This window comes from Arvicola amphibius, chromosome X (assembly GCF_903992535.2).
Source record: "Arvicola amphibius chromosome X, mArvAmp1.2, whole genome shotgun sequence".
NCBI classification, from domain to species: Eukaryota; Metazoa; Chordata; class Mammalia; order Rodentia; family Cricetidae; genus Arvicola; species Arvicola amphibius.
Genome location: NC_052065.1, coordinates 19,818,102 through 19,890,190, shown reverse-complemented (window position 1 = coordinate 19,890,190; position 72,089 = coordinate 19,818,102). Strand labels below are relative to the sequence as shown.

The window sequence follows — 72,089 nt, the reverse complement described above, 5'->3', positions numbered from 1 at the left end:
TCAGATGGCTCCACAGAAGGTTCAGCCTATAGCCACAGGTTATATATTCCTCACAGGAGTCTGTGGAAAGTTCTCTAAAGTACATAAAGTGACAAATACAGGGAAACTGAAATATTCTCTAGCCTTTGATTTGATCCCAATGGAATGGGAGTAGAAATCAACCACAAAAGAAACTACAAAAATATAATCTCATGGATATTGAACAATACATTACTGAGTAATCAGTAGACCACTGAATAAATTAGCAGAAAAATTAAGAACTTCCTAAAAGAAATATACAAATGCAGCTTACCAGAACCAATGGGAAACAATGGAGGTTGTTCTAAGGCAGGCATGGAGGTACAAGCCTGTAATCCCAGAACATGGCAAGTGGAAGCAAACAGATTAGGAGTTCATGCTCAGTCTCTGCTATGTATTGTGTTTGAAGCCAACCCAGGCTTTGAGACACTCTGTCTCAAAATATAATAAAATAAAACTGGTTCTAAGAGGGAAATCCATACCTATAAATGTTCACATTAGATCATCAGAGACATCTCAAATACTTAACCTTACAATGTGGCTCAAGGTCTAAACATGTGTAAGCTGATCCCAAAATTAGTAGACAAAAGGAAGTAGTTGGGATCAGGGTAGAAATTGATGCAATTGTGATGCAAAGAGCACTACAAAGAATCAGTAAAATGAATACTTGAGCATTTGAAAAAAAATAAAACCGTGGCATAAGAACAGAAAGGAGGACCAATGGAACCGAATAGAAGACCCAGATATCAGTCCACACATCTTAGAAAACCTGATTTTTGACAAAGAAGCAAAAAAAATCAAATGGAAAAAAGAAAGCATATTTAACAAGTGGTGCTGGCATAACTGGATATCTACATGTAAAAGAATGAAAATAGACCCATATTTATCACCATGCACAAAACTCAAGTCCAAATGGATCAAAGACCTCAACATAAAGTCAGCCACATTGAACCTTATAGAAGAGAAAGTGGGAAGTACACTTGAACACATTGGCTCAGGAGACCACATCCTAAATATAACCCCAGCAGCAGAGACACTGAGAGAAACAAGCTGTATTCATTTGCCTTCCAAATTTAAGATGTCGTTATTTTTTTCTGCTGTGTAGTACTCCATAGTGTAAATGTACCACATTTTCTTTATCCATTCTTTGGTCGAGGGGCATTTAGGTTGTTTCCAGGTTCTGGCTATGACAAACAATGCTGCTATGAATATAATTGTGCACATGTCCTTGTGGTATGATTGAGCATCCTTTGAATATACACCCAAAAGTGGTATTTCTGGGTTTTGAGGAAGGTTGTTTCCTAATTTTCTAAGAAATTGCCACACTGACATCCAAAGGGGTTGTACCAGCTTGCATCCCCACCAGCAATGGATGGGGCTAGAAAACATTATTTTGAGTGAGGTAACCCAGAAACAGAAAGACAATTATCGCATGTACTCACTCATAGGTGGTTTTTAAACATAAAGCAAAGAAAACCAGCCTACAAACCACAATCCCAGAGAACTTAGACAACAATGAGGACACTAAGAGAGACTTACATAGATCTACTCTACGTGGGAAGTAGAAAGTAGAAAATGACAAGATCTCCTGAGTAAATTGGGTGCGGGAGGCCTGCTTGCCACTCAGGGTCATGGTGATGTCTGGACCATGCTGCTGCCAAGGACCATGTCTGGGTTTATGGTCCTACTACAGCTGGGGTTTGAGTGAACAGCCATGGCCACCAAAGGCCACAAGGATGCCCAGTATCTGGTTTGCCCCCTGTGGCCATGTAGATGTCTGAGGACCACCACTGGAGCCACGGTGATCTAGGCAGCCTGTGCTGCCATCTGGTGTCATCCAGGCCTAAGCTGCTGTGGAGGGTCATTTCTGGGTCTGTGGCCCTACAGCAGCCAAGGTCTGTGTCAATGTTCATCGCCGGTGTTGCCACAAAAGGCCACACAGAAACCCAGTGTCTGGGCCTTGTTAGTGTCCAAGGCCTGTGCTGCCACCTGGGCCCTAGTGTTGTTCAGACCATGTCTGGGTCTGTGGCCCTATGGCAGCTAGAGTCTGAGGTGATGTCTGTGATTCCTATTGTAACAGAAGACCCTGTGGTTGCACAGAGTCAAGTCAGCCATCTGGGACCACGCTGGTGCCCAAGGGCCATGCTGCAGCTAGGGCCATACAGATCTGAGTAGCACATACTTCTTCCCAGTACCTTGATGGACATCTGGATCAGGGATGCAGCTCAGAGCCACTTCTGAGTATATGGCCCAACTGCAGCCAGGGTCTGTGTTGATGTTGATGTCTGTGGTTCCTGTTGTCATCAAGTGTCCTGGGTTCTGGACCACCACCTGGAGCCATGTTGGTATCTGAGGGTCATGCTACAGCCTGGGCCATGCAGATTTGAGGGGCTTGTGCTGCTACACAATGCCATGGTGACATCTGAGCCAGAGCCACAGCTCAGGGCCATGTCTGTGCTCATGGCCCTACTGCAGCTAGTGTTCATGTTGGTGTCGGAGGCTTCTGCTACCATTGAAGGCCATGCAGACACCTGAGGTCTGGGGCCATGTTTGTGTCAGTGAAGCATGCTACTACTAGGGCCATGCTGATAAGAATGGCCTGGGACAATTGTGACATCCAGCAGCATCCTGGATGCTGCTGAGGAACATGTCTGGATCTGTGGTCCTACTGTAGCTGAGGTCTGTGTTAAAGTCTGAGGCCCATATTGCCACCAAATGTCACACAGAAGCCAAGCATTGGGGCTGCAACCTATGACCTTTTTGGTGTCTAGGGGGCCATGCCACTTCCAGAGCCATCCTTATCTGAGTGACCAGTGATTCCACCCAGAGCCAGGATGCAGTCTGGGTCTGAACTGCTACTGAGGATCATGTCTGGGTCCATGGTCCTGCTGCAACTGGGGTCTATGTTGATGTCTGTGGCCTATGTCACCTCAAGGGTCCATAGGAACAATGTTAGGTGAAATCAAAGGGCCATGCTGATTTGGTCCCACCCTTTCCTGGCTCTGGGAAAACTGGCCCTGCCCCTCTCTGGACACTGCAGCGAGAGCTGGTCCCGACCCTTGACCCTCATGGTAGAACTGCTTTCTCCCAAACCGCACCCTTACCTCCTGCACTCAGGAGAGATGGCCCCACCCTTCACCACAAGTGAAGGAGAACTGACCCTGATGGCATGGGCATAGGAAAGCTGGTTCCACTCCCCCACCTGATGTGGGCATCCCCAGTGACCCGGACTGAGCAGCTCAGCTAGTACCCAGGCCCACAATTGGGCCTTGGGTTGACCTATCATAACATCTACCCCATCTAGGCCCAGTTGGAGCTCATGAAGAGACTGGTCCTGTGAAACAATACTGGCAGGATCTCCATGACTTGTGATAGCCTCGGGATATCCCAGAGCAGTTCTAGTGAGGATCCAGTGATGATGGTGTACCAGAAAACAGAGGCCTTAAACCAGACCAGTGACTCACTGTGATGAACTCTTATTAGTAAAGCTGACTGGATAAAAGTGTATACTATGTGACACACTGTGACTCCCGGTGCCATCAGGAAGTCCTGAGCTACTTTGGCTTCCTCACCTTGGTGCTGGTTAAATACTGAGAAATATGCTTTGCTTGATAAATAAAAGCAATTAATTCAATTCTGTACATGGAGAAAAAAAGCCCAGAATTCACGGGCAGGGAGCACAAACTGGAAGTTGTGCAAGTCACCAAATGACAGGGAACCATGGCAGGGAATGCAGCAGTGGGGGCAAGGGGTGTGCCTGCACTTGGTAAATCTACAAAGAAAAAAATATAACTTAGGTAAAAGCAAGACAAGCGGGTTGGGGTGGGAGACTTTCTGGGCTCTGGACCTAGGCCTTTAAGCCAGTCTACCCAGTAGGTGTGGAGTCCAGATCCATGTGGGTGCCAGATGAAGAGGGATGCTAAATAAGAAACCCCACACTAGCTCAGAATTGAGTATAATGAAAGGTTATTTATTTAGAGGTAGACTCACAGATCACAATCCTCTGCTTGAAAGGGGAACAGCAATTGAATCCAGCAGCCAGGAAAGAGGCCGGACGCATGCTTTACAGCAGCATATATAATATAATAGGCCACACCCAAGTGGGTGGTTAACTTACAGGCTACTGGCAGTAGGAATTCCTACAGCAAATTAGTCCTTTCTTGCATGCATGTTTGGGCACTAGGTGTGTGCCCGGTGCCTGAAGAGGCCAGAAGACGGTGTTGAAAGTAGAATTACAGGCTGTAGTTAACCACCATGTGATTACTGGGAACTGAACCTCGGACTTCTGCAAGATCAACCAATGATCTTAACCCCTGAGTCATCTCTCTAGCCCCAGTATCTTGCTATTTTAAGTTTAATCAATACATAAATGCATATAGCCACAGGGTATGTAATGATGTTGTGATGCATGTACAAAGAAAAATGGCCAAACCAGCATAAGTATAGTAACCATCATCCTAAACATTTGCCTTTCTTTTGTGGCAAGAATATTAGGGGCTGGAGAGATGGCTCAGAAGTTAAGAGCACTGGCTGCTCTTCCAGAGGTCCTGAGTTCAATTCCCAGCAACCACATGGTGGCTCACAACCATCTGAAGTGAGATCTGATGCCCTCTTCTGGTATGAGGTAGAACACTGTACACATAATAAATAAATAAACAAACAAACAAATAAATAAATAAATCTATCTTTTAGAAAAAGGAATATTAAAATGCTCTCTTGCAGTGGTTTCAAACAGTATATTGCTGTGCTATAGTCATCCTATTGTGTAATATGGCACTAGAACGTGCTACCCCATCTCACTAGAACTTTTGACTTTTCACTCACCTTATTCTGTGCTTTCTGTAACCTCAGTTAACCATCTTTACCTCTACTTCCATGAGGTCAAGTTGGACATTTCACATAAGTGAGACTGTGAATGTGTTTTACTTAATGTAATGTCTTCTATGTTTATGCATGTCCTCATAAATGGAATTCTGTCTTCATTTAAAACTGAATGCTATTATATATATATATATATATATATATATATATATATATATCTGCCACATTTTTTTCCACTAAGAATGCTTCAATATTGTGGGTATCATGGATAAGGCAGCAGTGAATGTGTGATTGCAGATGTGTCTTGGACATACTGATCTCATTCCATTTGGCTATATTCCCAGTAGGAAGACTGCTGAATCATATGGGTTCTACTTTTCCTTTTTTAGAACTTCTATGCCGCTTTCTGTAATGGTATACTAATTTTCCTTCCCATTTACACTCTACAAACATTCTCTTCCCTCTGCAGCTTGGTCATCGCGTATCTTTTTTTTTATCTTTTTTTTATCACGTATCTTTTTATCTTCTTAATAATGACCATGGTAACTGTTGTAAGGGGATATGTATATCTCATTTTAGTGCTAATTTGCATTTACCTGATTGTTATTAATGTTGGTCACTTCCTCTACATGTCTATCAGCCATTTGCATTTCTTCTTTGGAGGAATGGTCAGTCATTCAAATCCCTGGCATAATTTTTGTCAGGCTATTTTTTGCTTGTTATCAAGTTATAACATTCCTTATGTATTTAGAGTATTAACCCAATATCAGATATATGGTTTGTAAATAGTTCCCTCATTTCACAGATTGCCTTTTCATGATGCTGATTTTTTTTTTTGAGATAGGGTTTCTTTGTGTAACAGCCTTGGCTATTCTGGAACTCACTCTGTAGACCAAGTTAGCCTTGAACTCAAAGAGATCCGCTTGGCCCTGCCTCCTGAGTGCTGGAATTGAGTACGTGTACCACCACTGCCCTGTGGTATTGAATTTTTTATTTTGCATGTAGAAGTGGTTTAATTTGATATAGTCCTACTTGCTTAATTTTGCTTCTGTTGCCTAAGCTTTTGGTACGATATCCCCAGAATCATTGTCAAGGCAAATATCAATATGATTTTTCCTTTTTGTTCTCTTTTTGTGATGTTACAGTTTCCGGCCTTATAGGTAAGAATTCAGTCAATTTTGTGTTGTTTTGTGCATGATACCAGGTAAAGCTCAAATTTCATTTTTAAAGATAAGTTTTCAACTTTCCCCCAAACTATCTTATTTATTAAAGAGAATATTCTTTTCACACTGTATATTCGTGAAATCTTGTCACCTGTTTATCAGTTCCTTTTTCTGTTGCTGCAATAAAGCACCCTGAGAGCAGCAACTTAAGGGAGAAAGGACTTATTTTGGCTCAGAGTTTGAGGTTCAGCCCATCATAGTGGCAGGAGTATGATGCAGCTGGTCACATTGCACGCTTACTGGAGAATCAGAGAACGCTTGGTGCTCAGTTTATTTTCTTTTTTTATTTAATCCTGGACCTCAGCCTATAGACCAGTGTCACCAACATGACTTCCCCCTACTAATTAACCAAATCTAGATAATTTTCTGCATGTATTACTAGAGGCTTTATCCTAGACCATGTTAAATTGACAATGTTTTGGGCTTTTTATTCTGAGAAAATGCTTCTGTGTAATAGCCCTGGCTATCCTGGAACTCACTCTATAGAGCAGGCTGGCCTCAAACTCACAGAAATCTGCCTGCCTTTGCCTCCCAAGTGCTGGGATTAAAGATGGGAGTCACCACCACCCAGCTTTATATCATCACAGACTGTACAAGCATAAGTTCATTCCTGAAGTTGTTGCTGCATTTTATTGGTCTCTCTGTGTGTTATAGTAGTACTATGAGAGTCTGATTACTTTACCTTTGTAATATATTTTGAAATCAAAAAGTGTTCCACTTTCCATGGTCATATTGGCTACTTTAGGTTTTTTGTTAATTCTATACCAATTTAGAATTTTTATTTATACATCTGTAAAAATTGCCACTGAGAACTTGGTAAGAAATGTACTCATACTCAATGCATGGATGGTCTTGGCTAATATGAAACTATAATAGTCTTAAGCTTTCCAATCCATAACCATGAGTGTCCTTAACATTTGAAGATGGAAAGTTTAAGCAGGAATGGGGACTAGGAGGGAAAGGCAATGGAGGAGGGGAAAGAACATTTATCCAAACTAGGTATGCAGAAAACAAAGCACATGGAAACCTATTACTTTGTAAAACAATTAAAAAGATCTGCTAAATTAGACACATGGGGCTGGAAAGATGGCTCAACAGTTGTGAGCACTTGTTGCTCATGCAGAAGACCTGCGTTTGGTTTCCAAAATCCATATCTAGTGACTCAAAATCAACTGTAACTCCATTTCAGGGGATCTAATACCCTCATCTGATCTCCACAAGCACCAGGCACGCACATGATACACATCCATCCATCCAGGCAAAACACTCATACACATAAAATCAATAGTAAGTCTAAAGCATTTTGAAAGAGTGTTCTAGAAACGTGCGATCCTGCATGCCCAGATAATATTGCTCTATGAGCTCCTAAACAAAGCTTAAGACATCTCCTTGTGAGTTGTTGATTATGGAAGCCCCAGGGGAACTCAGACCAATATATGCTCTTGCCGCTCTTGTTCTTCATCAGACTTAGTTGTTAGTGCCTTACTGTTGAAGGTACCACACATTTTAATTTCAAGATATAGAGACATTAATCTGGACTTGAGCTTGGGAACTCCTCCCTACTGGATAGCTTTAATAGTGCCACAAAATGCATTACAGGCTGCTAGTGGAGGAAAGGATCAAGGAAGTACCCATCTATGAGCCTACAATCTACCATAGTAACTAACTTCTCAAGCAGTATATTTTCATCTACATAATAATGGCACAACCATTATGGGGGTAAGAAACTGCTGTATGATTAGATTTGAAGCCTACTATGAAGAATTCATACCTGGTACTGTAAACCTGATCAAAGACAGAAGGCTGAGGCTTAGGTCTTAGGTTTAAGGGCCAACTTACCACTGTTATTTAAATTGTCATGGTGCCAAACTGACTTCTCAATAGTTATGTTTGTACTGACAGACAAATGTATACTCCCGGCCTTAATCAGAAAAGCCTCTTTTTACAGTGAGTTGTGGTGAGTGCAGAGATGCATGGCTACTCAAGCTGTTGAGAATAAGCAATGGCTGAGTGCTTAGCCCGAAACAGGATATTTATACCACCACTTCTAAGACTTAGGGAAATTTGGGAAAGATGGGGTGGAAAGAATGGAAGAGCCAGAAAATAAGGATAAGGGCTATGAAATCCTGACTTCTGGCACAGAAGAGCCAATGCACTTGTCACTCCACATGGGCTGTGACTGCCTGCGCCAGGCCTGCTATTCCCATTAGCAGTCAAACATGAATTGGGCAGGGGATCACAGGACCTTACTCCTCCTAGCTGAACTAGAGAAAGCGAGAGGGGGGAGGAAGAAAGGACATGAATATTGAAAAGAAATTGTAAGGACAAGAACACTGATAGTGATGAGAGAGATTAGAATTAGAGTAATCAGAATGTACTTTACACGGGTATGGAATTGTCTAAGAACAAATTTAATTAAAAGAGAAAAATCTTGTTTGATGATCTTTGACTTTTAATTAGAACACTCATTGTCCTTTCATTTTAATTCAATTGTTGGTAAAATTGTGTCTAAGCCTCTCATATAATTTTGTGGATTTTCTTTTGTCCCACCTGGTGTAGAATACTCGTTTGCAGTTGAGTGAAAGGTTAGCTCTCTTTGAATTTCCCATAACTATTAAATAGCTCCAACAGTGAGGAGTTCAGGTTACACAGGTCCAGCAAACTTTCCCCTTTTGGGTCTCCCTTTTGTCTCCTACCTTTAATTCCTTGGTCCACGGTGGAAGCTTTTTTTTTGTTAATGTAATTCTCTCCGTCTTTTCATATTGTGGCTAAGCTTTATTGGCAGATGAGCATATTTTCCTATGTAACTTGAGAGATAATATAATTTAGCCTGTCAAAGCTGGTCTCAAACTTATTATTTTACTAAACCCTTCTTAAGTAATAACCTTCATTGCTCTGTGTCACAAGTAGAAAGCTACAGAAGGAACAGGATATCATATGGGAAATCAGAACACCATTTCTAATACTTTAAAATTCTTATCAGAATTACTCATTTTTCAATTTAGATTTGTTTATTTTTTTTAAAGTACTGTTGGTCATTTGAAATGTTGTTGGTTTATTTGCCCGTCATAAATTTATACTTTGTATTATTAAAATTATCATCACGTTTAGTTTTGGTACATTTCAGTCAAGTTATCCTTTATCTACTTTGTCATTATTTTAAGGAAATCTTAATTTAGATGATTGTCTCAAAAATCTGTTGATTTATTTGTTATTTCCATACACTATACATGGAAGACTGATCCCTGGAGGAATCTGTATTTACCTACTTTCTTCATCTGCCACTATCTATTTGAGATGAGATCTTGCTCTGGTACCCATTCTTGTTTTTGGACTTAAGCCATCCTCTTGGCTGAGTCCTTCTAGACGCTAGAACTACAGGAGTGCATTATAACATCCAATTTTGCCACCGTTTTCACTATCTAAATTTATTTACACCCTTCTCTTGCATTTTTAATCCATACATATTTATTGCTCCTATATTCTTGATTAACACTTTAAGGGGAAAGTTGAGAACCATAGTCCAAATGGGTGACGATTCACGAATTGAGGGTCAGACATAAAATAACCCAGTATTAATTGAAACCATCTCTTGCTATTAAAGGACAGGAATGCTTGCTCTGGGTTTCTGAAGACTGTACTTGTCTTGTTGTTGACTAGTAATCACTCTTCTGACTTCCCAGAAATGTTACAATAAGTTTTAAATATTACGCATTCATTCAAGGGGGATGTCTTCACTTATTAGTTCCAAAATTCTTTTATTGTAGTTTTATTAGTTATCTGTTATTGCAGAATTAATTTACTTCCAAATTTAGCAGTTCATAACATAAATATGTATTATCTCACTCAGAAGCAAGAGTCAACAATGTAGAAGCTGTTTCCACAGTGATTTGGTACAGAGCTTTTCATGCGGTTTTTGTTGGTTTAGAATGTAACTGTTACTCATCCCTTGTCTGCCGGCATCACTGGGGCTGGAGGCTCTGCTTCCAAAACAGTTAACCCACACAGCAACTGGCAGAGACTTTAGCTACTCACTTTGAGTCACTCCAGAAGGAATAAATAGTCAGACAGTGAGACTGAGAGACACCAAGGGAGAGAGGGAGAGAAGGAAAGGGAAGGAAACATTAAATGCTGGAATGCTAACCCTTAGGACTAAGACGGGAAGACTGTTATGAGTTCGAGGCCAACTTGGGCTATACAGATCCTGTCTCAAAAGAATAAAAAAATAAAAATTCAGTAGTCCCTCAAGCTATTCTCTGACCTTCATACACGCACATGCCCCCACAACATAAATAAATAAATTTAAAACAAAGGGAGGGGAGGAGGTAAAGAGAAAGAGAAAGAAATGAAGGAAGGGAGAGAGACTGAGAGGAATGTCTGTATTGATTTCTGAAGTGGCTGAACCAGTTTCAACTCACAGCAACCATGTATGAGTATCCTCTTTCCACATCCTCACCAGCATTCATTGCCATTTGCCTTCTTGATAGTAGTCATATTGACCAGGGTGAGACAGTTCATATTCACAATGGAGTTTTATTAAGCCATAAGGGAAATGGTATCATTACATTTGCAGTAAAGTAAGTGGAACTTGATATCATTATCTTAGATGAAATATGCCAGAATCAAAAACACAAATATCACCTGTATTCTCTCATGAGGAATTTAGACATGAGTGTGGTGTGTGTGTGTGTGTGTGTGTGTGTGTGTGTGTGTGTGTGTGTAGGACTGAAAAGGAAGAAACAGATATTAAGTGAGGGGAGATGTAGGAGTCTCTTGAACACTGTAAATACCTCCTATGTAATGGGGAATGGCCATGATTACATCTTTTTACATGAGCCGCATTCTGTCACTTGCACAAGGGTTGTTTTGTGTATATTAAGTGTAAATTTAATGTTTGATATCTAGACATGTAACCTCTTCTTTTTTTCCTTGGGCCCCAAATCTAAAACAAGGATCGGAGAATTTTCAGGCTTTCCATAAAGAATTCATCTTTAGCATGATGATGATGAAGATTTCAGAGAGCAGGGGTTTATTTCTCAGCATTTTGCTGGAAAAAAATTTTCATTTCTCACGACTTTTCTCTTTCCTCCCAGGTAGCCTCTACATTTTTCCAGGTCTTATCTATTAGTTATCAGCCTCCACTTCCACTCCTGTCACAGTAGAACAATTAGAAATACATTATTGGCACCTCCCAATTTACAAGACAAAATCTGACCCTTCTGACCGTTAACAGTTTATCCAATGGGTCATTATGATTTCTAGTGGTAAAAGACAGCACTTAGTGATACTTGCTGGTTGGCATTGCATGTGCACACATATTTTCCCCATGGATGCATGTACGGTGTATGCCAAGTTAGTTGTTGCTAGGTGAGAGGGACATACTGAATCTCATGTTCTCTTATTATCAGATAACAACTGAACGTTGTTGTATTCAATGTGTGTATGTGTGTGTGTAAACTAGTAGAAATGTAACAAAATGAAAAATACGTATAACATGATACCATTCCTTCTAGAAAGGTAGTAAGCTCAGTTAGACTCACAAAAATGGTGTCTGACCAATGAGATACATTGTAATAACTGTTTCACTAATTTTAAATACAAAAGTGAATTATACCTTTATGCCAGCCGTCACAGTAGGCATTTCAACTCTAATCATTCATGCAGCATTTAAAATTCTCAGGTCATTAATCAAGTTTGGTACAGAAATAGGTGTACACTAGGAAAATTTGGTTTTTGCCATCTTCTTTCTCTCTTGATGTCAGTAGCAACTGATGAGCCCTTATGAAGTGTCAGGTGCGTCTTAGTTATGTTATCTAAATTAATCCTCACACTGGTCCTCTGAGATGAGTATAATTATCATGTTTTACAAATGAGGCATACGAGACACAGGGAGATTAGTGATTGATTAAAGGTCAAACAGCCCAAGATGTGAATACATCTGCTTGTTCCATAGATTCTATTTTTTCCACTAGATTATAGCACTCTCTGACACTAGGCATTTTGGGTTTTTTTTTTTTAAGGAAAGGAAAGAAAACAGCTCCAAATGGGAAGATTGCATTTTATGTGGAGATTGGTATTTTCCATTACCAAGAGGCTCAGCTACATTTTACCAGGGACATAATGTGAAGACAGTGCAAAGAGAAAATAGCTGGGTGACGAGTGGGTTTGCTAAGCAACAGTTTATTAAATCTAGTGAAACCATGGTGATGGAACACTGTGGTCCCAGACATGCACTTACTTAACACTGTAGAGTACAGGCACAGCTATTGGGAACATCTGGGAAGATAAATCAAGAGTTCCACGGGCTTTGAAAACAGAAAGCATCATCAATATTGTTATTATCATGCCAGATGATGCCAAAAATCTAAGCAAATAAGCTTGCAAACACTTTTAATTAAAAAATGTCATTGTTATACATAGAAATGAGTTCTAATATGTGTTTATTTTTTCTTAACAGTTTCCACCTCCCTTACAAAACAGGTTTAATTCATTTTGGTTTTTAAAGATTAGATACTATGATTTATTGATCACTTTGCATTTTAGCATGTTTTAGCATTTGCAGGATGCTTTTCTTGTTCCATTTTCATTTATCATGTGTGTGTGCATGCATACATGCCACATCACAAAATTTATAAATATGATAAAACAGAAAATAAATTTAATAAGGATTGTGATGTGAGAATTTGACATATCTAATAGACTCACCCCCAGATGAAGAGCTATAGGCATTTAACAGCTGCTCAGAGAGGAAGATTCATTCTTCTCCAGGGATAAACCCTCAGCAGGTTATCCAGTCCCAGCTGGTCAGCTCTAAAACTATATACATATGAGAAACAGTAAATGAACTCAGCGGCTATGTATGTATTTTTGTATGTATTTATATAAAATTAAAGATGGTAAGATCATGAATTTGAGAAATTGAAAGTAGAAGGAGAGTAAAAATGATTTTAAATGCAATATATGTATATGAAATTCTAAGACATTTAAATAAAAATTCTGAGATTTCTTGTTTCTCTCTCACATGTTAAATACGCATGTAATTGGTAGAAAAAATTCAAATTTGCTTCACCAGGGTCGAATATATTCAAATCACGTCACAAAACTCATTTTATCTTCAAGCCATTAAACGAAATACATTAAAATTTCTTTGATCATATCCATCACCCTAACTTATCTCCTCTCAGCTCTTCCCCCCTTGCTCCCCACCCAACTTCATTATCTCTCTCTCCCTCTCTCTCTCTCTCCCTCTTTCTCTTTCTCCCTTTGAGTCCAGTTTCTACTGATTACTTCTGGGTGTGCGACCTACCCTAAAATGTGGTCAATAGAGCTGATGCCAGGCCTTTGAAGGAAACTGACCTAGACTCTCCCAACAGCTCATTTATTTATTTATTTATTTATTTTTCCATTCAAAAATTTACACTTCCTCTCCTCCTCCCATTCCCCTCCCGCTCCCCCCACTCACCTTCCTCCCTCCCCCCCCCTTAAGAGAGGTCAGGGTACCCTGCCCTGTTGGAAGTCCAAGGCCCTCCCCGCTACATCCAGGCCTAGGAAGCTTTGCATCCAAATAGACTAGGGTCCTAAAAAGCCAGTACATGCAGTAGAAACACGTACCAGTGCCTTTATCAATGGCTTCTCAGTCAGCCCCCATTGTCAGCCACAATCAGAGAGTCCAGTTTGATCACATGCTTGTTCAGTCCCAGTCCAGCTGGATTTGGTGAGCTCCCATTAGATCAGGCACACTGTCTCAGTGGGTGGACCAACCCCTCACCGTCCTGACTTCCTTGCTCATATTCTCCCTCCTTCTGCTCTTCAACTGGACCTTGGGAGCTCAGACCGTTGCTCTGATGAGGGTCTCTGTCTCTATCTCCATCTGTCATCAGATGAAGATTCTATGGTGATATTCGAGATAATCATCAGTGTGATAGTGGGGCAAGGATAGTTCAGGCACCCTCTCCTCTGCTGCCCAAGGACCTAGCTGGGGACATTCCCGTGGACACCTGGGATCCCCTCTAGAGCCAAGTCTCTTGCCAACCCTAAAATGGCTCCCTTAATGTAGATATCTTCTTCCCTGCTCCTATATCTACCCTTCCTCCATCTCCACCCTCCCACTCCCCCAACCACTCTCCAGTCTTTCCTTTCTCCCTTCTTTCTCCACCTCTTCCCTTCCCCCATTCCCACCCTGACCCCTATCCCACCCCCATGCTCCCAACTTTTGCCCGGCAATCTTGTTTGCTTCCAATTTCCAGGAGGATTTATGTATGTTTCTCTTTGGGTTCGCCTTGGTATTTGGTTTCTCTAGGCTTGTGAACTATAGGCTTAATGTCCTTTGTTTATGGCTAGAGTCCACTAACGAGTGAGGACATACCATATTCATGTTTTGGGGTCTAGGTTATCTCACTCAGGATAGTGTTTTCTATTTCCATCCATTTGCATGCAAAATTCAAGATGTCATTTTTTTTTACCACTGAGTAGTACTCTAATGTGTATATATTCCACACTTTCTTTATCCATTCTTCCATGGAGGGGCATCTAGGTTGTTTCCAGGTTCTGGCTATTACAATTAATGCTGCTTTGACCATAGTTGAACAACATAGTGCTTGAAGTTCTAGCAATAGCAATAAGACAACATAAGGAGATCAAGGGGATTCAAAACAGAAAGGAAGAAGTCAAACTTTCATTATTTGCAGATGATATGATTGGTTACATCAGTGACCTCAAAAACTCTACCAAAGAACTCCTACAGCTGATAAATACCTTCAGTGATGTGGCAGGACACAAGATCAACTCAAAAAAAAAATCAGTAGCCCTCCTATACACAAAGGATAGAGAAGCAGAGAGGGAAATCACCTTTGACGATAGCCACAGATAGCATAAAGTATCTTGGGGTTACACTAACCAAGGAAATGAAAGATCTATTTGACAGGAACTTTAAGGCTTTCAATAAAGAAATTGAAGAGGACACCAGAAAATGAAAGGATCTCCCATGCTCTTGGATGGGTAGGATCAACATAGTAAAAATGGCAGTTCTACCAAAGGCAATCTATAAATTCAATGCAATCCCTATCAAAATCCCAACAAAATTCTTTACAGACTTTGAGAGAACAATAATCAACTTTATATGGAAAAACAAAAAACCCAGGATAGCCAAAACAATCCTATACAATAAAGGAACTTCCGGGGGCATTACCATCCCTGACTTCAAACTCTATTACAGAGCTACAGTAATGAAAACAGCTTGGTATTGACATTAAAAACAGAGGCATCGACCAATGAAATTGAATCAAAGACCCAGATATTAACCCACAAACCTATGAACACCTGATTTTCTACAAAGGAGCTAAAGGTATACAATGGAAGAAAGAAAGCATCTTCAACAAATGGTGCTGGCATAACTGGATGTCAACCTGTAGAATAATGAAAATAGATCCATATCTATCACCATGCACAAAACTCAAGTCCAAATGGATTAAAGACCTCAATATAAATCTGAACACACTGAACCTGATAGAAGAGAAAGTGGGAAGTAGACTGCAACACATGGGCACAGGAGACCACTTCCTACATAGAACCCCAGCAGCACAGACATGAAGGGCAACACTGAATAAATGGGACCTCCTGAAACTGAGAAGCTTCTGTAAAGCAAAGGACATTGTCGTTAAGACAAAAAGGCATCCTACTGAATGGGAGAAGATCTTCACCAACCCCACATCAGTCAAGGGTCTGATCTCCAAAATATATAAAGAACTGAAGAAACTGGACATGAAAATTCAAGATGTCTGTTTTTTAATTGGGTTAATTAAAAACCCAATTAAAAAATGGGGTACTGAACTGAAAAGAGAATTCTCATCAGATGAAATTCAAATGGCCAAAAGACACTTAAGGTCATGCTCAACCTCCTTAGCGATCAGGGAAATGCAAATCAAAACAACTTTGAGATACCATCTTACACCTGTCAGAATGGCTAAAATAAAAAACACCAATGATAGCCTATGCTGGAGAGGATGTGGAGTAACGGGAACACTCATCCATTGCTGGTGGGAATGCAAACTTGTGCAACCACTTTGGAAATCAGTGTGGCAGTTTCTCAGGAAATTGGGGATCAATCCACCTCAGGATCCAGCAATACCACTCTTGGGAATATACCCAAGAGATGCCCAACCAGCAGCTTATTTTTTAAAACTGTTAAAAATATCAAGCTCTGTTGTCAGTAACATGAGTATACAGCTACCCTTTTATTTAGAATGTGCTACACAGAAATATAATTTGTCTCTTTAAACAAACAAAGAGATGCTTAACCATACTAAACTTACAAATCCCTTAACACAACCTTTTCTGTTTTGCTGATTTTTCCTTACTGCTTTTCTAGTGCATATTTTATTTATTTCCATACTAATATCATTTTCACTCCCTGCTTTCTTTTCTTCCCAATCTTTTGAAATTAAAAATTAGTAACTTGCCATTTTCTTGTTTTGGTGTATCATGAATAATAAAACTCCAGAGACATATATTGAGGTTCAATCTGAGGATCAGAAAGGCAAAGTAGCCAGCCACTGGCTCTTACCTCTACCTCAGACTGAAATGGCAACCCTGCCTCCACGAATACCCAGAATGAAACTGAGCTGAAACCTGTCTCCTATATAACTTTAGTAAATGACTTAATTGTCTTCCCTATTTCTCCAATTCTGTCCTAAACATTCAAAGCTGCTACATGGAATAAATCCAGGGTAGGTTACCATACGCAACTTACATTTTATAGTAGCATATTCTCCTTCCCTAAGAATTTGATCTTGGGAGATTTCCCTACCACTAGCTTTACTCCATTTTTCAATAATCTGAGCCTCTTCTCTCAGTCAGGTACTCCATTGTGATTGTGGACCAGGCTTTAAAACACCTATAACCAAATCTATCTAGTCATTGGAGATAATTCTATTACAAAGTGTCCATGAGTTTAACATTTGCTTCACAAAAGGTGAATGCCTGCCATATGAGCATATTGCTTCCTTGAATCTTCTTAGATCTAACATTGGCACTGGAGTCTAGTTAGCTGTAATAGAGCCTCTGCCATTTTGGAATTCCTGTAAATATTATTTATTATTATTTTATATTATTAATATAATAATATATTGTATTAATTATTGATATAATTAATTATATAATAATTAATAACATTGTATATTTATGTTTATTACAATAATGTTATTAAATATTAAATATATTGTATATATTAAAGTTGGTTTTCTGAAAATCTTAGGCTGTTCCTCTCTATTCTTACTATGTATTATTAAAATTGGCTCTCTATTAAATTCTTCTATCTGGATAATAATATCTCTGGGATCTATTTTATTATGCTTTCCTAAGGCTGGTAGGCCTATATCTTAGCACTTATATTAACCAACTTTTTTATTGACAAGACAAAAATGATAAAGCTGATATTGTTTACAATTGACATTACATAAACCCTGTCTAAATTAGATATCTTCTCATTTGATTGTTCCATTTTCAAACTGTCTAGCATATTATCATACAGTGACTCCTTCCATTATAATGTTTTTTCCATTTTTTTAATGTGGGAAAAACTCTCTCTTTTAACTAATTCCTCTTTAAGAATTTAAGAATTCCCAATTGTCTTTGATTCATTTGGACTTGAGTTTTGTGCATGGTGATAGGTATGGATCTATTTTCATTCTTCTAAATGTTGATATCCACTTATGCCAGCACTATTTGTTAAATATGCTTTCTTTTTTCCTTTTTATACTTTTTGCTTCTTTGTCAAAAATCAGGTGTTCTTAAGTGTGTGGATTAATATCTGGGTCTTTGATTCAGTTCCATTTGTCCTCCTGTCTGTTCCTATGCCAATACCAGGCTATTTTCAGTACTGTAGCTCTGTATTAGAGTTTGAAGTCAGGGATTGTGATGCCTCCAGAAGTTCCTTTATTATACAGGATTGTCTTGAATCTCAACATAAAGCCAAACACACTGAACCTCATAGAAGAGAAAGTGGGAAGTACACTTGAACACATTGGCACAGGAGACCACTTCCTAAATATGACCCCAGTAGCACAGACACTGAGAGAAACAATAAATGGGAACTCTTGAAACTGTGAAGCTTCTGTAAAGCAAAGGACATGGTCAACAAAACAAAATGGCAGCCTACAGAATGAGAAAAGATCTTCACCAACCCCACATTTGACAGAGAGCTGATCTCCAAAATATACAAATAACTCAAGAAATTGGTTATCAAAAGACCAAATAATCCAATAAAATAATGGAGTACAGACCTAAACGGAGAACTCTCAACAGAGGAATCTAAAATGGCTGAGTGACCCTTAAGGAAATGCTCAGCATCCTTAGCCATTAGCGAAATACAAATCAAAACAACTCTGAGATTCCATCTTATACCTGTAACAACAGCCAAAATCAAAAACACTGATGACAACTTAAGCTGGAAAGGATGTGGGGTAAAGGGAACACTCTTCCATTGCTGGTAGGAGTACAAATTGGTACAGCCTCTTTGAATATCAGTATAGCAATTTCTCAGAAAATTAGAAACAACCTATCACAAGACCCAGAAATACCACTTTTGGTATATACCCAAAGGATGTTCAACCGTACAACAAGGACATGTGCTCACCTATGTTCATAGCAGCATTGTTTGTTATAGTCAGAACCTGGAAACAACCTAAATGCCCCTCAACTGAAGAATGGATAAGGAAAATGTGGTACATTTACACAATGGAGTGCTACACAGCAGAAAAATAATGACATCTTTAAATTTGCAGGCAAATGGATGGATCTAGAAAACATGATATTGAGTGGCGCAACCCAGACCCAGAAAGACAATTATCACATGTACTCACTCATAAGTGGTTTTTATACATAAAGCAAAGAAAACCAGCCTACAATTCAAAATCCCAGAGAACCTAGACAACAATGAGGACACTAAGAGAGGCATACCTGGATCTAATCTACATGGGAAGTAGAAAAAGACAAGATTTCCTGAGTAAATTGGGACAATGGGGACTCTATGGGAGAGAGTAGACGGGGAGGGGAGAGGAAGGGAGCAGAGCAGAGAATAATGTATAGTTCAAAAAAGTCAATAAAAAGAGAATTCCCCAGCCTGGTCTACAAGAGCTAGTTCCAGGACAGGTTCCAAAAGCCACAGAGAAACTCTGTCTCGAAAAACCAAAAAAAAAAAAAAAAAAGAGAGAATTCCCAACTGTCTTGCCTGTTGTAAGAAGGAGAGGTGGGCTGTGTCCCACCACCCGGCTAACTAATACCTGAAATAACCACACCAAAATTGTATTAATTAAATTATTGCCTGGCCCATTAGTTCTAGCTTCATATTGGCTAACTCTCACATCTTGAATCAATCCGTTTCTAATAATCTGTGTAGAACCACGAGATCGTAGTTTACCGGGAAAGATGCAGCATATCTGACTCTGGTGACTCCATGGCAGCTCTATCTGCTGCTTTCTTCCTCCCAGAATACAGTTCTGTCTTCTCTGCCTATCTAAGTTTTGCCTTATCAGGCCAAGCAGTTTCTTTATTGATTAACCAATGAAAGCAACCCAAATAAAGAAGGACCTCCTACACCACTTGCCAAATATACCCACAATGTTGATGAAGATGTGAGACTTATTGCTGCTGCATAGAACAGTAAATTCCTGAAGGGGTATCAAGACAGCTACCTAGTTTGGTGGCAGCCAGAGAAGGGGGTACAGGAAGAGCCTGTAACCCATGCTAAGGAGAGAGAAAGAGAGAGAGAGCTGTCTGAAAAATGCACAGGGGATTGTTCAGGAAATGTATTTGTGTTGGGGGGGGGGGGCTGCTTGAAGGCTACAACAGAAAAATCCCAAACCTGCTGAGAGGCTAGGGGAAAAAAATAAAGGAAGTCTAGCTGGATGGAGCTGGAGCCCCACATGTAATTCCAGCAACAGTCCCATGTTCAGTTCTGGCCTGTGTTTGTGGCTTTTTCAAAAATTTGTAACCCAAACATGAATGCCAAATGTAGCATGAATATTAAAAACCCAGAGACATATATTGGGGTTCAACCTGAGGATCAGAAAAGCAGAGCATCCAAGCCACTAGAGAGCTCTTACCTCTATCTCAGACTGAAATGACAATCCTGCATCCATGAATCCTCAGAATTAGACTGTGACTGAGAGCTGTCTCCTCCCATTTTATATTCCTCTCTAATGCTGGGATTAAAGGCGTGCACCACTACCGCCTGGTCTCTACTATTAACTAGCTTGGCTACTGGGATTATAGGTGTGTGCCACCACTGCCTGGTCTGTACAACTGACTAGTGTGTCTATTTTACTCTCTGATCTCCAGGCAAGCTTTCTTTATTAAAACACAAATAATATACCACTATATTTTGGAGTATTGCTGGTTTTCATCTTGAATTCGCTATAAACACCACTCAAGCAATCTCCCACAAGCTTTGTGCAGGGTACTTTCCTTTCAGCCTATAAAGAACTAATTTATAGCTCTTCTTGTTTATGTTTGATCTGTATGTATTCAGGAGTGTGTTGTACATTTTGCATATAATTGTGATTCTCTTAAATTTCCTGGTTATCAATTTCTAATTTAATTGAGTTTTGGTTAAACAAAGATCTTTTTCATGATTTCAATCTTAAATTTATCAAGGTTTTTTTTTATGACCTAAAGTGTTCTGAATCCTAGAAATTGTTCCTTTACTCTACATAGGCCACAATTATGTGTGTATCGTTAAATATATGTCTGCTGATTCTAGATGTACAGTGTATATTGTTTATAATATTTCTCAAGTCTCTTAGGTCCATGTTGACTTCTGTCTCTATCCTATGACCATCTTTAAGCTGGTAAACTTAAGTCTCAAATTATTATTTTACAGATGTACATTTCTCTATATACTCACACCAATCTTTGTTTCTATGTTATGGTGTGTGTGTGTGTGTGTGTGTGTGTGTGTGTAGTTGTCATACCTTTCTGTTAATTAAAACTCTCATCATTGTAAAAAAATCTTCTCCACTTTCTCTACCAGTTCTTTTTATTTTAAAGTCTATCTACTTGATATATTAATTCTAGTTCTCTCTTTTCTTGTTTTATTTATTTTAACTTACTCTTTGAAAATTTTATTCATCCATTCTACTCTCTCTTATACACCTTTCACTTCCTACCTTCCCTCCTCCAAACATGCCACTCCCTAGTTTCAGGGCATTTTGTTTTGCTTGGTTCCCCGCTGGGTTGAACAGCTTTCCCAACAGGAGAATAGCTGTTAAGTTATCCACTGCAACAAGAGAGACTCATTTACACCACTGAAATTAATGACACCCCTCCAGCAGCACCTATTAGCTGTTGTCATAGTTGGTTTTAATGTCAATTTGCTACAAATTAGAATCACTTATGTAGCACGAATTCTAATTATTCTTAAAAATCCCAGAGTCAGATATTAGGGGGTAAAAGAGATCAGAGAAGCAGTGTGGCCAGCCACTAGAGAGACCTTTTACCTCTACCAGTGCTCAGACCAAAGGGATGATCCTGTACTCAGACTGCCTCCTCAGAGTGCTTCAAACGGCATCTAAGACTGCAACTTTCTCCACCAAACCTTAGATTTCAAGGAGCACCTGTCTCCTTCCAATTTATATTCCTCTCTCCTGTCTCCACCTCCCTAGTGCTGGGATTAAAGGCATGGGATACCAAGTGCTGGGATCACCTTTGTTTAAACTCTATTTCTCTTTGAGACAGATTACATCTTGTGTAGCCCAGGGTGACCTTGAACTAACAGAGATCCATCCGCCTCTGTCTCCTGAATTCTGGGACTAAAGGTGTGTGCCACCACTCCCTGGCCTCTAGTGGCTTAACTCTGCTCTCTGCTCTTCAGGCAAGCTTTATTTGTTAAAACACAAACAAAACATTGCTCCACACTTGAGCATGGATCCTCACCTGAAGAACAGTTGTAATTGTCGTGATTGACACGGGAAGATCCACACTAACCGTGAATGGCACCTTCTGGTATTTGCCCAGATAAAAAAAGGCAGGAGGATGATTATTTACATTCATTCACTTGACCTTCCCTTTTGCTGCAGAGTTGATTTATTCCATTGTTGTTTTGGCTGCTGAATTTTCCACTAGTTGCAGATCCAGTGTTTCTAAGCCTTCCATGACTAAGGACCAGAGTCTCTTCCATAACTCCAATCTTCAGCACTAAATTGCAACTGACGAGGCATGTAGCTGTGTGGACCGACCAACTACTGAGTTTTGTCTTCTCCATTGTGAGACAACCACTGGGGTCCTTCACCAGCTTCTAAGACACCTGGTCCGAAGGGTCTAGCAACTACCAGGTTTTCAGCTCTTAGGTCTGATACTGCTGTTGCTTCAATGTCAACATAAGTTGCTTTAATAAATTCTTTAAAAAATATGTAGATATATGGATACTCATTCGATTGGTTCTGCTCCTCTAGAGAGCCCTGACTAATACAACTGCCAATAGCTGTTTGGGGAGAGGTTAGTTCCTATTAATACCCCCATCTATGACTGAATGCTAATTTCATGCAGGCAGCTGTGATTTTATGGGTGCAACAACCCTGTCCTGCCTAGAAGACAGCATTCCGTAGGCCTCCTTCCCAGCACCTGCCTCTTACATTCTTTCTACCCCTTCTTTTGTGATGTTCCTAGAGCCATGGAGGGGATGTATATATGTCTCATTTAGGATAGAACATTGAACAGTCTTTTTTTAACACCTTAAACCACTGTGAGTCTCTCTATTGATTGTTCTTCACTGCAAAGAGAAGGTTCTCTGACTGAGGTAGAGAGCAGTACTAGTCTGTGGAGATATATAAACAAAAATATCTAGGAGTTTGACAACGTGTCTACTTAGTAAAACAAAAGTAGTAGGTTCACCCCTAGGGCCCATGCCCTTCTGAGAAATGGACCTTTGATTGGGTTCGCAGCCCTAGACACTAACTTCCTTTTGTCGAATGGGCCTCAGATCCAGTCAAAGCAATTGACTATTTCCATAACAGTTATGCCATTATTGCACTCAAGAGCACATCTTGCCTTGAGGTCAGAGTTATAGCATATGGGGTTCACAGATGGGTAGGACTGCTTATGATTTTTTTCTTTCCCAGTTACAATTATAGTACCTCCCCATTCTGTGAAAGCTAGCAGGTAGAGAGGAAACTTCTAGCTCAGTTCAAGCATGGTTTCTCTGGGTCCTGCAACCACTTTGTGGTGTCTTAGGCAATAGGATCTTTACCATCCATTTCTGGTGGGGAAATAATATCAATGGCAATAACCTAACTCCAGTTCTCTTTCGGGTACTGTTTCATGGTATATCCTTTTCCATCTTCCCTTTGAATGTATTTATGTCATTGAATCTACTAATGTCTTCTGTAGGGACCATAAAGTTTGTTGTTTGTTTTTACTTTTTGGAGACAGAGACTCACTGTGTATTCCTGGATAGCCTGGAACTTACTTTGTAGATCATAGAGATAGGACTCATAGAGATTCTTCAGCCTCTGCCTCCTGAGTGTGGGGAATGGACCACCACACCTTGCAAAGTTGGTCATTTTAAAGTCTATTCTGCCTCCATCTTTTGGTTGGAATTGCTTCATCAATTTACATTATGTAAATACTGTTAGCATTTATAATTGGCATTTTATTTGCTTCCTGTATTTCTTATGTTCTGTTTTTCAATTGATTCTTTGTGGATTTCACATCATGCATTCTGATCCCGCTTTATCTCCCTGTCTCCTCGAATCTGCCCTCTGTTCTTGAAACCTCCCCCGACAAAACAAAACCAAATTTAAAAGAAAAAAATAAAACAAAAAGCAAAACAAAATAAAAACAAACAAAAATTAAAAAAAGAAGAAAGAGACTCATGTGGAAGCTGTAATGTGCCCTGCTGGGTCACACAGTTTATTTTACCCTTTAGCCCATCCATCTTCACTTGCAAGCGTTTCTGGCTCAAGGCCTCTGGTTTCTGCTGTACCACTGGTAATGGCCTCTCCCCGGGGCTCCTCTTGGATATCCTGTTGTTGTCCTGTGTTATGGAGGTCCTGATGTTTTAAATATGTATGTTTATCCCCTTCACATGCTCCAACGGGTCATAGATTTGGTGGATGCTGCTGTGGACCAATTCATAGCACTGGTTCCGGGCCTGGGTGGTAGCTGGGCTCCTCAACTAGCCAGCTTCCCCTCATCATCACTACCCAGGTGAGCTCACTAGCACTGCCTAGGCTAGCCCATCCAATGCAGCCTGCAGCAAGGAGCGGTGCAAGTTCTTTTGCTCTTGGGCCCTCAAATCCGGGTCCCCCTCACTCGCATCACCAGGGCCAACTCTACCATTTTTCCCAGGCAGGTGCAGGGCCCTCGCTCCCTGTAGGAAGGATATGAGAGGCTGGCAGGTCAGCTCTCCTGCTCTCACACCTTCAGGACTGGCTCACCTGTGTCCCCTCCCTCACAAAACAACAGGGTCAGTTCTTGTGTGCTGCCCAGGTGATATTCAGCGCCCTGATGTAGAGCGCAGCCAATTCTCTTACCCTCATGTCTGTGGGACTAGCTCTCTTGACTGCCACAGGTAGCCAGGGGCAGAGGGAAGATGGCATCTTTGCCTCACCCATGCCTCCACATGGCAGACAATGTGGAGGTCCAGCTCTGTTGCTCTCCCATCCTCAGGGATGACTCACTTGAGTCCCTGACAGCAGGGTGCTGCCCAGAAGAGAAGCCAAGACTGCTTTCTCATGTGCTACAGCCAATGAGGGTCAGAGCTAGCAATCCCACTATTGTGACCCCAGGGCCACCTCTCTCACCTGCCACAGATGGTAATAGATGAGGGGAAAGAGGGTATCTTTCCCTTACTCATGCTGCCACTTGGCAGATGAGGAGGGACAGGGTCAGCTCTCCTACTCTCATGCTCTCAGGGTTGACTCACCAGTGTTCCTGACCACAGGGTTCACTCTAGTGTGCTTCCCAGGTGAGGTGAACCCCTATTGTGAGAGGCCAGGCCATCTTTACTGAGTTGGGGGAGGGGAGTTCTTCCCTGAGGGATAGGGCCAGTTCACCTGCAAGGGGCAGAGCTAGCCATCCTAGGACCAGTGAGGGGTGGGCTAGCTCAGCACAGCATGGTTCCAATGACCTCCATGGTCAAACGGGACATGGACATTACCACAGACCCCAGCTGAAGCAGGACTACAGACCCAGACATGACCCTCGGTAGTAGCTCAGTCCCAGATGCCACCAAGGCCTGGTGGCAGCAGGCTGCCCAGACCAGCACACCTCAGTGGCAGCATGGCCTCCCAGCATCAACATGGTCCAGGTGATTGACCAGATTGTGGGCATCCGAAGAGCCCTCGGTGGCAACTAGAGTATAGATACCACTCCAGACCCCAGTCTCCACAGGGCCACAGACCCAGACATGACCCTGTGCACCAGTCCTGGCCCAACCAACACTATGACCCTGGGTAACAGCTTAGGCCACTCAGTTCAGAATGTCCCTGGTGGCAGCATGGCCCTTGAACACCCTCACTGCCATAGGTTGCAGCCCGGATCCCCGGCATCTATGTGGTTCTTGGTGGCAATGTGGACCATGGATATCAATACAGATCCTGACTGTGGAAGGACCACAGACCCAGACATGTTCTTAGGCAGTAGCCCAGGCCCCAGTGTCAACATGGTCCCAGGTGGCAGCCCGGGCTACCCGGACCAGCATGACCCCTGCAGCAGCATGGCCCTCATATACCAACAGAACCTCAGGTGGCAGCCCAGACCCCTGGCATTGGCTGGTCTTCAATGGCTTTAGGAGGAGTCACAGACATCAACACAGACCCTGTTTGGCTACAGAAAAACCCCAGACCCAGACATGGCCCTTGCCTCTAGCGCCAGTCTGAGCAATATCATGGCCTCAGTTGACAGCCCTGGCCACCCAGATAGGCCTGATTTCAGCAGTAGCACAGCCCTCAGACACCATCATGGACACAGGTCTCAGCCAAGACCCTGGCCATCCACGTGGGCCCTGGCAGCAACCTAGGCCAGGGATATCAACACAGACCCAGGACATGCCAGGGACACAAACATAATTCTCAGCAGCAGTCCCCGGGTGTCTGTGTAGGCAATCTAGATTAGTAAGCCCCCATGGCAGAGCAGTCCTTGCACACCAAAATGGTCCCAGGTGGCAACTCAGCCACAGACTCCTGCACAGACCCCAATAGTGACAGGAACCACAGACATCAACAAAAGGCCCCTCAGCTGCTCCATGGTCCAGGTCCAAGACCTGGCTTTTTATGACCCAAGAACAGACATCTCCCTGGACTCAAGTGGCCAGGCGAGCACTTCCCATCAGCCCGCTCTTTAACACCCTCCACTCTCCAGATCTGCCTTTCTCTCCAGCCCATGAACCATTCTGCCTCTTCTGCCTCCCCACCCTGTACTCTCACTCCAATGGCACCCAACTGCCCAGTGTGAGGACTCTTGGTTAGGTCACACGTGGCTTTTTCCCAGCCACAAGAAATGGCATGGAACTGTACGTCTTTCCTCTCTCCCATGCCTGGGCCTCGAGACCTTGAGCAGCACTTGGTATGATGGTACCTGATCACTCAGTGCCAGGGGCACCAGGCAGGTTTGTGGTTGTAACTGCCCTCCAAGACCAAAAAGTCCTTTAGAGTACCATCTGTGTCCTCCCCCAGTTCAGTTTCTTATATTCATTATCTCCCTTCCTATTCCATTGTTACCTCCTTTTCTACTAGGAAGTTCAGATAATTACAATTATTTTGCTTTCTCTTTATGGTATATTATTGAATAGCTACCTTAGTGATTCCCCTTGTGGTTAGAATTTACGTCATAAAGCAATCTAGTTTGGAGCAATGTCAACTTAATTTCAACAATATGCATAGATTTTGCCCAATTACAGCTTTATTCCCCCCCCCTTTTTATACATCGTTGTACAATTGACATCTTTTTGCACTGTAGTCCATCAGACAGTTTCACAATTATAACTTCGCATGACTGTCTTTTAAATTAGAAGAAAACATTGACAACAATACTATTTTTGTGTTTCCTTGTGTGTGTACCATTTTTTATTACTTAATGTTTAACCATTTGAAATTAGTAACAAATGTCTTATTGTTTCATTTTAGCATAAAAGGCTCCCTCTCATATTTATTTAAAATAAATGATGTTTTATGTTGCTCATAACAGACTAAAATAATCCTTTTGCATCAGCGTCTAGAGTAGCTCTACAACTCCATATTGTCCCACCCAGCCCCTTCTGTAGTTTTTGTAGAAAAGATTTGCTAGTGACACATCACCTCAATTTATGTTCATCAGAGAGCATCTTGATTATTCTTTTAGTCTTGAAAGATATGTTTTCCAGACAGGTATTTTTAGTCCCTTCCTTTCATCATTTTGAATAGGTTATTCAGTAGCAATCTGGTTTCCATGGTTTCTAATAAGTTTAATATACCTTGAATATGATGAGTCATTCTGCTAGCTGCTTTCAGATTTTTCTTTCCCCTTGCCATCTTAACCTTTTAAAATTACATTTCTTTATTTAGTGTGTATGTGATGTACGTGTGTGGGTGTGGGTTTGTGTGTGCCGCAGCAAGCATGAGGAAATCAGAGGACAGCTTGTGGGAGTCCATTTTCTCCTTGTGCCACTGGGGTTGCAGGGACTGAACTCAGAGGGTAGGCCTGGAAACAAGCGCCCTTACCAGCTGAATCTTCTTGCTGGACCCCTAATTTTGATTTCTATTTTCATGCACTAACTGCCCATATTGACAAGCACCAGTCTGATTTTTCACATGTGCACACAACACACACTGATGAAGTCCACCCTCCTTGGAAAACCTTCTCATACACTGTTCTCAGTCTTTGTCCTTTTTGACAGCTTAATTATGATACTTCAAGCTTTGAATTTGTATATTTAGTTTAAGTCGAGTTGATTGAGCTTCTGGGATGTACAGATCTATGTTTTTTTTTTTTAAAAAAAATCACATTTTCAATTTTTGATTACCATTCCTTCAAATATTCTCCTTGCTTACATCTACTTCTTATTAGGTTGCTACTATGCATTTATTCTTTCCTTGTCTGAGAAACACAGTGTTCTATTTTTACTCTCTTCTCTTTCTGTTTCTCATACTATATAATATCAATGAACCTATCAGTAGCTGGCTGATGACTCTTTTGTTGTTGTTTCTACTGTTTAATTCTGCTGCTGTGAACTTTTGTGAAACTTTTCAGTTGTACTTCTTGACATAATTTCAGTGTATATATATATATATATTCTCATATTTCTAAGAATATATATTTTTATGAGAATATCCTACATGGATACAATGTATTTTTATCCTAACTACCCCCATTCTCCCCTCTACTTCTTCACAGACCCCTTCACCACTTCCCTCTCCCACCTTGATGTCCTCTCATTTAAATATTTTACTGCCCTTTAAGTTCATTTAGTGCTGCCTGAATACACATGGGTATGATGCCATCCACTGGAGTGTGGTTAACTTACCAGGGAAATACTTCCTTTCCCAGCAACCATCAGCTACCAATAATTCCTCACTAGGGGTGGGACCTTACAAGTTCCTCCCTATCTGTGCCGGCTTTGTCCTGTTCAGGTCTTATAAAGAACCATTGATTATAACATCTTTTGTAGCACACAATGGAATACAAGTTATGTATGTAATTAATGGTATTCTGACCTTACAATACGAATATCATATAGAATTATCTGAATAGACTTAATATAAGTGGTGTGGGACAATTGTCTATATTCTGTCAATTATGTTTTATTTACTTATTTATTAAAATTTCCACCTCTTCCCATTTCCCTCCCACTGCCCCTGCTCCCTCTCCCCCTTGCTCTCCAGTCCTAAGAGAAGTCAGGGTGCCCTGCCCTTTGGGAAGTCCAAGCTCCCCCCCATCCAGGTCTAGGAAGGTGTGCATCCAAACAGACTAGGCTCCCCAAAGGCCAGTACATGCAGTAGAATCAAAATCCAGTGTCATTATCATTGGCTTCTCAGTCCGCCCTCATTGTCAGCCACATTCAGAGAGTCCAGTTTGATCACATGCTCGTTCACTCCCAGTCCAGCTGGCCTTGATGAGCTCCCATTAGATCAATTCCACCGTCTCCGTGGGTGGACGCACCCCTTGCGGTCCTGACTTCCTTGCTCATGTTCTCCCTCCTTCTGCTCTTCATCTGGGCCTAACACTTTACTGAGTGAGATAACCCAGACCCCAAAAGAGGAATATGGTATGTACTCATTCATAAGTGGATTCTAGCCATAAACAAAGGACATTGAGCCTATAGTTCGTGATACTAGAGAAGTTAAATAAGAAGGTGAACCCAAAGAAAAACACATAGTTATCCTCCTGTATATTGGAAGTAGACAAGATCGCCAGGCAAAAGTTGGGAGCAGGGGGGTGGGAGTGGGTTGGGGGGAAGGGGAAATGGGGAGAGAGAAGGGAGAAGGGGAGGATCGGGGAGAGCTTAGGGGAATGGGATGGTTGAGATGGAGGAAGGGTGGATATGGGAGCAGGGAAGAAGATATCTTAACTAAGGGAGCCATTTTAGGGTTGGCAAGAGACTTGACTCTAGAGGGGTTCCCAGGTGTCCAAGGGAATTTCCCCAGCTAGGTCCATGGGCAACAGAAGAGAAGGTGCCTAAACTGGCCTTCTCCCATAGCCACACTGATGAATATCTTGCATATCACCATAGAACCTTCATCTGGTGATAGATGGAGATAGAGACAGATACCCACATTGGAGCACTGGACTGTCAATTATGTTTTAAATAAATGCTGCTTGACCAGTAGCCAGGCAGGAAGTAGAGGCGGGTCAATGAGAACAGGAGAATTCTGGGAAGGAGAAAACCCATTCCTCCCCAGTCCCATCTAGACACCGAAGAAGGAAGATGTGACCTGCCCCGCTGAAAAAGCTACCGAGACAGGTGGTTAACACAGATAAGAATAATGGGCTAATATAAGTTATAAGAGTTAATAAGAAGCCTGAGCTAATGGGCCAATCAGTTTATAACTTATGTAGACCTCTTTATGGTTTTCTTTGGGGCTAAATGGATGTGGGACTTGGTGGGAGGACAGAAACCAGGCAGGACAGAAACCCAGACAACATATAAGCATATATAACAGTAGAGGAGGAAATAAAAAGAGATCACCTGAGAAAAATAGCGCCAGAAAATATTTATCATAAATTCTGAATTTGAATGTGGGCTGATATGATCACAAGTCAAAGAGTGTAGGTGAACCATAGAACTAAAAACTAGAAGAAAAAAGATTCCTCCCACCTAGAACAAATATGTCTCTTATGACAAACTTACTTTAGTGAACCAATACTCTTTTCTGATTTTTTACTTCTAGAACTGTAAAATATTAAATCTTTGCTGTCTTAAGCCACTAAGTCTGTAGCAATTTATTGCATCAGCAATGGACAATTGACGTATCAAGTCAATTTGCAAACAATACATTGCATTTTTGTGTCTTAGCAACTAATAATCTGCAAGTTAAAAATAAAAATAACATTTACAAAATCATTATAAACAAATATTTTAGTATACATTTGACGAGATACATGATCTGGGAATTAATGATTATTTGAACTTTATAGTAACTTAAAACTGTAATGAATAAGGAACATTCTTCAAATCACAGGATTGGATAGGCTAGGTCTACCATGACATGTGAGAAAGCTGAACATGACGGTAGTTTAACACAGTGTGACAAACAAATTAGTCTTTTTTAATTATACAAAACTCCTTATGTAACTAATGTGTAATAATAAAAGTATAATTGTTACTCAACATTCCATGGATCATCTCTGAAAAGTTAAGGAAAAGAGGCACTTGAAGAAACTGGCGGATGTCTTTACCATACAGTTCATATAAAGTATTTACATGCACACTGCTGAAGCATTTTAGCCCTCTTGCAGTCCAAATAAAAGCTTCATGTAAGCTTCAAAGTTGCTGGGCACTCCAAAATACTGCTGAACTCAGAATCAAAGTTCTGAATTCATGTATTAATTAGAAAAAAAAAAACAAAATACTAGGAAAAAAAAACAAAATTACCAGTTACTGAAAAATTCATGTAGGCATACACGGTAGTCCACTCTAAGCATTTCCTCTAAATCCCTCACATTCATGGCTAAAGCCCATCTATAGCACTAACATTCTATACCATTCAAGTAACAATGATTGTTTTTCAGAGAAAAAAAACATTCATTTCAGTAATGGTAGCACTGCTACATTCTGAAAAAGAGAACAGAATCAGAATTGGCAGATCCCATATCATAGATACATGAAGAAAAGAACCTATTTTAGGAAGAACAGCAGGAATCCTCTAAGTTAGACACCATATTGACCCACACCAACACAGTGCATGAGATTGACCATGCCCAAAGTCTGTCTCAATAAGCTTCTATGCAGTCAGAATAAATAAATTCATTAAGAAATAAAGTATGTCATTTGCAAGGTTTTTATTTTCTTCTCTGATAATTTTTTATTACTTTATAAATAATAGGAATCAAATCAAATCAAATCAAAATTTCCACTTCCTCCCCTCCTCCCATTTCCCTCCAGCTTCCCCACTCAATCTCCCTCTCCCCCTCTAGTCCTAAGAGAGGGCAGGGTACCCTGCTCTGTGGGAAGTCCAAGGTCCTCCCCCCTCTATCCAGGCTTAGGAAGGTATGCATCCAAATAGACTAGGATCCCAAAAAGCCAGTACATGCAGTAGAGACAAATCCCAGTGCCATTATCACTGGCTTCTCAGTCTGCCCCATTTGTCAGCCACATTGAGGGTCCAGTTTGATTCCATGCTCATTCAGTCCCAGTCCAGTTGGCTTTGGTGAGCTCCCATTAGTTCAGGCACACTGTCTCAGTGGGTGGATCAACTCCTCGTGGTCCTGACTTCCTTGGACATATTCTCCCTCCTTCTGCACTTCAACTGGACCTTGGGAGCTCAATCCAGTACTCCCATGTGGGTCTCTGTCTCTATCTCCATCTGGCACCAGACGAGTGTTCAACTTCCTTAGCTATCAGGGAAATGCAAATCAAAACAACTTTGAGATACCATCTTACACCTGTCAGAATGGCTAAAATCAAAACACCAATGATAACCTATGCTGGATAGGATGTGGAATAAGGGAAACTTACTCCATTGCTGGTGGGAATGCAAACTTGTGCAACCACTTTGGAAATCAGTGTGACAGTTTCTCAGAAAATTGGGAATCACCCTACCTCAGGATCCAGCAATACCACTCTTGGGAATATACCCAAGAGATGCCCAATCATACTACAAAAGCATTTGTTCAACTATGTTCATAGCAACACTATTTGTAATAGCCAGAACCTGGAAACAACGTAGATGCCCCTCAATGGAAGAATGAGTAATGAAAGTGTGGAATATATATGCATTAGAGTACTACGCAGCGGTAAAAAACAATGACATCTTGAATTTTGCATGCAAATTGATGGAAGTAGAAGATACTATCCTGAGTGAGATAACCCAGACCCAAAAATATGAATATGGTCTGTAGTCACTCATTAGTGTATTCTAGCCATAAACAAAGGTCATTGAGCCTATAGTTCGCGATCTTAGAGAGCCTAAGTAATAAGGTGAACCCAAGGAAAAACACATATAGATCCTCCTGGATATTGGAAGCAGACAAGATCGCCAGGCAAAAGTTGGGAACATGGGGGTAGGGATGGGGTAGGAAGGGGAGAGGGGGAGAGAGGAGGGAATATGTGGAGGGTTGGGGAGAGCTTGGGGGAGTGGGATGGTTGAGATGGAGAAAGAACAGATATGGGAGCAGGAAAGGAAATATCTTAATTAAGGGAGGCATTGTGGGGTTGACAAGAGGCTTGACTCTAGAGGGGTTCCCAGATGTCCACAGGGATGATCCCAGCTAGGACTCTGGTCAATGGAGGAGAAGGTGCCTGAACTGGCCTTGTCCCATAGCAATGTTTTTATAATAAAATCTAAAATTTTTATTTAAAGTAATTTTTAAAGTCTTCTGAGTATGCCTTTTTAAAGTTTTTTTCATTTTGCATACCAACTACAGTTCCCCCTCACTTCCCTCCTCCCACCCACACCCACCTTCTCCCCCACCATATCAAGTTGAGGCAGGACCAAGCCCCTCCCTTCTGTATCATGGCTGAGCAAGGTATCCTCCATAGGGAATGAGCTCCAAAAAGCCAGTTCATACACTGGGCATAAATCCTGGTCCCACAGCCTGTGGCTCCCGTAGACTGCCCAAGCCACACAACTGTCACCCACATTCAGAGGGCCTAGTTCCATCTTATGCATGTTCCCCAGCTATCAGCCCAGAGGTGGTGTCAGTGAGTTCCCACTAGCTCTAGTCAGCTGTGTCTGTGGTTTTCCCCATTGTAATCTTGACCCTTTTGCTCATATAATCCCTCCTTCCTCTCCTCAGAGTACCCTAAGAGAGACATGCATGGATGCCCCTCCGAAGGGGAAGTAGATAAGATCTCCTGAGTAAATTAAGAGGGGTGAAGAGGAGAGGGGAGGAGAACATGAGGGAATGTGATGGTTGGGTTTGAGGAAGGACAGAGAGGGAGAACAAGGAAACAGATGTCTTGATTGAGGGAGCCATTTGACCAGTTGTGGGTTTCTGTGATGGCCTCCCTGTGCTACAAAGAGAAGCTTCTTTGATGATGGGTGAGAGGTACACTTGTCTGTGGGTATAACTTCTCAAATGTAATTACAAATTGCATCTGACAAATGTGTGCACTTTTTCTACTCCACTGATAAAATGAGAGAAATTTGTTTAACTATGATGCTGAGATTTTTCATAATAAAATGTTGTTTGTGATAACATTTCAGTTTTACCAAAAAAATGTAGAAGTGGTTAATGAAATTTTTCACTGTACAGAAATGGAAGTGCATAGGCTCCTTAGAGATGTGCATAAAAGGTGGATATCTTTTTTCTGGGTCATAAAAACATTAAAATATTGGCCTATATAATATAAATAATATATACATTATTATATATCACAATATAATCACATTTTCAAACTGAGAGAAAAATAATCTTATTTGAAAATACATTAAAATGAGAAAAAGAGGATTATAGTAAAACAGAAATTGTTAAGTCATTTCTTCAAAACTGACCTTTGAGGATAAGATAAGGAACCTACCAAAGACAAGCAAAGGCACTACTTAAAGGAGGTAATGGGAGGTTTTAATCGGTAATACACTACTGCAATAGAAGAAAGGCACCATGCTTAACTGAAAACAACTTTGGTTTTTAGGAAGGTGACAATGAATTTTAAAGTAACAACAAAGGACTTGGGAGGAGACAGTAGATCTAGACCAGAGTCATACAGCAGAAAGCAGAGTCCAGACTCTGTGACACTCATCTGGATGTGCTAACCTGCATGCACACAGTCACGTGGCCCCAGAGCGGGGTTCAGAGGCTATAGGTATCTTCAAGCATTAGGTAAAAAAATATTTTGGCAAATGGGAGTTTTCTCAGAAAGGCTTTTTGTTCGGAGATGGAGTGGGAATCTGAGCAAACTGTGTAACTCTGAATGTGGCCTTGAGTTGTTAGAAAACATTGCCAGCTTTTATTCAAGTCTTTAGGGAACAAGGATGAGACATTTTGAAGAAGCATCTGAGGAGTCTAGCTAGAAACCAGTCAAGGATATCATCATTGTTCAGGCTAGAAAACAGTCAGTTGACATGAGTTCAGCCTCACACGTGGATTGCGGTAAAAACTCACTTCTCTAAAAGCATGGCCTCTACTCAGAAATAAGACAATTTTTTAAAAAAAAAATCAAGAAAAAGAAATACCAGAAAAAAATGTAACCAAGCTAAAAAGGACTTTCTCAACTTCATTACCTAACTGTGACTCTTTTGAAATCTAACTTCAGTTTCACAATTTTTTAAATAATTTCTGAACTTTAAAACCATCCTCTCTGAGAAACAGAATTTTAAAATATGAGTGGCATCGAATGTGTTTCAGAGCTTTAAGAAATTACAGAATTGTAATATGAGGAGTTGATAGATTCAAATGACTAGATTGCCTGATACAAAGACTACAGAAGAAGCCAGGCAATGGCGGTGCACGCCTTTAATCCCAGCACTCCGGAGCAGAGGCAGGCAGATCTCTGTGAGTTTGAGGCCAGCCTGGTCTGGTCTACAAGAGCTACAGCAAAACCCTCTCTCGAAGGAAAAATAAAAAGACTACAGAAGACATGGTGGGCTGACATTTTTGAAAACAGAAAGTCCTACAATCTAAAAATGTTAACTAGTAAGTTAAGTGAAATGCTTGTATTTTTTAAAAAAATTAGTTCTTGAGAATTTCATACAATGTGTTTTGATAATATTCAATTCCCCCCAACTCCTCCTAGACACACTCCCCCTTACCTACTCAAACAATTTTTATCCCTGGCTAAACTTATCAAGTCCAATTTATGCTGCTCATATATTCTTGTGTATATTGCCTTCACTGGAGTGTGGTTGAACTACCAGGGGCTTCTTTCTTAAAACTAGCGTTTCCTTTCCCAGCAGTCATTGTCAGTAGCTAGAGTGGGACTTCATGACAGTAATGGGTTTCCATATGACTTTAAAAAAAGCTCTTTAGTGTTACCCTTCCCCATATTGCCTCCTGTTGTGCTGCCCTCCCAGCTTCCACTCCAGTTTAATTCTTTGTGAGGGTTGAATGAGAACTCTTTCCCATAGGCTCAGATATTTGAGGACTTGGTCCCCAGTTGGTGGCACAGGAGGCTACAATTAAGAGAAAACCTTGAGTCTCAGAAGAGAATTGACAGTTTAGACTTTTTAACAGTGTTGAGACTGAAACACTATGGGGACTTTTGAAGTTGGACTAAATGTATTTTGCATTATACCTGACTATGAGTATATAGGAGCCAGGGAGTGGGATGTTTATTTCCTAGATGTTTAGGCCTTTTTCCCTTAGTTCTTTACATACTATTGATACTAACCCTTTGTCAGATATATAGACAGTAAAGGTCTGTTGCTGTTGTTGTTATTGTTTTCCATTCTGTAGACTGCCTCTTCACTCAAATGATGGTGTCCTTTGCTGTACAGAGCTGTTAAGTTCCAGGAGGTCCCTTTAGTAATTGTTGATCTTAATGCCTGCACTATTGGGATCCTGTCCAGAGTGCCCCCCCCTCTCTCTCTCCTCTTCTCTCTTATATTCAGGTATTAGGTCTTATGTTGAGTTTCTTTTATTTTTATGGTATAATGACTTTTTTGGGGATTACTTACAGGGCCATGGGCCACTTGTCCCCAAAATGCCCACATCAGCATCAGTGGCAATAACTATAGGATGAGCCCTGGATGCCTTGCACAAGAGGCAGCGCCACTGAAGAGCCTTCAGCTTCAAAGCAGTCATGTGCCTCTTATACATCCTTGGGGGGGGGGCTGCTAGTGAAGCACAGATTTCTGAGTTTCTTGGGTCTTACAAGTATCATATTATATATTTCCATAATCTGATATGTTTCATCAGTTTACTGGAGCTACCCAACCTTGCCCTGACTCCACTTAGCCTTGCTCTTCCCTCTAGAGGGAAATATTTCAATTCTCTTGGGGTCTTTGATCCATTTGAAATTGAAAGGTTTTTTTCCAGGATGAGAGAGAAGGATCTAATGTCATTCTTCTACATGTGTTTATTCTCTACATATTATTTATTCTCTTCGGAAAAAAAAAAAAAAACAGGTGTAGGTAGAATCAATAGAATAGAACTGAGGACCTACATGTAAGGAGTGTAGCTCTATATAGATCCTCAATTCTATTCTACTGATCGATTATTCTGTTTTATTTTGTATGTTTGTCTCTCTCTTTCTCTCTCTCTTCCTCTCTCTCTCTCTCTCTCTCTCTCTCTCTCTCTCTCTCTCTCTCTCTCTCTCTCTGTGTATCATTCTGTTTTTATTATTGTAGCTCAGTGGTGTAACCTGAACTCTGGGATGGTGATGCCTCCAGAAATGTTATGTTATCATTATTCAAGATTGTTTTGGATATCCTCAATCTTATATATTTCTGCATGAAATTTAAGATTAATTTTTTTAACTTTCTGTGAGAATTGGATTGAAATTTTGATGGAAATTACATTGAATCTGTAGATTGCTTTTGATAGGACGGCCATATCCACAGTATTAACCATACAAACCCATAATTGCAGGAGGTATTCCTGTTTTCTGATATCTTCTTCAATTTCTTTTTTAGTGTCTTAAAGTTTTCATTGTGCAAATCTTTCATTTCTTTGGTTAGACTTATTCAAAAAAATTTCACGCTATTGTAAATAATATTGCTTCCCTGATTTCTTTCTTGGTATATTTGTCATTTGTGTATAGAAAAATACTGATTTTGTGGGTTAATTCTCTATCCTGTTACTTTGCTGAATATGTTTAGCAGATGTGGGAGTTTTGTTGGAGTATTTATGGTCTTTTATGTATAAAATACATACTATCATCTGCAAATAAGTATACTTTGACTTCTTCCTTTTTTATGTATTTCCTTTACATCTCTTATTACTCTAGCTAAGACTTCAAGTACTACACTGAATAGGAGGAAGGGGTAGAATGGACATTCTTATATTGTTCCTGATTTTGATAAAAAATGCTTTTGTGTTTGTTCCTTTAGGAAAATGCTAACTGTGAGTTTTCTGTATATTACCTTTATTATGTTGGGAGGTATCTCTTGTAACCCTAAATTCTCCACAACTTTTATCAGGAAAGGATATTGGAATTTGTCAAAGCCTGCTTCCACATCTAATGAGATGATCATGTAGTTCTTGTCCTTTAGTATATTTATATTGTGGGTTATGTTTATTGATTTGTGTATTTTGAACTATCTATGCATTGCTGGGATGAAGCCTATTTGATCATGGTGGATATTCTTTATGGTGTGTTCTTGAATTCAGTTTTTCAAGTGCTTTGTTGAGAATTTTTGCATCTATGTTCATCAAAGATATTGACCTATAATTTTCTCTCTCTTTTTAAAAAAGATTTACTTATTTATGTTTGAGTGCTTTATCTGCACACATGACTTTTAAGTCAGAAGAGGGCACCAGATCTCATTATAGATGTTTATGGTTGCTGGAAATTGAACTCAGGACCTGTGAAGCAGCAGCCAGTGCTCTTAACCGCTGGCCATTTTTCCAGCCCTAATTTTCCCTTTTTCACCTAGTCTTTGCCTGGTTTTTTGTATCAGGGTAATCCTGGCTTTGTTAAGGGGATTTGGAAATGTTCCTTCCTTTTCTATTTCATGTAATAGTTTGAGGAGTATTTGTGTGAGTTCTACTTCAAAGGACTGGTGGAGCTTTTTGATGAATCCATCTGGCCCCGAGATTTTTTTTCAGATGGAAGATTTTTATTTACTGCTTCTATCTCATCTGATATGAGTTTGTTTAAGTGATTTACTTCATTATGGTTAGGATTCACACTGTGGGTTGATGAGTGAAGCTGACTATTTTCTGTAAAGCACTGGTTATCCATTTGCATGTCTTCTTTTGAAAAATGTTTATGTAGGCCTATTGCCCATATTTATTAATATGTTTGTGTTTTGGCTGTTTGGTATTAGGAGTTCCTTTATATAATTTAAATATTAATCTCTTAGCATATGTCTAGTGACAAATACTTTCTCCCATTGTGTAGATTGTCTCATCAGTCTCTTGCTTGGTACCTTTGCTGTGTTTGATACAATTCAATTTTTTTCTATTATTTGCTTTTGTTTCTCACACCTTTGATATTTATCCTAAAACTCTTTATCTATAATAAATACTTTTCCTGAAGTATTTTCTGCTAGTTTTATGTGGTCACCAAAGAAGAAAGTGTGTAAGATGGTGGGAGAAAATCTCTTTGATTAGTCAAGGAGTTAAAACTAACACTTGTATAGAAGGAAAACTTTATGCTGTTCTCTTACATGATAGGATGTTTAGAATTAGAAAGGGTATGTTTTATATTTTCAAAATATCTGGAAGAGGCAATTATGAATGTTCTCTTTTAAAAGACATGATAATATTGGCTTCACTCATACTCTAAATATGTTTATGCCTAACCATGTACACATTATATCTAGGATCCACGTATGAGAGAGAACATGCAGTTTTTGCCTTTCTAAGTTTGGGTCACCTCACTTAGATCCATCTATTTTCTGCCAATTTTATTATTTTATTTTTCTTTATAGCTGAATAAAATTCCATTGTCAATATGTACCACACTTTCATTATACATTCGTCAGTTAATAGGCATCTAGATTGGTTCCATTTCCTTATTATGGGCAAAAGGACACTTGGAACATTAAAAAGAAAAAAGGGAAAAGAAACTGAGGAGGCAACAAGGAGGGCTGGGGGAGTCGGGCTTGGGGGATGGGAATGAGAGAAACTCACGAATGCATACTTTGTTCAAAGTAGCATAATGATTTCTAATATCTTATATTATGCTAATTGGTAAAAGACATAAACAGACAGACTGGGCATGGTGTTCCATGCCCTTAACTCCAGCACTCAGGAGACAGAGGAAGGCAGATCTCTGTGTGGTTAAGACCAGCTTTGTCTGAATAGCAAGTTTCAGGTCAGCTAACACTACAGAGTGAAACGCTAATCCCTGCCCCGCAAATGGTGAATATTGAAAGGAACTTGTAGGGAGGAGGAGATGGGTAACGGGGGGGGGGTGAGAGAGGGAGATAAGATGGTGAGGATGATAGGAATCAGAATGTACTGTAACACATATATAAAACTGTCAAAGAACAAATGTAATGAAAGGTTTTTTAAGACATGAGAAATATTTCAGGTATGGACGTGTTAACTATGTCTTAACATTTCTACTGCTGTGATAAACCACCACAACCAAAGCTACGTGGGGAGGAAAGGGTTAATTTCAAACCTACACTTCTCCCTCATAGAATGATGCAGGAACTGAAGCAGACGACATGAAGGGTTGTTGTCTACTGGCTTGCTCCTCATGATTTGCTCGGCCTGTTTTCTTATAGACAACCCCAGGACTACTAGCCCAAAGGTGGCACAGTCCATGATAAGCTGGGCCCTTCCACGTCAATCATCAATCAAGAAAATGCACCACAGGCTTGCCTATAGAGCAATCTGGTGGACGCACCTTCTCAATTAATGGTCCCTCTTCCAAAATGACTCTTGCGTATGTCAAGTTGACATAAAACTAGTCAGAGCAATTATACTGATTTGACATAATGCATACCTGTATCAAAGATGGTGTTGTAGTCCAGAGGTACACACAGTGACAGTGTAGCCATAAGTAAAATTTACATTTTTATATAAATTAGAATTAAAACAAATAACTAGGGGGATTGGGAAAGTAGTCTAGTGGCAGAATGTCCCACCAGACACATAACCCAGAACTGCAAATATTTCTAGATCAGGCAACAGAAAGCATTGTAAAAGTGTCATTAAACTTTTTATACATACTACTTAATTATCATCACTATTATTACTATCTGCCATGATTTATGACATATTGTAGCTTTGTTTAAAAACATCATTTGTGTAGGTGAACAGAAAATAATAATTTCATAGGAATCTTTATGTTTCATATTCTATGTTGTTGATGCAAAAACTCAGCTCTCACCTCACAGGAGTAAAAGATATTCTGGAGCTAAATATGAATGACCGTGACCCAAACACAGATTAAAGTTGCCTCAAAAAACATATTCCAATATGGCAACAGTTTCTTGATGTTTTTAGACATTAAAGAACAGCTGAGCATGGTGGTTCACACCTTTATTCCCAGCACTCAGGAGGCAGAGTCAGGTGAGTCTCTGTGAGATAGAGGCCAGCCTGGTCTACAGAGGGAGTTCTGGGCCAGCCAGGCCTGTGTAGTAAGGCTTCATCTCTAAAACCAATTAAAGATAAAAGAAAGAAATAAATGAAGGCACTTTAATATACATTAGTGCATTATCAGGTAGGTAGATAAAGCAGGAAAATCCATGCCATAGGGCTTAGATGCCAAGTGATGATATTCTTAGCCTTTGGTTTGGGAGAAGCTAGAGGCCTGTTAGGGTTTACCTAATTGTCACAAAGATCACGCACAGAGGTAAGTAATGATGGCTAATAAATGGCTACAGATCCAAGATAATTTAGCTTCCTAATGCTGCCACTTTTTAATCCAGTTCCTCATGTTGTGATGACCCCTAACCATTAAATGATTTCGTTGCTACTTCAAAACTGTAATTTTGCTACTGTTATGAATCGTGATGTAAATACCTGATATGCAACCCCTATGCGGGTCAAGACCAACAGCTTGAGAACCATTGTTCTAAAGTCACTGACTCTAATGTTGGGGAGGCAACTATGGGGTGCATGAAGTTTCAGTGGAGATGGCAACTTTCCCAGAGAAATTAATGTTGCAGTCGACATATTTGTTGGTAAATAATATTCTCAAGAGTTGACCAGAAGGGCAGCAATCCCTAAGCTTAGCAGTTTTTCTGGGGACTGTAACCTTGTGTTTTATTTCTGTCAAATGGAAGGGAACTTCTCCTGGACTATGAATTCTTTTATTACACAAAGTGCTGCCCCTTTTTCTTTTTCTTTTCTTTCTTTTTTTTTTGTGTGTGTGTGTGTTCTTTTTTGAGACCGGGTTCTCTGTGTAGCTTTGGCTGTCCTGGAACTAGTTCTCTAGACTAAGCTGACCTCAAACTCAAGAGATCCACCTTCCTCTGTGCCTCCTCCCCAGTGCTGGGATTATAGGTGTGCGTCGCCACCACCTGGCATTTTTTTGTGCTTCTTATAACATATCCTGGCACAAGAATATTAGTGAAAAGAGTTGCTTTGTATTTCTTGAGTGCATGTTCCTATGTATGAACTGCCAAGGAGGGATGTTAGGTGAACTGAACAGTAACTCTGAAAGTACAAAGTTGGCCACTTTTCCTGCAATCTATTTATCAGGCATTGTCGTCCCACCTTCTGATTCTGAGGTAGGTACCAAGCACAAGAAGTGGCAGTTTATGTGTGCTATAAGGACCTTTTTATGCATATGGATGCTCATCTGTGTACCTAGGTTTATGTACAGACAAGCCCATCACAGATTGAAAATACCATATGTAGAAACGTCCTTAATACACCTAACCACATTGTAGCTTAGACACCAAGTACACTGTGAAGTAATGGTGGCTTGTGACTGTGTAGAGGGCTGAAAGCTACAGATCACAGCTGTTCGGCATCTCCAGTATTATAACTCCAAGCTCTACGACAACAAAAGGCAAAGTCCAAGGTTTGAAGTTTTGTTCCCACTGAATGAGTATGGCTTTCACACCTCTGTAGAGTTAAAAATGATTAGCCAATTTGTTACGTTAGGAACAGTCTTTCCTGTGGTTCAGCATGCAACACAGACAGGACTTTTAGTTTTCAATTAACAAAAGACACTGCAAAGGCTCACAGAGACTAAGTGTTTGATCTGAGCTCAGGTCTATCAAAGCCGGATTACATTATTTACGCTCCCTCTCCCTCCTCTTAAGAATAATGACCCTCTCTTCACTTCAGCTCCCGGGGTTAGCCTCTAATTGGTCCCATAGAGATTGATGTGAAAAGAATTTCTATTTCTCTGAATCCCTATCCCACCTAACATCGATGAAGTTTTTTTTTTTTTTTTCTGTGTGGACATCAGGCCAGCATGTGCCCCTTGTGTCGAGACTTATGAAGTGGTCAAGGGAGAAGACTAGCAAAGGAATAATTGGAGCCCATGTTACCTAGACCTTTAAATAAACAAAGAAGCAGAAACCTTGTGGAGGTGGTGAAGGGAAAGGTACGGGAAACTGAAGACTTTCTTGGAGCTGGAATGGAAGCTGGGAAGATGAATGGAAAGGGAGGAAGATACAATAATATCTTTAAAGCAGCATGTTCTCAACCTGTGGGTCTTAACCCTTTTGGAGTCAAAGGATGCTTTCCCAGGGATCGCCTATCAGATATCCTGCATATCAGATATTTACATTATGATTCACAACAGTAGCAAAAAAATACAGTTATGAAGTAGCAACAAAAATAATTATAGGGTTGGGGGTCACCACAATATGAGGAACTGTATTGAAGGGTCACAGTTCCTCATATTGAAGGTTGAGAACCACTGACATAGAGGCACAGGGGTGAGTCAGAAGGTTTTCTTACTTATTACCCCCCTCCTCCATACAAGTTCTAAGGCAGTGTGTTCACCCTGTGGTAGAGACTATGGGTCCTGAAAAGGTTGGTGAAGGCAGGATCTTGTCTTGTACACAGAGATTCATCATGGTGATTGGAGGGATGGCTCAGCAGTTAAGAGCACTGACTGTTCTTTCAGAGGACTCAGGTTAAACTCCCAGCACTCACATGGCAGCTGACAATTGTCTGTAACTCCAATATCTGACACCCTCACACATACATGCATGCAAAACACCAATGTAAATAACATTTCAATAAATAAATAAATAAATAAAAGAGATCCGGCCTGATGAAAAATCCTCTGATCCTTCAGCCACAGACGCTGACACTACAGGTTGTTCCCTAAGTTATTCTAGTCCTTATAATGTCTTTTCTGCTAAGATGCGTTGGAATGTTCTAATTGCCCACTTTCTATGCTCAAGGAAAGCATTGCAGGAAAGGAAATGGCTCTCAGATCCTTGAGAGATCAAATACACATATTTACAACTGTAATTCAGTTTTAGTAAATGTACTAAAAATGGAAGTAGGGGCGCTATGGTAGAGTGCTGCCTAGAAGAAATTGTAAATATGGCCATCCCAAGCTTTCTCAAGCAGGCATTTGAATGAAGAGATTGGGTTACCCCAGAGACATGGCCTTATGCTGTTAAAAAGCTGTGCTGGAGTTAATTAAGGACCTTCATGCAGCATTTGGAGGGAGTTGTATTGAATGTTTCAGTTCTAAGGACACTAAACAAACTACAAGCATACATTTCTCACCAGAATATTAGCTTCACCCTAGGAGGAAGTGTGGACAGATGTTTCTGTCCCACCCAGTTTTCTCAGCCGTTCAGTCCCAACGAAACACACAGAGACCTACATTAATTATAAATTTGTTGGCCTATTAGCTTAGGCTTCTTATTAACTCTCATAGCTTACATTAACCCAGAATTCTTGTCTGTATTAGCCATGTGGCTTAGTACCTTTTATCAGTGAGACATTCTCCTTTTGCTTCCTCTGTGTCTGGGTGAGGACTGCAAATTCAGCCTTTCCTCTTCCCAGAATTCTCCTGTTTTAGTTGCCCTGCTTCTATTTCCTGCCTGGCTACTGGCCAATCAGCATTTTATTAAAATACAAGTAACAAATCTTTACAGAGTACAAGACCATTGTCCTACAGCAAGAAAGGATTCTTGTTGCTACAAACTAAATAGACATTAGTCAAAGAGCAAAAAATTATCTCACACTTCAGTATAGGTTTATGAGGACCAACACACCTTTTTTATATTTAGTCACATAGACACATATTATTTGTTATGCCAGAAAGTAAAGAAATTAGCATGATGAATAATTAACATATTATTAATATAAATTAGCATATTAAAAGGAAGGTGCATGCAAAGGAACAATGAAGAAGCTAAGTAGTGAAAAATATTTGAAATGCTCATTTAAGACTCCTTAAATTTTTATTTTATTTTTTTATTGTTTTTATTGAGCTATATATTTTTCTCTGCTCCCCTCACATCCTCTCCCCTCCCCTTCTACCCTCTCCCATGGTCCCCATGTTCCCAATTTACTCAGGAGATCTTGTCTTTTTCTACTTCCCATGTAGATTAGATCCAGGTATGTCTCTCTTAGGGTCCTCATTCTTGTCTAGGTTCTCTGGGATTGTGAACTGTAGGCTGGTTTTTCTTTGCTTTATGTATAAAGGTCACTTATGAGTGAGTACATGTGATATTTGTCTTTCTGGGTCTGGGTTACCTCACTCAATATAAAACATACATCCATTTGCCTGCAAATCACACAATGTCATTTTTTCTGCTGTGTAGTACTCCATTGTATAAATTGGCCACATTTTCCTTATCCATTCTTCAGTCTAAGGACATTTAGGTTGTTTCCAGGTTCTGTCTATAACAAAGAATGCTGCTTTGAACATAGCTGAGCACATGTCCTTGTGGTACAATTGAGCATCCTTTGGGTATATACCCAAAAGTGGTATTGCTGGGTCTTGATGTAGGTTGTTTTCTGATTTTCTGAGAAATAACCATGCTGATATCCAAAGGAGCTGTACCAGTTTGCACTCCCATAGGTAATGCAGGAGTGTTCCCGTGCCCCACATCCTCTCTAGCATAAGTTGTCATCAGTGTTTTTGATCTTGGCCATTCTTACAGGTGTAAGATGGGATCTTAGAGTTGTTTTTATTTGCATTTCTCTGATGGCTAAGGATTTTGAGCATTTCCTTAAGTGTCTTTCAGCCATTTTAGATTCCTCTGTTGAGAGTTCTCTGTTTAGGGAGGACCAACACATCTTGACAACATCGACTTTTCCAACATGTCAATACTGAGAGATATCTTTTCTAACAGGCATTCATGTGAAATGTTAAGTGCAGATATGTGTAGTCTATATGATGTCTGTTGAGAATTGTACTCTGGGAACCTGTCTCCTCATGTCCCCCATAAGTTACTGCATCTGGTGTGGATACACACTTGTCATTTAGCAGGGTACAGGCAGCAGGATGCCCACGAGTTCCTCATCTCTGCCCTAGATGTTCTGAACAGGCACTGCAAGGGCGATGATGTTGGCAAAGTGGCCAGCAATCCCAACCATTGTAACTGCATCATAGACCAAATCTTCACAGGTGGCCTGCAGTCAGATGTCACCTATCAAGTCTGCCATGGTGTCTCCACCACTATAGACTCATGCTGGGACATCAGTCTGGACTTGCCTGGCTCTTGCACATCCTTCTGGCCTATGAGTCCAGGGAAGGAGAGCAGCGTGAATGGGGAAAACCACATACCAGGCGTTAGTACCCTCACGGACTGCTTGCGAAGGTTTACAAGGCCAGAGCACTTAGGAAGCAGTGCCAAAATCAAATGTGGTAGTTGCCAAAGATACCAAGAATCTACCAAACAGCTCACTATGAAGAAGTTGCCAGTTGTTGCCTGCTTTCATTTTAAACGATTTGAACACTCAGCCAAACAGAGGCACAAGACCACTACTTACATTTCCTTTCCTTTGGAGCTGTATATAACACCATTTATGGCATCAAGTAAAGAAACCTGAATGAATGGACAGTTGCAGCTGCCAACCAATAGTGGGAACAATGAGAATAAGTATTCCTTGTTTGCTGTGGTTAATCACCAGGGAAACGTGGAGAGTGGCCACTATACAAGCTTCATTTGGCACCACAGGGACCACCAGTGGTTCAAGTGTGATGATGCCGTCACTACCAAGACCAGTATTAAAGATGTGCTGGACAGTGAAGGGTACTTACTGTTCTATCACAAACAGGTTCTGGAATGTAACTTTATACAACACACACACACACACACACACAGAGAGAGAGAGAGAGAGAGAGAGAGAGAGAGAGAGAGAGAGAGAGACAGAGAGACAGAGAGAGAGAGAGAGAATAAATGCAAAAAAAGAAATTTAAATGTGAGGCAATAAGTACACAGCTTTTTAAAACTACACAAAGACATAACTAAAATGACCAATGATGGCATTTATACAACACCAAGTACCAGCATTTAAATAACCTATTTAACACAAACCAGGATGTTGTAGAATATTACTTTAACTAGGCAAAGACACATGACATTTGTTTATGCTACAGAATATTATTTTAACTGTATAAAGGTGTGTGACTTTTTATGCTGTATTTGTTTCATGATGTAAGGATGTGTATTTAATTATGTAAAGATGTGTTGCATTTGTATCACCTTGCCTACCTAAGGCACCTGAATGTTCTAATAAAGAGCTGAATGGCCAATAACTAGGCAGAAGAAAGGATAGGCAGGGCTGCTAGGCAGAAAACAAGAGATAAGAAGGAGGTGAGAACAAGAGACACACCCAGGGCAAGAAGCCAGGCTGCTGCCAGACAGAAAGACCCAAGAAGCAGTGAAAATAAGATATACAGACAGGAAAAAAGTAAAAAGCCCCAAGGCAAAAGGTAGATAATGAGAAACAGGGTAAGTTAAACAAGCTAACTAGAAGCAAGCCTAAGCTAGGCTGAGCATGATTTGGGAGTTGGTTGGTGGCCTATAAGAAATAGCCTGGTACACCAGGAAAAATCAGAGTAAGAAATAACCAGTCATCAACATATACATGCTGTTAACTATGTGGAAGTGGGAGGAGTTGCTTTATTCCCATTAGTGCCTCAAATGCTATGTGACAGTTACTTTTTTTATTTTACAGGAAAATAATGGAATCAAACCTAAAAACAATCAGTGCTTCCTTATTTTAATGGTGGAAATATTTACAAACCAACAGCAGACTTATTTTCTGCCATTCCCGTGTTAGATACTGAATTCAGCATGAAAAGCGATGTAAGCAGGATTTAATGTTTCATTTTTCTACTGCTTCACAATGATTATGTGAGGGTTTATAATATGAATTTCCATTCTTGATCTTGCATTTCAGATGTTCTGACAATAAGAATATTCTATCTTAAAAGCAATCAACCAAACTGCAAATGAAATCTCACCACTTCTTTATAAGACTCAAAAGGTTGGAAATGGTAAAATGAATAAGCCCATACCTGCACTACAGAACAATTCAGAGAAATTATCAGTGGTTGAGAACTGCAAGAAATCCTCAGATGTGGGGCAGGAGATGGGGCCAGGACCATTTGTTCTGGTAAACCAATAAAGTCCTTGCCCCTGATGAGAACAAAGATTACTCCAAATAGGGAATTGGTTGCAAGAGTGCTCTGTGCCCCAGAGAGATGATTGCTTTGCTGTGTCAAATTGGATTATAGCTAGACTTACCTAGCCGGAGTCTTTGGTAGGTTTGCTCTTAAAGAAAATTTCAGTTTGAAATTGACTATTGAGAAGAGAATGAATTTATCATATTGAACTGCTCTGAAATTACATCAGAATGGAGATGCAGTTCAAAATAATAAGGGCAAATTTTCAGTGCTCTAAGCACATAGAATGTCAAACTATCAAAGAGATGGTGGACTCAAAAACATGAGCTCTTCTCTGGAGTAACCACTATACATATGCCTGCATACGATCTGACTTAACTCAATACGCAAAACTAAGTTCAGCCTTAAGCAAAGGGAGCCTGGAGTACTGCACTATCGGGATTGGAATGCAGACAGTATTGGAATGCAGACAGTATGTGCTATTTAGTAATCATTTGCTGACCATAATGCCTTCATAGGAGTTGCCTGAGTGGCCATGACTACTTCTCCTGATGTCAGGCCAAGATCTTAGCCTTTCTCTTCACTACACATATTCCAAAATGTGAGAAAAAAAATCTCTTTTCAAGTGTTCTTATAGATCTGACCAGTTTGAAGGAAAGGAGAAAGCATGAAACTAAAGAGTGGGACCCAGAGGATGCCTTGCCTTGTATCGCCATGTAGTAAATGAAGATAGATTATTTCCCCATGATCCAGTGAGCCTTTTCCTGAGAACTTGAAAACGCAGGGAACAATACACAGAAAGGCTGTTTCTCACACAATTACTGTTAAAACCGAAGCTTAGGACTTCTGATCTGTTTCTGAACTCCTGTCAGTAAGAACTATTCTATTCACCTCAGTCCCAGCCACCAGTACCTCAGGTTTCATGGGAATTCCTGTTGGATTAGGAATATATATATTCCTAAATATATGATTCTCAGGATTCTTAATGCTGTGACCCTTTAATACAGTTCCCTATGTGGAAACCCCCATCATAAAATTATTTTCATTGTGACTTCATAACTGTAATTTTGCTACAGTTATGAATTATAATTATAATATAAATTGTATTGTAAATGTAAATACCTGATATGCAGGATCTCTGATATGCAACTCCTGTAAAAGGATCATTTGACTCTCAAGGTATCATGACCTGCAGGTTGGAAGTCAGTAAACACCCTTTAGATGATCATCCTTTATTTACCCAATAAAGACTAGAAGCAATGGTATCAAGACTATCTCTAGCAGTGTGAAGAAATGCTGTATGACTTTTTCTGAGGACGCATGCACACATCTATTCACCTCAAGTAGCATATCAATAACAGACCAACAAAACAATCCTACCCAAGTTAATCTTAGTGAACCATGGCTTCATTGGAATTATTTATAGGAGTATGGATGAGGGATATCTTAGTTAGGGTTTCTATTACTATGAAGAGACACCATAACCACAGCAACTCTTATAAAGAAAACATTTAATTGGGTTGGCTTAAAATTTCAGAGATTTAGTCCATTATCATCATGACATGACATGGTGTCATATAGGCAGACATGTTGTTGGCAGAGACTACAGTCAGCTGCCCACACCCGAAATAAACACGTAGAAACTATATTAATTGTAATACTGTTTGGCCAATAGTTTAAGCATATTTCTAGCTATCTCTTACATCTTAAATTAACCCATTTCTATTATTCTGTGTATCACCATGTGGCTGTGGCTTACCAGACACAGTTCTGGCATCTGTCTCCTCCGGTGGCTACATGGCTTCTCCTTGACTCTGTCTACTCTCTCCTCCTCTATCTGCTCAGAATTTCCACCTTGCCCTATTCTGCACTGCAATAGACCCAAAACAGCTTCTTTATTAACCAATTTATAGCGTACAGAGGGGAATCTCACATCATCTCCCCTTTTCTGTGTACATAAAAAGGAAGGTTTTAACTTTAACATAGCAAGATTACATAGAACAAAATGGTTATCAAGCAAGAATTATAGTTACAATATATCTACCATTTATCATAACTTAGGAAAACTATAACTATAAATCCTTTAACACCATCAAAGACTCCAGAAGGATATATTACCTAAGTTAACAGGAAGTACATTGTAAAGAACTTCCAAAACTCTAGAATTAACAGAGACATCTCACTGCAAATATCTTCTTTAATGTTGTGGGCACCCATCTTCAGCCTACTGGCCCATAGTATGTCAGACTTTTCCATGAAGCAGGAAATTTCAAAGACAGTTCCACCTATATTGACAGTTTGTCAGTCACTTTCTTCTGTGTCCTTCAGAATATCTGGCAATTCTCTCATGAAGCAGGAACCCTGAAGGACTGTCTCACCTTTAGGCAAGTTCATCAGTCATTTTACTGTGGGTCCTGCATGTCCTATTCATGCAGCATAACATCAAGCAGTTCAGGCAAGAGCAGTTTTTTTCCCAAATGGATAACCAACTCCATAAAGAGCCTCTTTCATGCCCATCATTCTCTTGAAATAGATTGGTACTGCCAGGAGCATATGAGTCTGATTGTAATGAAAAGTGATGGAGGAGGGTCATCTGTCTATGTGTTACTTTTATTGGTTAATAAAGAAACTGCCTTGGCCCTTTGATAGGACAGAAAATTAGGTAGATGGAGTAAACAGAACAGGATGCTGGGAAGAAGACAGTGAGGCAGACACCTCAGACAGTCGCCATGACTCTCCTCTCCGAGACAGACGCAGGCTAAGATACTTCCCGGTAAGAAACCACCTCGTGGTGCTACACAGATTACTAAATATGGGTTAAAACAAGATATAAAAATTAGCCAATAAGAGGCTAAAATTAATGGGCCAGGCAGTGTTTAAATAAATACAGTTTTCATGCAATTAAGCTAGCCGGGTGGCGGGAAGCAGCCTGTAGCTCCTTCTACAGAAAAGTCCTAAATTCTTAAAGCATTTTAAATGCTATATTCTGAAGGTCTCTGAAATGTTTGAAGATTATCTATCTAACTGAAATATATCTCTATATATTTAGAACACCTAACTAACATGACTACAAGCTTGACTATTATAGATGACTATTTTTAACCTATATTTCTTAATCATACATTACATTTTTAAATGAACTGCACAAACACAATACCTTCCAGAGCAGAAATAAGCATATAACAAAACTGACCTTAAAGTTTATCAATAAACAAAGATCCATACAAATGCAAAGTATGCATCTCTATATCATATCCCCCTTTAAATGTAAACAAAAATTTATAAACAATATTTGGGAATTACTACTACTTCCTGTTGATTTTTTGGGTGAAGTATTTTTATGGGTTTACAGAGACCTTTCAGGGGGTCTTATTCCATCAAACCACATTAGTCTGGAAGGAATCCACAGGTTCTCATCCTCTGTGGAAACAAAAGAAAAACCTCTTTTCCAAAACAACATATCCTTAATCCTGAATTTTGAAGTCAAGATACCATTAAAGTATATATGTTGGTTTAGCTTAGCAGCCCATACATTAAAATGTCTCTCTGTAGTTAGGTCATTCACAGTCAAAAAAATTCAAAGAAAACACATTAATATACATAATCCAGACTCTCTGTGTATTTTCTATTTTTTTATTGAAAATTTCCGCCTCCTCCCCGCCTCCCATTTCCCTCCCTCTCCCCCCACTCCCCATCCCCTCCCTCTCCAGTCCGAAGAACAGTAAGGGTTCCCTGCCCTGCAGGAAGTCCACGGTCCTCCTCCCTCCATCCAGGTCTAGGAAGGTGAGCATCCAAACAGGCTAGGCCCCTCCAAAGCCAGTACATGCAGTAGGATCAAAACCCAGTGCCATTGTCCTTGGCTTCTCAGCAACCCTCATTGTCCTCCATGTTCTGGGAATCTGGTTTTATCCCATGTTTTTTCAGTCCCAGTCCAGCTGGCCTTGGTGAGCTCCCATTAGATCAGCCCCACCATCTCATTGTGTGGGTGCACTCCTCGCGGTCCTGACTTCCTTGCTCATGTTCTCCCTCCTTCTGCTCCTCATCTGGACCTTGGGAGCTCAGTCCAGTGCACCAATGTGGGTCTCTGTCTCTATCTCCATCCATCGCCAGATGAAGGTTCTATGGTGATATGCAAGATATTCATCAGTATGGCTATAGGATCGGGCCATTGCAGGCTCCCTCTCCTCAGCTGCCCAAGGACCTAGCTGGGGATATCTCCCTAGACACCTGGGAACCCCTCTAGAGTCAAGACTCTTGCCAACCCTAAAATGGCTCCCTTAATTGAAATATATACTTCCCTGCTCCCATATCCACCCTTCCTTTATCCCAACCATCCCATTCACCCACGCTCTCCCCATCCTCCTCTTCACACTTTTCTCTCCCCATCTCCCCTTACCCCCATCCCACCCCACACCCAAGTTCCCAATTTTTGCCCAGCACTCAGCGGTAAAAAACAATGACATCTTGAATTTTGCATGCAAATGGATGGAAATAGAAAACACTATTCTGAGTTAGGCAACCCAGACCCAAAAAAATGAACATGGGATGTACTCACACATAATTGTTTCCTAGCCATAACTAAAGGACACTGAGCCTATAATTCGTGATCCTAGAGAAGGTAAATAAGAAAGTGAACCCAAAGAAAAACATATAGTTATCCTCCTCGATATTGGAAGGAGACAAGATTGCCGGGCAAAAAAATACTTTCTATTTTTTTATTTTTATTTATTTATGTATTTATTAAAAATTTCTACCTCCTCCCATCCTCCCATTTCCCTCCCACTCCCCCTGCTCCCCCTCCCCCTTGCTCTCCAGTCCTAAGAGAAGTCAGGGTACCCTGCCCTGTGGAAAGTCCAAGGCCCCCCCTCCATCCAGGTCTAGGAAGGTATGCTTCCAAACAGACTAGGCTCCCAAAAAGCCAGTACATGCAGTAGAATCAAAATCCGGTCTCATTATCATTGGCTTCTCAGTCTGCCCTCATTGTCAGCCACATTCAGAGAGTCCAATTTGATCACCTGCTCATTCAGTCCCATTCCAGCTGGCCTTGGTGAGCTCTCATCAGATCAGTCCCACCGTCTCCGTGGGTGGGCGCATCCCTTGCGGTCCTGACTTCCTTGCTCATGTTCTCCCTCCTTCTGCTCTTCATCTTCCATTTTTAAGTGGCTTATTCTTCTTTACTCTTTTAATCTATGACTGTCTTATTCTGTCTCTTTAAAGACTTTATTTTTTATTCTCTCTCTCTCTCTCTCTCTCTCTCTCTCTCTCTCTCTCTCTCTCTCTCTCTCTCTCCGATGTATATTTACTTAACACTGTGACCCATTTAGAGGTCTGTTTCATCTGAATCTGTCTCTATCGTATATGTGTAATCCTTTTCTGGCCAGGGCCACTTCTTAAAATGCTAAGTGGCAGGCTAGGACTAAGGCTGCTTTGCCTTTTTGCTCTGCCCAGTCCAACATGGCAGAGGCATGTTCACCACCACCTCTGCAAGACATCTACACCACCCCATTTGCAGGTATGCAGTGAGTTTATGTTGCACCATTAAGCAGTTTGTAACATGCTGCTCACAAACCCCATTCAAGTGCTCAGCCTCCTGAAGGAGCCTGTGTTTGCGCTGACAGCATGAACCAGAAAGCCACCATTTCTTATGCTGAGTCAGTAAGTCTTTTCTTAAAGGAGCTGCGGCATCCCTGCTCACTGTCAGCAAACAGAGCCCATCTGGAAAAAAAATATACTGGTTACCAAGAAGTCCTGCTTAACTCTGTTGGGAGCTGTGAACCCCCCAGATCCTGAATTTCTGGTAAATAACTTGTAATGCTTGCAGCTTCTCTGAGCATGAGACCCTCAGAAGTTCCTGATGGCAGGAGAATGGTTTCTGGTGGATTTGGCTGGGGCATGGCTATCAGTTAAGGATCTCTATATAAGCGGCTCTGATACACAATAAAGGGACATTCTTGGAGGCATTTTGGCATCAAAGATGACCTGTGTCTCTGTCTGTGAGTCTTTGTGTGTTTCAATCTCCAGCCCCTTACCCAGTTCATGAACTGTATGGTAGCACATAGAGCACAGAAGGGCATGGTACACTACAAACTCTGTTCTTTTTTGTTTAGAATTCCTTTCCAAGCTTTCACAGGTTTTATCTGGATGTAGCCAGCCCCACATTAGCATGCCAATCTGTACTCAGAGGGCACACATTCGTTTCCTGGCTGCCCAGACCTGAAATAAACACACAGAAATTATATTAATTGTAATACTGTTTGGCCAATAGCTTAAATATATTTCTAGCTAACTCTTATATCTTAAATTAACCCATTTCTATTATTCTGTGTATCACCATTGGCTGTGGCTTACCAGGCAAAGTTCTGATATCTGTCTCCTCTGGCAGCGACATGGCTTCTCCCTGACTCCGCCTTCTTTTTCCTCCTCTATCTGCTTGAACTTCCTGCCATGCCCTAATCTGTGCTGCAATAGGCCCAAAGCAGCTTTTTTATTTACCAATGGTATTTGCAGCATACAGAGGGGAATGCCACATCAATGTGGTATGGGAGAAGTAGTCGAGTGTCCTACATCTTGGTCCGCAGGCAACAGGAAGCGATGTGTCTCACTGGGCATGGCTTGAGCATATATGAGATCACAAAACCCACCTCCCAAGTAATACACTTCTAACAAGACTGCACCTACTCCAACAAGGCCACAGCTCCTAAAAGTGCCACTCCCTTTGGAAACCATTTTCTTTCAAACTACCACATGGCGTTACTTAAAAAAAACATAGACAACTGCACCAATAGAGAGCCCACCTTAGCATTGGTGATTCCCCAAATTCGCATGGCTAGAGCTCCCTGTATAACTTTTAGGCAGTTCAGCTAGTAACTTACAATTGTTTGTGCTTATACAGCCTTGGGAAGGGGGCCTTATGAATAGTTATATTTCAGGAACTTTATGAAACTTATGAGTTGTATACTCCCTGACATAGTTGCTTTTCTGTTATTGTGATAAACTACCATGACAAAAGTGTCTTAGGGGAAAGAAGGGGTTTATTCTGGCTCATAGTTCTAGGCCACAGTCTGCCATCATGGAGGAGGAGTTACAGCAAGAAGAGGTTGAAACAGCTGATCACACTGCATTCATAATCAAGAAGCAGAGGGCAACGGATGCTTGTACTCAGCTCCATCTCTCCTTTTCATTGAGCTCACAAAATGATGCTGCCCACACTCAGGGTAGGTTTCCCATCTCAAAAACATTTCAAAGGTCCCTCATAGGCATGCCCACAGGCCAACCTTATCTAGACAATCCTTCACTGAGATTCCCTTCTCAGCTGATTCCAAATCCAGCCAAACTGATAACTGAAACTAGCTACCACACTTGCTAACTCTTAAGAAGCCTCATTCCAGCATGGAATGTTTCAACACAGAGGAAAGTGCTCTAGGACAGACATAATCCCAGTTCAGATGCAGTTCTCCATGGAGCAGGCATTCAACATGTCTACAGGAAAAGAGTGCTGGGTTAATCAGGACTCCACAAACTGCCATTCACTCTTGGCCAGTCATAGCTTTGCTGACCCTTCTCCCTCTACCCTAAACAAACTTAATCATTATAATCAGCTGGACAGCAATGGGTTTATTCAGTTTGTGCTGAGAATGTATTTCATTTATACGTATTTAGCTCATTGCAAAATTCCCAGGGAAGGCTATAATATTAAATTCACTTCTGGAGCCAAGCAAGGTGGCACACACACACCACCGGTACCTGAGAGGCTGAGTCCCATAAGAGTGCTGTGAGTTGTAGGCCAGCATGGGCTAATGGATTGAAGGCCAGCCTGGATAAAAGAGTGAGGTCCTGTTTCAAATAAAAATGCTACCAAACAAATAACAAAGTCATATTGTAAAGCAAAATATAATATCTTACTATTCTCTTTTAATGAGAGTTCCTTCTCTGAAGAGATCATATCTGGAAGACATTCTGAATAGATTCATTCCACAGAGACTGACAGCAAACTGGACAGACAATGCCAGAGAGATCAGCTTTTTCTGTACAAAACAAGTCAGAGAACTAGGATATTCAGTAAACTCATCAAGGGCCTCGAACAGATACAAACTGGCTCCAAATTCATGTGCCCAGCTCCGATTTCAGTGACCGTTTCTCGCCAGCAGCCATCTCCTTCCTACACACACACAGGAGTCTCGGCCTCACTTCTGCTTCTGCTGGCAATGCTGTTGCCACTGACACACTGCCCGCCACACAGAGTTCACTCACTAGATAAAGCCATGTCCGATTCCAGAAACTCCACCAAAAAGCTGGGAGATGTCAAAGTCTATGAGCCCCACAGGCTCATCTCCCCAGTTAGATTACAAACTGAGACTCTGTCAAGCACACGTTCATCCCTTCTAGCCAAACAAGTACAAAGTACCCATTTGCCTCTTAAGACATAAGAGCTCACGTGAGAGGCTGGAGCAATGGCTCAGCAGCTAGGAGCACTTGCTGCTCTTCCACAGGAACCAAGTTTCCTTGCCAGCACCCACATCAGGCAGATCGCAACCACCTGTAACTCAGTTCCAGGGACTCCCACGCCCTCTGCTAGCCCCTCGTGTACAGCACACGTGGCATGCATGCACGTACGCATGCACGCAAATTAAAGCACATCTTAAAAAGGAACACATGTAAAAGCTTTTCCATCACATAATCCTTCAACATGCATTTATTAAATGCCACTCTCACCTGCTGCTGCTGCTTGAAACACTTAGAGGCAAAGCCTGTCTTACACTATGCAGTGAAGGCTTTTCACTGAATTCACACAACCCTTTGAAGCCAGTACTTGAGTTACATCCATCCACTTTAAGGGGGTGGGGGTGGGGGAGCCAGGCTCTAAGCAAGTTCACATTTCAAATGACACAAGAAAAGCAGAATGCCTAACTATGGGGCCTTCCTTGGGGGAGTAAGGACCGACTCATTATTCTTTGGGGCAGGACAAAATAAACTTCAACAAGGAAGATGCCCGTGAGCAAGCAGGTGGAGCTTAGCTAGTGCAGAATGGAGGGGAGACATTCAGGCAGAGGAATCTGAGCAGAGAGGAGTGGACAAAGGTCAGAGTGTGCACGGGGGAGACAGGGCAAGGCATGCCTGCTGGCTCGCTGGCCTAGAAACCTAAGCTCCAACTGCACTCTACCATCTCCCTGTTCCCCATTCCCATCCATTGTCTGAAGCCTGCCAGTGGTCTCCCTTCAAATGCCTTTCTGTCTCTCGGTCCCCATGGCAACAGCCTTAAAGCTCACTTTCATCCAGCTGCTTCTTATTCTAATTGCTTCCTCTGTGGCCTGCCAGGAAGTATTCTGCCCCTCTGTGAGGCTGCGCAAATCTAAGTCTGATCTTCTCACCGCCCCGCTTAATTGCCCAGGCCAACACGTAGCCCTGTACAGGCTCTGCACCTCTTGAGCACTGCTAGCTGGCTTTGCACTCCCATCTCCTCCCCTCACCCACCGCTTTGGTCATTAAGTCTATTATTCAGTTCCCTCATGAGCCCACGAATTAATTAGCCACACATAAACGCCTTCTGAAAACCGGGCAGGAGAATGAATGTGCTGCGTAAGTCAGGACAGCCAAGGAGGGCTAGGGTCAGCTGACCCCTTGCAAGACTATGCTCCGCCGCCCCCTCCCCCACCCCCTCAGCCCGCCTTTGGTGAGAAAGGAAGGGTCTAGGGCTTGTCAAAACCTAAGGGGGAAAAATACAAAATGAAAAGACTGGTCTCCATCCCTCTCCCTCTTGTTCAATCTGCCTCCCCTACTCTTTCCCTGGACTCTTCTTTGCCTGCCAACCTCCCACTCTCTTCGCCTGCCAAGGGAAGCTGGTAAATGAAAACTGCCCACACATCCTCTATGGGAGCCAGAGCCACAGTGCTAGAAGAGGGGCGGGGCAGGTTTTTCCTAGCAGAGTTGCAGGATGTAGGCTGCCAGAAAAGAAGTCAGGGGGGCTTGGGGCACACACAGCTAGCTGAAAAACTGCTGCATGAGAGAGAAGCACACACTAGCCAAAGGTTCTATTTTGCGCCAGTGACAGGGACCTTGTTGTTCGGATCCTCTGTGGAGATAGCTGCAATGGTGGCCTCAGCTGGAGCACCATCCGGAGGAAGGGTACCGGTAGAAGTGGTAGAGATATTGGTGCTTGAAACCACAAGTCGTCGAGGCTGCTTTATTGTACACTGTGCCACGCTGTTTCCCTGTGCCTTTCAGTCTGATGTAACCCCTGACTTGAGTGTGTAAATTCTATCCCCCTTTCTCAACCTAGGACTGGATACAAGCTACAAGAATAAAAGAGTGGGCCCTTACTGAAAGTCACAGAAGCAAACTGAGATGCTTCCAACAATACATGGGTTCTGATGGCTTCAAACGGTCCAATGGCTTCCTAGAACCTTTATTGCCTTCCGTGGCCCAAGTAGCTTCAAGATTTCCAATAACCTAGAGGTACTGAGTTTCAATTCAAATAGCTTCCCCCCAGGACCTTCAGAAACGCAAGGTGGGATCATTGCATGTGGACGCTGAGTTCTTTCCAAGAGTGAAGCACCTCCTTCATGGGGTCAACCATCTTGAGAGAGGTCCACAGCTTTGCAGAGATCAAACACTTGGGGAACCCTGACCTACTACATGGATGCATCCACCTGGTAGGACCCCGACTTGCTGCAGGATTCAAATGTTTCACTGGATGTGAGGATTTGGAGGCCTGTGTATCTGCATGGGTCTTAATACATCATAGATGCAGAACGCCCAGTAGGGCCCTAGCACCTGGCAGGTCTTAGCATCCTAACAGGTTGAAGCAAGGTGTGTAAACACTTGGCGAGGCTCTCTTTATACCCCCAGAAGCCATGGTAATCTATAAAGCCAGAACATACTAAAAACTTCCATCTCACCCAAATACTTCAGAGACTCCAAACACCTTTGTCCAAGGCTGGAGCAAATGGGAGGCCCCAGGCACTTTCAATGGTACAGGTACATCCACAGACTACACTGTTTCAGAGATCAAAGCATATCCAAGCATCTAAGTGACCCTAGCAAACTCGAAGTCAGCACTTCTGAGATCTCAAGCACTTTGAATGCTCAATTTATGTCAAAGGATCCCAGCATCTTGAAAACTCAAGAGTTTCTAAGCACCTGTGAGGCTCCCAGTACCACAGAACATCTGAGCAGCTCCAAGGCCACAGGAACTTTGGTCTCCCAACATAATTAAGGCCCACATAACTTCAAAGGGTCCCAGAATCTCCAAGGCTTCAAGTACTTTGAAGGCCACCTGTTCCTCTCAGGAGCCAAGTACCGCCGTGCATCTTAAACCTCTCTCAGAAATGGCAAATGCCCTGAAACTATTAAGCATCTCAGAGATAGCAAACGCTTCAAAGTCTTGTACTGTCTTTAAAAGCCTGGACTGTGTGAGGGGCCTTACACTTAAAAAGCCCACTGCTCTTCAGAGAACCCAAGCATATTGAAAGCCTGAATACTTTGAAGGATCCAAACACCTTCACCTTCAAGTCCCCTCTCACTTTGAATTCCTTAGTCTGTCATGTCTGAATCTGATAGCACTTCAGAAGCTTCTGGAAGTGCAGACCAACCCAGAACTTCAGAGTTCCTAGCTCCTTTGAGGTGTCACATATCTGTTAGAAACAAACAATTTTAAAGGCATGGGCATGACTTGAGGAGGCCTAAAAGCCTAAGATTCCTAAGCATCATCAAATGTAAGAACTTCAGAAATTATCTCCCAGTCATGAAGTTAGACATTATTTTGATGATGGACACCTATGCTAAAAAAGGGCTCATCTTCAAGATCCTGCAGAAAGTAGAAGTGTGGCTTGGAAAGAAGCACAGACTGTAAACCAGGTGACTGATGCTAGTACACTGGAGGGTGTATTCTTTAGGAGATCAAGGCCAACCAGCAAAATAATCAAATCAATTTTACAAAGAAAAATTAGAGTAAGCCTGTAACAGAGGCTACAATACAATGGGGCTGTGGGAGAAGTAAAGGCCAGACCAGAGCAAATCAAAGCACTAACTTGTATCTGCCCCTGTGTCCATGTGCATTCCAGAGTTAAAATTTCTATAGGTGTCTGTACAAAGCCACTTCCAATTTCATCAGCACTTCTAGTAATGCTATGAACAAGAGAGCCTGCAGCCATACGCATTACTTTGTGTGGACAGTCAAACAGAAAATCAGAAGAACCCCAAGGGGTCTAGTGTTGCTGATATGGAGGGGAAACAGAAAAGAAAACCAAGTATTTGGTATTGGTGTTTAATATTGTGTAGGTGACTTTAAGATTTAAATCTCATTAAATATTGTAATTTTAACCCTTTTTACATATTTGAGGTTCACAATTTATAGTCATCCATTCAACTTTAGTAAAGAATCAAAGTCATAAGTTTAGTAATTTTTTAATATTAGTTTTCTTATTGGTGTAGATATTTTAGCAAGTGTTTGAGCAGTTCATCATACTATACAATATTATGTGTATCATATGTGTGTGGCTTCAAGCAACTGTGTTCTATATATTTGAATGGATTAACCAGCTGGGTCATACATGGGGAACAGCATGAGATAAAACAAAACTCATTTATATATGATCCTCATATATTACTTGTGTTTGCTGTATAAAAACTTTCTGCTTTACTGGGTTCTATGTAAACTCACTTCCAAGTATATGCGTGTGTGTGTGTGTGTGTGTGTGTGTGTGTGTGTGTGTATTTAAACCTAGAATCCATATATGAGAAAGAGCATACTGTGTTTGTCTTTCTGAACTTATTTAACATAATTTAATGTCTTTCTGAGCTCATTTAATGTTTTTTGGTTCCATCTGTATTTGTTTTGCTAATTTCATTTTTCTTTACAGCGGAATAATTTTCCACTGTATCACATTTTCATTATCCATTCATCAGGTGATTGACATATAGACATATTTTCTTGTCCTAGCTATTGTGAATACAGCAGCTATCAACATGGATGAACAAGTGTCTCTGTAGTAAGATGTAGAGTTCTTTGTGGCATATACCCAGAAGCTGAATAGTTAGATCATGGTAGGTCTAGTTCTAGTTTTCTGGATACTGCCACCCTGATTTTCACAAGATTGATCCAACTTGGACTCCCACCAACAATGCATGAAGGTTCTCTATTCTAGCATCTTCACCACCCCCACCATTTCTTGTCTTTTGTTTTCTTAACTTTAGCCATTCTGACTCTAAGATGAAATCTCAAAATAGCTTGTATTTTCTTTTACAGAAGACTGGTGACAAATTTTAAAATATTTCTTACCCACTTATATTCCTCCTTCTGAGAACTCTGCTTTGTTTCTAAATTTCGTTAGCACAATTTTAATTGGCTTTTTTTTAGTATTTAGTGTTTTCCCCCAGTTCCTTGTATATTCTAGACACTAATCCTCTGTTAAGCGTTTAGCTGACAAACAATTTTCCCACTCCATAAGCTGCCTCTTCAGCCAATTGACAGTTTTCCTTGCAGCACGGAAACTTTAATTTCTTTTTTTGATTGTTGTTTTTATTTCCTGTGTGAACAAAAACCTATTCAAAAAGTTTTTACTTTAGCTTGTATCCAAAAGTGTATTTCCTGCTCTTTCTTCTATAAGTGTCAGAGTTTCAGGTCTAACACTGAAATCTTAGATCTCTTTTGAATTAATTGTCTGTAGGATGACAGTTAAGATCGAATTTATGTATTTAGATGTAGATATCTCATTTCCCAGCACCATTTGTCAAAGATGTTATCTTTTCTCTCTCTCTCTCTCTCTCTCTCTCTCTCTCTCTCTCTCTCTCTCTCTCTCTCTCTCTCTCTCTCTCTCATATATATGAGCATCTCTGTCAAAAAAAACACCTGCCTTTAGATGCATGGGCTTGGAAATGGGTCCTTGATTCTACGCCATTGATCAATGCTTTGATTTCCTGTCAATACCATGCTGGTTTTACTACTGTGGAACTGTAGTATAACAAGAGCAAGAATGGTGGTTCCTTTTGGCAATCCAGGGTCTTTTGTGCTTCCATAAGAATTTTAATACTGTTTTTTTCAATCTCTATGAAGAATTGCGATGGAATTTTGAGAGTGATTACATTAAATCACTAGCCTGCTTTTAGTAGAATAGTCATTTTCCACACTATTAAACCCACGGATCTATGTGCATGGGAAGGCGCTCCATCTTCTGGTATCTTTTTAAAAAATGTATTCATTCTTTCAAAGTTTTCATTGTATGAGGCTTTCACATTCTTGGTTAGGCTTATTCCAAGATTTTTTTTTTTTTTGACTGCTGCTAGTAAAATTGTTTCTCTGGTTTCTTTTTCCATCTGTTTGTCTTTGGTATTTAAGAAGGCTGCTGATTTGGGTATGTAAATTTTGAAACCTGCCACTTTGCTGAAAGTGTTTATCAACTCTAGGAGTTTTCCAGTGGAGTCTCTAGAGTATAGAATCATGTCATCTGCAAATAAGGATACTTCTTTGTTTCCTATTTGTATCTCTTTTTAGTTCCTTTTCTTATCTTATTACTCCAGCTTGGACTTCATATTAAATATTAAAAAAGGTTAAGAAAGTAGACACCATTTTCAAGTTATTGCTCTTAGTTGAAATGCTGTGAGCTTTTCTCCATGTAACAATATGGTGGCTAGTGATCTGTCATAGAAAAATCTCATTATTTTAAAATATATTCCATCCACTCCTAGACTCTCCAGAGTTTTTTCATGAAGGGTTGTTGGATTTTGTGAAAAGCCTTTCTTGGATCAATTGAAATGATCACATGATCTCTACCCTTGAGTCCATTTATGTGGTGAATTATGCTTACTGATTTACATATTTTGAACATCTTCATATCCCTGGAATGAAGCCAGTTTGATGACAGTGAATAATCTTATGGATGTGGTGTTGAATATAACTTGCTAGTTTCTTATTGAAAATTTTGGAGTCTATGTTTGCCAGGGAGATTGACCTATAATTCTCTCTTCATTGTTGAATTTTCATCTAGTTTAGGTGTCAAGGTAATACTAGTTTCATAAAGAGTTTGAAAGTCTTCTTTCCTTTTCCATTATACAATAATGGAAAAGTATTTCAGAAGTATGGATATTAATTATTTGAAGGTCCATGTAGACTCACAGAATCTATCTGGCCCTGGGATTTTGTTGTTGTTGTTGTTGTTGAGAGATTTTAAATTACTGCTTCTATCTCATTGGATATATGGCTCTATTTAAATTATTTACTTCATCTTGATTTAATATTGTAGTCTCTACCTTTTTGTCTTTAATTTTGTTTATTTGGGCCTTTTCTTGTTTCTTTTGACTGACTTTGCTACTTGCTTCTCAATTTTGTTTATCTTCTCCCCCCAAAGAGCAAAGACTTTGTTTCATTGATTCTTTTTATTGTTTTCTTCATTTAAATTTCATTAATTTCTTTATTAATTAACTAGATCTTTATTATCTCTCTCCATTTACTGCTTTGGCGATTAGATTGTTTTTGTTTGTCCAAGGTCTTAAGAATAATCAGCAGGTTGTTTATTTGAAGTCTCTTTGATTTGTTTAATTAGAAATATATTTTTTTCATAAAATATATTCTGATTATGGTTTCCCCAACCCCAACTCCTCCCAGATTTTCTCACCCCACCTCCACCCAAATCCACACCCTCCATCTAGCTCTCTGTCTGTCTGTCTGTCTATCTATCTCTAGCTCATATTAGAATATAAACAGGAGTCTAAAAAATAAAATAAGATAAAAATAAAAACAAACAAACTGGAATAAAATGAAGCAAAAAACTACCAGAAGAAAAAGAGTCAAAGAAGAAACACAAGCAGTGCATACAGAGGCAGAGACACGTATTCACATACACAGAAATCCCATATAAAAACACAGCACCAGAAACCATGATGCAAAGCCCTGTGAGGAAAAGAAAATCAATGTCCAGACAGAGCCCTATGAGAAAAAGAACCTCCCACACTAGTGTTGAGTTTGTTTTGTGGGGGCCATCTACTGCTGGGCATGAAGCCTGCCCTTAAGCATGGGTTTGTAAACCCCTGAGACTCTGTTGGTGAAAACTCCTTTTTTCTTTGCAAGTGGTTGACACTTGGAGATAGCTTCTGGGTTAGGAATGGGAGCTGATTTCCACTTCTTTCAGCAATGGACCCCATTTGGCTTCTATCTGTGCAGGTACTTTGTCTACTGCCACAGTCTCTGTTAGCTCATATGTGTGTGAGTCTTATGTGTCTGGAAGACACTGTTTCCTTGGAGTCATCCATCACCTCAGACTCTTACACCTTTCTCCCTCCTCTTCTGCATAGATCCCTGAATCTTGAGGGGAGGGAGTTGGAGAAACAATCTATTTAGGACTGAGGGTTCCAAGGTTTCTCACTCTCTGTACATTGTCCTGTAGCACGTTTAGGTTCAACCTGAAGGTCAGAAATGCAAAGTGGCCAGTCACTGGCTTTTACTTCTACCTCAGTCTGAAATGGCGATCCTGCCTCCAGGAATCTCAGAATGAGACTGTGTGTGAGAGATATCTCATCCCATTTTATAATCCTCTCTAGTGCTGGGATTAAAGGCATGTACCACTACCACCTGGTTTCTATGGCAAACTAGTGTGGCTACTGGGACTAAGGGTGTCTGTCACCACAGCCTGGTCTGTAAGGCTGATCAGTGCGGCTGTTTTACTCCCTGAACTTCACGCAAGCTTTATTTATTAAAATACAAATGAAATAGCACTACATTGTCCCTTGTGGGTTGCTGCTTTTGTTCCCATCTACTACAGGAGGAAGCTTCTCTGATGACAGCTAAGCAAGGTACTGGTCTACGAGTATGGCAGAATGTCATGTTATGTTCCTTTAACAGAACAGAAATATTTGGATTTTCTCTAGGTTCCTGGCCTATCTAGTCTCAGGTTTTTGGCTATCTGATCAGTACTGGGTATGGGTTACACTCATGGATTGGACCTTAAATTCGATTATTCAATTAGGTTGTTGGGTACTTTCACAAGGTGCCACATCATACCAGCATATCTTGCAGGCAGATCACCATTATAGATCAAAGGTTTGTAGCTGGGTTGGTGTTTACCTTTCTCCTCTGGTAGCTCACAAAATATCTTCCAGTAACATGAACAATAGTCAGTAGAAGTGAAGATTCTCTATAGGCACCAACTTGATTTCTCCATGTTCAATGAGTTGTGTAGGTGTTATCTTCAGCAATGGGGCCTTACCATCAGTTTGTGGAGAGCAACCAATAGCCTTGTCAATAGCCTGAATTGTTTGGGAGTGTCCATGGGGCCTCTTTGGTCAGCAGCGTAATTTGATGTAGCCCATTTCCAGAACTGGAGGATTTCATTTGGTGATGAAAGATACCCAGTTGGGGTTCTGTCTTCCCCATTATTTGGTGATTCCATTTAGGCCATCTTAATATATGAATATATTTTAGGAAGCTTCTACACTATTAGGTTTCCATATCATCCCTTAAATATCCCTTGGTTTTACTTGTCCCTGTTTATATTGCCTCCCTTATTCCCCTCTTATCTCCCCCTATTTGATTACCCCATTTCAGTATGCCCATCCACCTATCCATAGCTATCTATTCTATTTCCCCTTCCTATGGTGATTCAACTCTCTCCCCTAGTCCCTTACTCTATACCTAACCTCTATGTTATATGGATTGGAGCCTGCTTTTTGAAGATTTAATAGTGAGCATCTACATATAAGCAAGTACATTCATATTTGTCTTTTGGGGTCTGGGTTACTTCACTCAGGATGATTTTTTTTCTAATTCCAATCATTTAAATGTGTATTTAATTATTTCGTTTTTAACATTTTTAATATGAATAATATTACATCATGTAAATTTACACAACACAATATTGTCCATTATTATAATATTATCCATTTTCTTTATCCATTTATCCACTAACAGACATCTAGGCTGTTTCAGATTTCTATTATGAATAGAGAAGCAATGAACATGGTTGAGCAAGTGTCTCTGTTGTAATGTAAAGGCTCTTAAAGCTATAAACTTCCTTCTTAGAACTACCTTCATTATATCATATAAATTTATATAGGTTGTGGTTTCATTATCATTTAATTCTAAGACCTTTTTTGTTTCTTTGATTTCTGCAATGATGCTTTCATTATTCAGTGGTGTGTTTAATCTCCATAACTTTGTATATTTTCTGTAGTTTCTCTCACTGTTGATGTCTAGCGTTATCCTACTATGGTCAGATAAAATACAGGATGTTGTTTCAATTCCTACATTTGTTGAATCATGCTTTGTGCACCAATATATTCTCTGTTTTAGAGAAGATCCCATTTGGTACCAAGAAGAATGTATATTCTTTGGTATTTGAAAGGAATGTTCTGTAGATAGCTCTTAGCTACATTTTACCTTTTAATGCCATTTAGTTCCAGTATTTATTCATTTTTTGTACAATTAATCTGTCCAAAAGTACAAGTGGTAACTGAATTAACCCACTATTTCTATGTTGGAGTTGCTCTGTGATTTTAAATATATTAGCGTTTGCTTTATAAAATTGGATGATGATATACTTAGTGCATATAGATTTAGAATTACAATTTCCTCTTGATAGATTCATCACTTGACCAGTTTGAAATAACCCTGTTAAACTCTTCTGAAAGAATTAGTTTGAAGCTTATTTTGTCAAATACAAGAATATCAGTGCCTGCATGTGATTCCATTTGTTTAGAGTACTCTTTTCCGTCCTCTCTATCCTACAATAGTGCATATCTTTGATACTAATGTATATTTCATGGAGGCAGAAGAAAGTATTCTATTTTCTAACCCAATCTTCTAGTCAGTGTCTTTTGACAAGTGAATTGAAACCATTGATAGGACTGTTACTGAAAAATAATTAGTTCTCCTTTTATTTTGCTGATTTTGTAGTGTTTGAAACTTTCTTAATCTTTGGTTTAATGAGGCTTATAGAATCATTTCTTTTTTCCTATTGTAGTACTTTAGCGTTCTCTTCATACTGAATGAAATATTCCTTCCAGTGTCCTCTGGAGAACTGCCTCAAGGGTCATGGATTCCTTTGGCCTGCTTTTACTTTAGAAAACTTTTCTCTTGCTGAAAATTATGACAGATCGTTTTGCTCAGTATATTGACTGAGTTAACGATTATGATCTTTCATGGTTTCAAAGACATCAATACTACACCTTCCTCTTTCTTGGTTTGAAATGACAAGTCAGCAGTTGTTCCAATGCCTTTCTGTGCGATCCGGCCCTTCTCTTTGCAGTTTCTAGTATGCTTCCTTGTTCTGTACATTTAGTGCTTTAACTATATGGCAAGAGGAGTTTGTTTTCTTGCCCGGTCTGTTCTGCATGACGCTTATATTTAGATGGGTTTCTCTTTCTGTAGATTTGGGGAAACTTCTTCCAAGATCCTATTAAAAATATTTTCTATGTCATTTGCATGGAATTGTCCTCCCTCTCTCAAGTCTATAATACATACACTTTGCCTTTCATGGAGTCCCAGGTTTCTTATATGGTCCATCCATCCATTAAAAAATGATTATTGATCTTTGGCTGGTTTGATGCCTTTACTTAGTCTTCATACCCTGATATTCTATCTTCCACAGGAACCATATCATTGATGGTTCCCAATGAGCTTTCTTATTTGCCCTATTGTGCTTTTCGTCCTCACTTCATTTGGAGTTTACTTGTTGCTCTTTATTAAAGTCAATTTTTATATCATTTAGGCATTTGTTTGTATTCTCTTGAAAAATAATATAGTTTTCTTTGAATAGTTCTTAACTATGTTTGATAATTGTCCTTTTGAAGTCTGTATCTGGAATTTCATCTAAATCTTTGTGACCAGAGGTCACTAGTAAGGGGTTGGTAATTTTTGGAGGAGACAAACTGTCATGTTTCTTCATGTTACTTGTGCCTTTGAACTTGGCTCTGCATACCTAGGGTGTATTGGTTACGTTTCTCTTGCTGTCATATAATGTGATAACCAAAGCAACTTATAAAGAAAGAGTTTACTTGGGCTAACCGTTCCAGAGGGATAAGAGTCCATTGTGGCAATGAGGCACGGCAGCAGGCAATAGTATGGTGGCAGGAAAAGGAAGCTGAGGGTTCACATTTTTGAACCAAAAGAATAAAGCAAAAATGAAAGAAAGAAAGAAAGAAAGAAAGAAAGAAAGAAAGAAAGAAAGGAAGGAAGGAAGGAAGGAAGGAAGAAAGAAAGCTGAAAGAAAGCCAAGGTTGTAAGTTCTTGAAGCCCATTCCCAGTGACATAATTTTTCCAGCAAGGCCATACTTCCCAAATTTGCCCAAACACTGCTATCCAAAGGGTCAAGTGTTCAAATGTTGGGGATTACAGGGACAGCTCATTCAAACCACCCCATGGTGTTGGCTTGTTGGTTAAGATTTGTTGTTTTTGTTCTTTAACTGAAGTTGCCTCTCTTCTTTCAGTGAATGTTCTTTCAGCGATCAGGAGATGAGTTTGTCTGGTAGACCAACGTTATAATTCACTCTAATAACATAGTTGCAAGTTACTACAAAAGAGATGCCAATTAGTTTAGGGAGAAAAGGGACCCTCAAAATGCAAAGGAAAAGAAAAAAGGTGGTAAGCAATCACGGTACAACTGTCACGTGATGAGTATTAGGTTGTTAGTTGGGGAGTAAAGGGTCACAGGTGGGTCTGAGGATAATTGAAACAATGGAACAAATGTGGTCAAAATGTGGGAGTTGTGGAATACTAAATAGAGGTGGTAAAGACATGAACCTCCAAATAATGAACCAAGTAAGTCCCTGGGCTTTGGGTGACAATAAAAGAAATGAATACAGGGAAACAGAAATGAAGAAAAAGAAAATAGAAAGGAAAATAGAAAATGAAAGATAAAACAGTAAAGGCATGAACAGTAGGGGACAGTGTTGGCCTGCTCCAAGGTCCTTCTATACTATAGAGATAAATACATATAGGGCAAGGAGGAGAGCAGGCTGGGGAACTAAGACAATGGAATCACAGGCAGCAAAAGAGCAGCTGTAGTGGGGAGGAAGCACCGAATGGAAATATAAGAAAATGACATCACTGGCCTGAATGTTGATTTCCTCTCCTTGGCTGAAGAACTACTTCATCTTCCAGGTCATGGTCCAGGTCCTGTTCCATGTTCATTTTAAATAGTCCTGTTCTTGCCATGAGGGCTACCGGCTCCCATTGGATACGGCATGTTTTAAACTGTGCTAACTGGGCTGTAGGGAGCTAAGGCAAACTCCACATGGCTGTTCTTGCTGCCTTCCCAAAAGGTAAGGAGAAGTACTGTGCCCAAAGCAGACAGTGCTTATGCTTAGCTCCCACAGCTTTGCCTTTCTCGGTCAGACCACTGACCTGAAGCAGCTTCTGAATAAACCTTCGATGGAATCCATCCTAGAGCCACTTTTGGAGACGTCCCGATGTGAGTCTTTGACTGCAGCCTTCCAGGGGGAAGGCTCCTGTTTGGCGGCTGCAGCTGCTTTGGCTCAACCTTCAGCAGGAATTCTGGGCAGATGGCAAACGCTGACTGGAGAAGAGGACTGTAAGTCTGTTGATCTGATTGATACAGAGTATGGAAAGGTTGTAGATGGAGTGAAATTCAAATATCCCTGCTCTCAAGAATTCCTAATCGGAATCACTTATTCATTGGAGGTTGCATATGGTGTGAAAAGAAAAATGCCTATTTTCACTAATTACTAATTGGAATCTCTTCATTCAAAATTGTTTCTACTCTACGATTGTAACAGGATTCTGATAAAAAAAAAAATAGGTAGCTAAGGGGACGCACAAAATCAACAGTGGGAGACGATGATAAAATTATGGAGGCTAGGTCAATCTATTTTCTCAAGGTAATACTGGGGCGTGGGAGTAAATCTGGAGTCACTGAAGGCAACATAGAAATTTAGGGAATAAGAAATTCCTCAATGAACTAGACAGGTCCTGATGGGGGAAGTAGAGGGTAAGAAAGGAGGAGGAGAGCCAGTGTCCCACAGCTGGCTGTCACAGTTTACAATAGGGCAGTGGAAATAAGATCATCAATACCTTCAGTGACCCTGGGACACTGGGGAGCAGGGCTCTGAAACAGGTGGCTTCAGCATGTTGGAGGAAACTGACAGAAGATTGAACCTGAAACTAGGAAACTTAGAGTTTCTCAAGTGCTACACAGTGCTCAACTGGTTCAGTGTGTGTGAGTTTGGGGGTGGGCGGGAGTGCGTGTGCGTGTGTGTCAATGCGCGCGCGCATGGGTGTGCCATGTGTGGTGTTTTCAGGGTCAAGGTAATGTTGCCATTTCACTACCATTTGGGGTGATGTGGGAACTACGGATGTGGGGATATAGGCTCCTCCTCACCATTCTCCTTAGCTACCTGGCTGAGGAAACTCAGGAGAAATCTCAGGCTCTACAGCTGACCACATTTACCACAAGGAGAGGACTAAGAAAACATACTGCAGTCTCCTTCTAGGGAATATGAAGGACAGGTGCCTGACCCAGGAATGCCACACAAACAACAGACACCCATGCACTTTCTGCCCTTCTCCACCACAGTTTCATCTGGCTGGTGGCTGAGGACAAGACTCAGCGGCTGGGTGCGGGGCAGGGTGGCAAATGATTGTCTGCAAAGCCCAAAGGCACAGCCAGCAGTCTGCAGGCTAAGGAGGCTGAAACCACAAGCAGAGCCCACGAAGCAAGCTTCAGCAGCTGCCAGCACATATGACAAGCATCTTCTGTGATTCAGGTGGAGCCAGAGAGCCTGACACACACAAGGTTGTCGCATGCCTCTGGAGGTACAGCTTTGTCAGCCTACCTCAAGAGGTGGGCAGCCAGGGAATCCAAGGGAGGTCAGCAAGAGGCTTTCAGGGCCAGAGCCACTGAAGTGACAGACTTGACACAATCCTGAGTCTTTCTCCACACTCCCAGAGCTCCTTTCTCTAGGCCTCCCTGCATCTGTTATGGTTTGCCAGTGCACACTCACGGGGTCTCTTCCTTCAAGGGAAAAATGAAGGTTCACCCTCTGCCATCAACGCCAGGCAAGGGGAGATCCACTGGGTCTCCTCCTTGTGCAGAGGTTCCTCTAAGCAGTCATTCAGCCCCAGTTGGGAAAGTCAGGTAGAAAGTAGGAGAGGCTGTACCAGAGATTTTCTTAAACACTTCATGCGTGCCAGAGAAGTGTCACATTTTGTCCCTGTCAGGCCATGGGGATCAAAGGACAAGTTTTACAGAAGTCCCAACTAGCTCAGGGCTAGATGTACTTTATGTCCATCTGACGCCTACTTGAGTCTGTGATGGCTTCTTGGGCCTAAAGAACCAATGCGACTATCCCTGTGTACATGCCTAGAAGCTTCAAGAAGACCCCAGAGCAGGAGAATCCCTACACGGGGGAAAGAACAAGAATAAGCCTCCAGGTGCACTGTACCTGACATAGCTGCTGGAATCCCAAAAGCTTCAGCAAGAGGCACGGCCCAGCTTCATTGTGGAAACCAAGGCTTGGATGACCTGCATTGCCTGTGTGCTGGGGGAGGGGGGAAGGGAGGTTCGAGGGGTTAGGCTCATCTCCCTGAGGGTTCAAACCTCCCACCACACCTTGAAGAACTGCAAGGTGACACTTCCTTCAGTGGAGTAAGAGCTGAGGGAAGGAGAGATTCCCAGTGGCTGTGAGATGAGTGACAGGGTGGGGGGGAGTGAGGAAAGGGGGCCTGTGGAAGAGGGTGACCCTGAGAGCATGCTCAGTAGTAACATTGATGCACCTTCTTTCAGCCTTCAGGTCTGTGGAGATGAGACAGCAAACTATGAGGCCTTGATTCAGTAACACAGGAGGCTGAAATGGTCCCACCTCCGCAGTGTTTCCAAGAAATCAGTGGGGAAGCTGCAGTTTCAATTTGCAAGGACAAAGGAGCAAGAGTGAACACCTGGGTCCTGGACTGCTCCAGTGGATTAGGGAACAAGGCATTGTTAAGGCAAGAGAGGGGTAGAGAGAGGGAGAGCCACAGTGAAGAATATGGGGAAGCACAGCCTGAGAGGTCAGAAAAAAAGGTCAATGCACCCTGCCAAGTGCTGTACTGGAGTGTGTGTCCCCAGAGGTGCCAGGCACCTCCTCCACACTCCAGATGTTATCAGTGAGGCTCCTGTTTGCAGCTCTGCTCGTCAGTCTTCTAAAATGAATGGCTCTTATCAAGTATCCTGACAGGATGCCCTAAAAATAGTCATCATTTTACACACTATATACATGTTAGTTCACTTATAGTTCCGGACTACCTTTGTGATACATGGGAGAAAAAGTCACAATTTCCCTTCTCACCATGAATG

The 72,089-nt window shown here is 40.9% G+C and overlaps 1 pseudogene; it reads left to right on the top strand.

Annotated features, from left to right (window-relative positions):
• Nucleotides 1–25,905: 25,905 nt before the first annotated feature.
• Nucleotides 25,906–47,816, top strand: LOC119804995 (annotated as a pseudogene).
• The last annotated feature ends 24,273 nt before the right edge of the window (nt 47,817–72,089 follow it).